General features: G+C 41.5%; 1 long non-coding RNA gene across 1 annotated transcript; it reads right to left on the bottom strand.

The window, feature by feature from the left end:
* Nucleotides 1–25147: 25147 nt before the first annotated feature.
* On the bottom strand, nt 25148–60139 carry LOC122465046. Its single transcript, XR_006289587.1, has 4 exons — nt 60071–60139; nt 36334–36382; nt 32067–32218; nt 25148–25995 (listed from the first exon to the last, which is right to left on the bottom strand). It is a non-coding gene; the product is annotated as an uncharacterized LOC122465046 (long non-coding RNA).
* Between the last annotated feature and the right edge of the window lie 11950 nt (nt 60140–72089).

The following is a 72089-nucleotide window of genomic DNA, read 5'->3' as shown; positions in this document are numbered from 1 at the left end:
AATGCAAAGAATTCATTTAGTTTCTCTGCAATGGCCTTATCGTCCTTGAGTGCTCCTTTAGCATCTCGATCATCCAGTGGTCCCACTGGTTTTTAGCAGGCTTCCTGCTTCTGATGTACTTAAACATTTTTTTCTATTATTTTTTGAGTCGTTTGCTAGCTATTCTTAAAATTCTTTTTTGGCCTTCCTAATTATATTTTTACACTTCATTTGCCAGAGTTTATGCTCCTTTCCATTTTTTTCAAGAGGATTTAACACTCACTTTTTAAAGGATGCATTTTTGCCTCTCACTGCTTCTTTTACTTTGTTGTTTAACCAAAGTGGCACTTGTTTGGGTTCTATTACTATGTTTTTTAATTTGGGGCATACATTTAAGTTGAGCCTCTATTATGGTGTCTTTAAAAAGTTTCCATGCAGCTTTCAGGGATTTCAGTTTTCGCACTGAACCTTTTAATTTCTGTTTAACTAACTTCCTCATTTTTGTGTAGTCCTCCTTTCTGAAATTAAATGCTATAGTGATAGGCTGCTGTGGTGTTTTCCCCGCCACAGGTGTTTTCCCCGCCACATGTTACGTTTAATTATACTATGGTCACTATTACCAAGCGGTCCAGCTATATTCACCTCTTAGACCAGATCCTGTGCTCCACTTTGGACTAAATCAAGAATTGTCTCTCCTCTTGTGGGTTCCAGGACTAGCTGCTCCAAGAAGCAGTCATTTAAGGTGTCAAAAATTTTTCTCTTTGCATCCCATCCTGAGGTGACATGTACCCAATGAATATGGGGAGAGCTGAAATCCCCCATTATTATTGAGTTTTTTATGTTAATAGCCTCTCTAATCTCCCTGAGCATTTCACAGTCACTATCACCGTCCTGGTCAGGTGGTCGGTAATATATACCTACTGCTATATTCTTATTATTAGAACATGGAATTATTATCCATACTATACATTGGCCTATTTTTCTGTGGCTCACAGAACTTTCCATTGCAACCTCTTTCCATAGTGGATTTAAACTGCTGCATTCCCCACATCTTCCCTACCAGTCGCAGCCTATGTGGTTACTCATGTCTTTGAATGTCTGCCTGCTATCTCATTGTTATTGTCACCCTAATTCCCCTGGGGGCAACCTTAGAATTAAACCAGCTTTGCCCCCATCTTATAGTCATTTCCTCTAGACCACATTTCCCTGGTTTGCTTATGAGAATTTTATGGGGGACTGTGTCGAAGCCTTACTAAAATCAAGACATAACACACCTACTGCTTCCCCTTACCGAGCAAGGCATTTAAGCACATGCTTAACTTTAAGTATGTGAGCAATGGGGCGTCTTATATGGCTGAAGTTAAATGCATGCTTAAGTGCTTTGCTGGACTGGGGCTTTAGCTCCAAGAATTTCACTTAGAGCTTGGATTAAACTCTTAGGTCCCACTGGACTCACTACGATTGTGAGAGAGTCAACTATACCGAGTAAATGGATATATTTTAAGGAATTACAGTTATTTGAAAAGTGAAACCATGGAATAATTTTGTAAAGAGAAGTAATTTCTAATAAATAATTTATAGGGATCTTATCCAAATCGCATGTTCCCAGCACAAAGGGTAAGACACTCTCGTCATGTTTTGTTATACCGTAAATATAGGCCAGGGGTCGCTAACCTTTGGCAAGCGGCCCATCAGGGTAATTCGCTGGCGGGCTGCGAGACATGTTTTCACATTGACCGTCCACAGACGCGGCCCCAGCAGTTCCCAGTGGCTGCGGTTTGCCATTCCCAGCCAATGGGAGCTGCAGGGGTCCGTGCCTGCGGACGGCCAACTTAAACAAAATGTTTCATGGCCCGCCAGCGGATTACCCTGATAGGCTGTGTGCTGAAGGTTGTCGACCCCGCTATAGGCCATTTCCGTTAAGTACTTCATTTGTTGCATTCTCTCTTCTCACCCTCCCTTCCAGCCATTTCTTCCCTCTCCTCTCCCTACATAACACCTAATTTGGATAAAATTATTTGTAAACTTGTTCACAGCTCTAAAAGGAATATCTAATAAAAATATTTTTTAAATCCTTAACATAAACAGGAAGTGAAGCTTTTAATTAGACATAGGAGAAAACCAGATTATAACAAGTGGCCATGGGGCGAAAGAGCATGAGACCATTATGGCAGCTATTTTCGTGATATCTGTGTGAACTAAAGCCAGCTACTTCTTGCTCCTGCTGAAGAATCAGGTTAATCAAAATGATGACAGCCAAGTGGAAAAACAGCAGGATTCATTTAGACCTCTTTGCCTCAACCCCACATGGAATTAAGAAGTTAAAGAAAAAAACCAGCAAGTCTAGAGGGATCAGGCCTTCATGTGACAGGTCCTGTCTAGAAAATGTTTCTATTAATTTATTGTGACTGTCAATCAACTAATTCCTATTCTGAAACAATGGCTTGCTCAGGAACACTGCTACTCCTTCTCCCTCCCTTCTCACCCTTCTCCCTCCCATAGAAAATTATAGAAACGTCTCTTGATTAATAAAGATTTCATAATACAATACAACTGACATTACGCCATAAAACAGGTTATTCAAAGGCTGAAGGGAAGTTTTGAACTGAATTACCTTTAAAGAATTTGAGGGATTTGCATATAATTCTGTTCTAAAGTGGTTGGATTTGGTTTAGGATATTTTGCTTTATTCCAAGTTTCTACTCATAGGATTCAGTTCTTTTATACAGCCCACACATTCATAACTGTTTGTTGAGCCTGAAGACAGTGGAAGTTTTGTAACTGACTTTGTGACACTGGCTGTCTAGGTGCCAGCTTATGTCAAGGCTCTGGGCCCTAGTGAACACTGACAAATGCATAGCTGGAAACCAGTCCAGTTCACCTGTGTGTTAGTATAGCTGAAATAGATATTAGCATTATAAGAATGTGCATAGACTTTATGGAATGCTTGTAGGATGCTGCGTGTATTAATCCTACTTCTAATATCAGTATCCCATGTTATAAGGTAAACTATAAAAGTGTTTGCTAAGAGTGTAAATTCCCCACAGTCAAGGGAGAAGTATTACCAAGTGTAAAATGCTAGTTTGCCACAAGAGGTGTTATCTCCTCCCCAACAAAAGAAGGTTTACTGCCATCAGAAAAACCACTGTGGATGAAAGACATTGTTGATTGCTACCTCCACATCCCTGAACAAGCCCACAAGTTCATGCTTGTTACTGCGTGGGTGAAAGGTAATTATAGAACATGCAGTCACATAGGGGGTTTTGCCCTGCTTCTTGACAGTCTGCCCTGAGGTTGGCACTCATGGTTGTGAGCCATTCTGGACAGTGTGACAGACTTAATGGGAGCAGAAGTAGGTCCACTGTCACAGATTGCTTTCTTCAGTAATGTTAAGAGTTTATGTATATGACGCAGACTGAAGATGTAAGGTTAAATCCCTGTGGTACACCCCTGAGGTACAATCTCACTGGATTGTCTTGGAATGAGAAATTTCCCTGTGAAATCATTTGATTTGTGCTATCTGTTTGCCCATCTACAGAAACACCATGCACATATAGGATTTCCATATGATGTAGTGCAGAACCATTTGATATCCCACTTATCGCATACCTACCTTTGATTGCTTTGCAGTGTGTATGGAGCTTTGTGGTGGCTAGGTGTAGCTTAGCTACATTTAAGGACTAGAATATTCCACATGGAAAAGATCCAATGGCTTTCCAGTTGGCTGGACTTACAACTGGAGTTGGAAATTGAACCCAAGAATGAATGGGCTGGGTACAGATTACAAATAAGGACCCCTCATTCCTGATTGCTATCTGATAGTTTTACTAACTCTGTTGTTTCTGTGGTGAAGAAGGTAAAAGAAAAAGCATTGATCTGTCCAATCTTGATACAATGCATATGACCCTGGATAGCTAAATCCAGATTATCTGGATCCATTCAGTTACTCCCTGAAGGGACAGAGGTGAATCTGCCATCTCTGTGGTAAAGCCACACCCCCCTCTGCCATTTCTGTGTAGTGGAGGGATCTGTGGCTCAGGAGGGAGCAAGCAGGAGCAGAGAGAGTAGATGTGATGAACTGGGCTTTCTGAACAATTTATGAATTGATTGATATTGTAAAACTGTATTATGAAAATCTGCTGTGGCATGAGTGCCTAGATATATGTGGATCCACCCTTAGTGACAGACCTGGCAGCAAATATGCACCAGGCAGATACAATAGAAGGTGATTAAGACTCAACAACCCTATTCAAGTGCAAACATCTGGGAACAATAAGTGAGCTGCATCTTCAGAAAACCAGTTTAGCTGGCTCCTGTGAAGGGAAGAACGACAGTAAGAGCAGTGGAAACTTACCAGGAATAGAACCAAAGAGACCAGGTGACCAAGGAAATTAAATAAAGAAACACAAGAACAGAGGGGGCCAGACAGGAAGAGGAACTGTGGGGCAGGAAAGAGCAAAATCACAGAAGATGGGCAGGGCTGGATTAACCTTTTGTGGGCCCAGTGCCAAACATATTTGTGGGCCCTATGGGGGCAATGTAGCAGGGGGGTCAGTTCCCGGAGCGAGGGGCAGCCCTGCTCCTCCCAGCCCAGTATGAGGGCACTATTTACAAACCGGTAGTTGCCGGACGCACAATGGCCCACCCAGCCCTGTGCTGCCAGCATGCCCCTTCCCCTCGAGGATGGCCCCATGCCGCACCACATATCCCCCCGCCCAACAGTGAAACAACCTCCGATTCCCTACGGCCATAGCCCCACCCCCGGACCCGCTATGCCCAGCACGCCCCCTCCCCGACCCTACCACAAATGCACAGCGCCCTGTACACCACCCCTGCCCAGCACCCTCCTGCACACAGCCCCACCACAACTGCCCAGCACTCCACACAGAACCCCCATGCTCTAGTGCCCCAGCACACAGAGATCTTCCCTGCCCCTCACAGCCCAGCACTCACACCCAGGCCCCCCAGAGACCCACTCCCCCATGTCCTGTCTCCCGGCCATATTCACCAGTCCTATGGGAGGTGACTGTGTCTGCTGGGCTGAGCTGCCAATGCAGCCAGGGCTAGTCTCGGGGCAGGGAATCGCTCTGGCCACTCAGGAATGGCACAATCAGCCAACCCAGGGCCTGCCTCGGCTGGGCTCCTTCATGACCCACTTGCCTGGAGGGGCCCAGCCAGGTCCGTCTCCCCCCACTGCCTCCCCCGCAACTGGCCAGGCTTCTGCATGAGTCCCAGGCAGTTCAGCTCCAGGGAGACAAGGTGGTGGGAAGCAGAGACTGCCCAGAGCCAGAGATGCACTGGGGTCTGCCCAGGAGGCAGAGAGAAGCAGCGGGTGGGGCCAGCGGGAGGTGGAGAGGAGCCCTTGGCTGACCAGCAGGCAGGCCGAGAGGAGCAAGTGGTAGGCAGGCCATGCCAGTGGGCTGTCAGGGCCTCAGGGCACAGTGCAATCAGAGCAGGATGGGCCCCCTTCTGAGCATGGGCCCAGCTCCATGGTGACACTGGTCTCCAGGAAAGAGAAATCAACCATCATGTAGCATCCTCATGGGGAAGGAAGGGGTACCCTGCCTGCTTTCCTTAGCCAAGATGGCCTTAAAGACTCTGGACAACCTAAGGGACCTAGAGTCCAGCCCAGAGAATGTCCTGGAGGGACACAGGAACAGGTGTTAGCATATATTATGTTGTATGATCTGTCCTGTACTTTATACGATTAAATATAAAAGCATAAAGGTAGTAAACTGTGCAAAATGTGTACATGTGCTGATTGCTTTACAACTCTGCATGCCCTGCGGGTATTAAACTGTAATTAAGAAGTCTCACACCTTTGGTGAGGAGTCCTGGGAGAAGTATTGTTTCAGTAACTGGGGTATCTCAGGGGTCAGCAATAATCCTGCATGTGGGCTGAGGAGCCCCATTTCCAAGTAGGGGTAGCAGATAGAGCCAGCGCCCAGGAAACGTGCCAGAGAAGGACCCAGTGTTACAATCCACTGGCGCTTCGGCGGTTTAACCCAGCCCAGCGGATCCAGAGCACCGAGGCTTGTTGTGCTGCAGAGACCATGGCTGAGCCACATTTTCTTACAGCAGTTAATCGTGGGGAAGACACCCGATCGCTTACACTGACTACAATGTAACTGCGCCATTTTGGCTGATGTGTTAAAATAAGTATCCGACATCTTTGTTTGCTGTATAATGATGTATGATAAAGTAAGTTTATATGACTGCTCTGTGTCCAGATTCATATCTTATTTTCACAAGGATCCTGATGAGGCATGGTAAGCAAAACTACAAATGAAATCAAAGGGACTGTATTCTCTCTAACTAGGGCAATGCTCCTCCTGTTAAAGCTCACATATCTTGTGGGGACATGCTTCCCTCCGCTATCCTGGCGCCAACTGTAACATTTGTTCTAACAACAGAAGGGATACACTTAACTTCTATTTACACAAGGGTTAAAGCAGAGTGAGTCTATTAGTGTTGCTCTTTTAACGATGAACTGCATGATGAATTAAAGGACAGGAGAAAAAGGGGAAATAGAACAGATTAAAAAAATGGATTAGAGGTTTGCAAAAGTCATGTTACTTTGTTCCTGAGCAATGGACCCTTTGAAAATGAAAGCAGCCATTAACCATCTGGTTTACTACATGATTAACTAAAAACGTTTCTCTAAAAGAGCCAGGGCTGGCTTGCGCTCATAACTACAGTTTATTGGTCCATTGGCACTAGCATGCCTAAACACCAGGGAAAGTCAATACTGGATCATAGTATTGCAGAGCTAACACCTGGAATATATTCTCTAGAGTGAAAACAGCAGGGAACTGACCAGAAATAACCTCTCTCATATTATTGCTTCAATTAGACCAAAACAACTTTCCTTTGAAAACTTAATAATAAACATTGCAGGTCATTCACTTGTTTTGAGCCCCTTTGGGAAAGCTGAGCAGATGGATCCCCTTAGCCAGCCCTTCGCTGTCATAGAGACAGGAGGCACAAATCAGGACAGATATTGATTTTAATTGGAACCAACAGCACCTACATGTTGTCTTAATATCCACATCTTCCTATAAACAAAATACATTAAAAAAAATAGTCTGGTTTGTCCTGTCAGGTTGATTAGACAGAATGAGGTAATTCTTTGCATGGAGAACAATTATTTCTCTTTTCAGGTTCACTGCTTAAATGGATATACACTGACAATCCCTAGGCAAATGTAGGTACATACCAGCACCACAGGTTAAAACATTGATCATACAAACTGAAGCAGTTATATTCTCATGAGCAGTCAGGGTGTAGGCATAGCTAAGGTTTCTTTAATGACTTTCACTGAAGCATAAGAAGTATTCCTTGGAAATGGAAAGAACTAGCAGTGAAAATCTACTTAAAATCAAATTATCTGGGACTTCTTTGTCCACCCCTGGGTGAAATCAGTTCTTCTCAAAACCTTGTAAGGTCATGGAGTCTTCCTTTCCCTGACTAATCTCAGATGTAATGCTATTTCCATTGAACAGATACAAAAAATCCTTTATTCATGTCAATCTCTTTCCCATACAGCATGTTAATTCCCAGAAGGGAAGTGAGATGAACAAGTGCCACAGTTCTTCACTTAATTGCTGTGAAAAGTAGAGTGCTAGTAACGAGCTGTTCATCAGAGGATTACATCTTTTGGCAGACAAGCCCCTCCAAGTTTGCAAGCATTAGTCTGTTAGTGGTACTGTCATCCATCCGCCTCTTAAGCTTGCAGTGCTGGGCGCATTGGAAAAATCTTTGGCACTGAGCCAAATGAGGTGGGGCTTCAAACAACTTTGTCACCAGGACTCCATAATGAACAGCAACAAAAATAACTGTAGCTGGATGGATTCATTTACAGGGAGAGCTAAATTATACATATTCATTAATGTAAGCTAAGTGATAACAAAGGGAAGATCTGATTGTTGCCTACAGGTGTCAGTACAGTGCTCTATTATGTATAGGTTTTTGTACTGCACTCATTAGCATTGTATCTGAGTGTCTTCAGTAGTGAATTAAGCCATGTGACTACACATCAGTCACATGTTATTTGCTCTCTCATCCTCTCAGTAGAGGGGAAAGTGTGTGCAGTGCAGTGTCTTGTTTTGGTAGCGCACGTCTGTGTATTTTTATGTATTTCAATTAGGGCTGTCAAGCTATTTAAAAAGTTCATTGCAATTAATCACACGATCAATTGTGCTGTTAAACAATAATAGAATACCATTTATTTAAATATTTTTGGATATTTTGTACATTTTCAAATATATTGATTTTAATTACAACACAATACAAAGTGTACAGTGCTCACTTTATATTTATTTTTTATTACAAATATTTGCACTGTAAAAAACAAAATAGTATTTTTCAATTCACCTCATACAAGTACTGTAGTGCAATCTCTTTATCAGGAAAGTTGAACTTACAAATGTAGAATTGTGTACTAAAAAACCTGCATTCAAAAGTGAAACGTAAAACTTTAGAGCCTACCAGTCCACTCAGTCCTCCTTCTTGTTCAGCCACTCACTCAGACAAACAAGTTTTTTTACATTTGCAGGAGATAATGTTGCCAGCTTCTTGTTTACAATGTCACCTGAAAGTGAGAACAGGTGTTTTCATGGCATTGTTGTAGCTGGCATCACAAGATATTTACATACCAGATGTGCTAAAGATTCTTATGTCCCTTCATGCTTCAGCCACCCGGAGGACATGCATCCATGCTGATGACTGATTCTGCTCGATAATGATCCAAAGCAGTGTAGACCGACACATGTTCATTTTCATCATCTGAGTCAGGTGCCACCAACAGAATGTTGATTTTCTTTTTTGGTGGTTTGGGTTCTGTAGTTTCTGCAGCTGAGTGGTGCTTTTTAAAGACTTCTGAAAGCATGCTCCACACCTCAGATTTTGGAAGGCACTTCAGATTCTGAAACCTTGGGTTGAGTGCCGTAGCTATCTTTAGAAATCTGATATTGGAACCCTCTTTGTGTTTTGTCAGATCTGCAGTGAAAGTGCTCTTAAATCAAACAACATATGCTGCATCGTCATCCGAGACTACCATAACACAAAATATATGGCAGAATGTGGGTAAAACCATGGAGCAGGAGACATACAATTCTCCTCCAAGGAGTTCAGTCACAAATTTAATTAACACATTTTTTTTTAAAACAAGCACCATCAGCATGGAAGTATGTCCTCTGGAATCATGGTCAAAGCATGAAGAAGCATACAAATGTTTAGAATATCTGGCACATAAATACCTTGCAATGCTGGCTACAAAAGTGCCATGCAAACACGTGTTCTCATTTTCAGGTGACATTGTAAATAAGAAGCGGGCAGCATTATCTCCCATAAATGTAAACAAACTTGTTTGTCTGAGTGATTGGCTGAACAAGAAGGAGAACTGAGTGGACGTGAAGTTTTACATTGTTTTGTTATTAAGTGCAGTTATGTAACAAACAAACAAAATCTACATTTGTAAATTGCACTTTCACGATAAAGAGATTACTCTACAGTACTTGTATGAGGTGAATTGAAAAATACTATTTCTATTGTCTGTCATTTTTTACAATGCAAATATTTGTAATCAAAAGCAATATAAAGTGAGCACTGTACACTTTGTATTCTGTGTTGTAATTGAAATCAATATATTTGAAAAAGTACTAAAATATTCAAAAATATTTAATAAACTTCAATGGTATTCTATTGTTTAACAATGCGATTAAATCTGCGATTAATCGCGATTACTTTTTTTGAGTTAATCGCATGAGTTAACTGCAATTAATCGACAGCCCTAATTTAAATATAACCTCTTTCTATGTGGTTATACTAGAGAAAGCAAAGTCCAAGAAATGTGCCTTGCACTTGGAGCAGAAAGTGTTGTGGATCTGTGATAGTCCTTAGTTCCTGGGGGAGTTCATTGCATGACTTCATTCCACCCCTGGAGACAGTTCTGTCTCCTCTAGAGACAAGCGATACTCTTATTGTTGAGAGTTCAACTGTACCAGAGGAGTAAAGTTATTCAACCACAGTCTTCATCCTGGAGCTTTAGATCATCTTTTAGATATGCTGGGCCCAGGCCAGGCAGCACTTTGACAATAAGGACTGAGATCTGGAACCATGTGAGCACTAAGAGATAGATCATGACTGGCCATTATATAGGTGTACAGGGTGCTGGAGAGAAATACAAGGAGCTTTCCCATTGTACTTCACACAATGGCCTGTCACAATACAATTCTTGCTCTCAAGGGAATACAGGGACTGCTCCCTCCTTGTGCTCCACAGGGGCATATATCACCTGCAATGGAGTCCAGGAGGAGTGGGGTGGAGACAAGGCCACCCACCCATCTGCACAGCCCATAGAGCCGGGCTGGTGCAGTGTGAAACCATGTACTACTCTCACTGAAATGGATGTGTGTCCCCCGAGTGCTGGGGAGCTCCAGAAGGAATTCTTATTACCTAAAAGTGTTTTTATGGTGAGATTTATTGGGCAGTGTAATAGTGCCTCAAAGGAAATGGCATAAGCTTGTCACTTGAGTCATTTAAAACTAGATTGGAGAAAACACCAGCAAACATACTGCAGATAATCCTGCTGGAGCAGGGGGGCTAGACTAGTTGAACTAATGTGTATTTTCCATCACTAACGTCTGTGATGCTTTGACTGATGAGTCTCCAAAGATAATTGGCCTTATGGCTAAGATAAAATGTAGCATCTGTCTAATCTCTAGCCGAGGGGCAGCTAGCTCCTGCTCTTGCAAAGGAGGGAGGAGAAGCTGATGGTCTAACGGCTCCTCTTCCGTCTCTAAATTTTACAAAAACTTTAGATCACTTTCCTATTTCACTGCTCCCTCCCCACTGGACCTCCACTCCATTGATTTTCAGCCTGGCAAGCTTTGTTTCTTCAAAAGCATGCTTATTCACTAAGCAGGTTTTCCCAAGCGCTCACTACTCCCCTTAAAAGATCCCCTGGAGATAAACTACAAGACTAACACTAATTACCATAATAATTTATTACAGCAGCACTTTGATCTTTTCTCACCTACACAGCCAGTCCTGTTCTGCTCTGTCTCTAGAAGTGTTGGATGTGTTTACATAACTAATTAACACAACAGATTGAGTTTTAGAGGACATATGACAATATTTCAACCAAAAGTTTTGATCTCTTGCTAAAATTAGGAAATGGCCAGAATAATTAATCACATTCCAAGATGTCCAAATGAGGCTGGTTATTGACAGATGCCCTTAATGACTACAGCAATGGCACTGAAAACCACAAAACCACAATTCTAGTAAGCTGTAGTGTTTCCATCAATTGCTGTAGAGTACACTATAGTTTACTTTGTTTAACAGGGATAAATAACAGATGTTATTTTATTTTCATTTGGAGTTGCTATAAGCATGAATTTTCCATCAAATGTTTTCAGATGCTTTAATTTTCTTATCTTTAAGAACATTCATCTTCAACACCATTGTGTTTGTTTTCCATACCTGAATAACCTAGCTTTGAACGTTTTCAGCTGTCCTACAGCCTTCTCAGGTCAGTGCACAATTTCCTTCTGTAGGAATATGAACTAGGAAACAACATCTCCTCCTCCTCCCCCCCCCCCCCGCCCCTTGTAGAAGATTATTTAGAAATCTAAGGGCCTTGTCTAAAGTTCTTTGAATTCAATAGGAGTCTTTGCACTGATTTCAAAGGGCTTTGGATCTGGTCCCCAGTATGAGAGATGGAACGGGAAACCAGACAGAAAACCCAGAAAACTCTGCATGCCTGAATTTGCTCAAATTGGTGAGTCTGTGCAAAGCTATTTCACTTTGTCACTGGAACTACGTTAACAGATGGGCATCTTAGAACCTCAGAGTTAGGAACACACTGAAATGTTTGTAACTGAACAAAACGTTCTGGTTGTTCTTTCAAAAGTTTACAACTGAACATTGACTTACTACAGCTTTGAAACTTTACTGTGTGGAAGAAAAATGCTGCTTTCCATTTTTTTTTTTTTTTTTTTTTAGTAGTTTATGTTTAACACAGTACTGGACTGTATTTGTTTTTTTGTCTCTGTAGCTGCCTGATTGCATACTTCTGGTTCTAGGTGTGTGGTTGACTGGTCAGTTTGTGACTCTGGTGTTCGTAACTCTGAAGTTCTACTGTATAATTAAAGGACAGTGGCAACTATTATTTTGTTTAGGTTTTAAACATCCACAGATATTTCCTATTCATTATTCTTACCTTCAGGATCAGCATAGTTCAGCACTACTTAGACTGAGGCTCGCAAGCCACAAGTGGCTGTTTAATGCGTCTTCTGCAGCTCTTTGCAGCACTTAATATTAAAACCCTGATTTAATTATTAACCAAAGTTATTAATCAGGATGAGTTTACTATGTTATTAACCAATTAAGTTATCAACTTGCACTAAGTTATTAACTTATTTACTGTAAGAATTTTTATATATTACAACAGTAAATGAAACAATGAATTAACACTATTGTGGCTCTTTTAGGTAATGTTGATCACTAATTTGGCTCCTGAACCACGGAGGTCTGAGTAACACTGGTATTCTTGATGCTCTATGCCTGCAACACAGACTAGGGTGACACAGAGCTATAATCACTAAATTCAAGCCATTATATTATACAAATATTCAGAGGGTCCAAATGCAATAGGTGTAAAATATTGCTCAAGGAAAAAAAGTTCCCGAGACAGCGGTATTCTGCACAAAGCCAAAATGGCTTTGTAAATGGTCTGCAGTTTAGGATTGCATGCCTGTCTCTTCCAGCATTTTTTCCACACTGTTTAGTATAAGGGAATGGTCTACATTGCTGTGGTTGATACTAAGGTACACCTCTCCTCAGGGCTTAAAACATTCTATATGGATTTGGCATGGTTCACGTGTCCAACTGAGACATGAACAGGATCAATTTACAGCAGGAGTCAAAGCTCAGAAATGCTATTGAGGGGAGGATGGGGATGTGAGAACATAGGTCTCCCAGAAGTGTTTGATAGTGGGTTTTTTCCCCGAATGTTGGTATGATGTTCATACATACGGGCGGAAATAGAAAAATTCTAAATGGATTTCAAAGGTCTGTGGTTTGCTAAATCCCTTGTTTTGCTGCCCTGCCTTTTAACCAAGGTAATAATATGTGCATTTCTTTCACAGTACATAAATAAATGAGGTCTGTAAATTGTTTTACCGTTTCCTTTCCACAACCCGGGTATTAGACTTAGTGCTGCATGCTCCTTCAGAAGCCTCTTGCATATTGAGTTGCATAAGAGCAGAGCGATATATTATCAGACCTGACTCATGATGACCATGATGTTCATCCAACTGGCCCAGGCTCCAGATCATGTCTGTGCTCAGTAACGTTATAGCAACTGTGTGCATTGTGGAGCACCAAATGTGATTTTTATCTGAGGTTTGTCCGCTTTAAAACAGAAATTGCAAACTGATTTGTTCAAAAATAGATCTCACTGGACCCGGACTCTGCAGTATGTAAATATGCACACTTATGAGAGAACTTACATGACTAGCTGGCCACTGGAAAAAAACTTTTCCCTGCTGTACCAATCTGGATGCATGACACACTAATCAGGAAAGCTTTATTTTACTATGTTACTGACATGAACCTGAATTTCCCTAACAAAGCGATAAGACTCTACACATTATTATCTGACCATACGGGGCGATATTTTTTAACGCACTACAGTTCCGTGACTGGGTTAATAAGTTTGGCACTGCCTGTGTAGATAAGATTATACCACATTTTAACAAAATAACTGAATGATATTACAGCCCTGAGACAAAGATCAGAAAGTGTAAGGGAGTGAAGCTTCATTACACCTCTTATACCAATTCTGAATTTGATCCCCTGACCAACTGCAACATAATTTGATTGACTCATTCCAGATTTAGACTGAGGTATCTTTAACAGCGAGAAGAATTTAACTTCAATAATGTCTGAGTTACGTGGTTGCTGGGGGAAGCCTGGGCAAAATTTCCCCCTCATTTACGCCATGCAACCTCACTGACCTTAACTGTGTTGCATCAGTGTAACAAGAAAAATTTTTTTGTCCAGTATGTCAACTGTGCCATGTGTCTAACCCTGCTAACAATTGAAATTAGAAGAAAACTGTGAGCAAAAGCAATGCCACAGATACTGGTCCCCTGGGTCATTTTTAATGATCCACAAAAACCAAACTGTTAGCTCAGTGTAAATTCTGACCTGATTGATCACCTTTCTATCTCCAAAAGCATCAGTGAAGCTACTCTCTAGTGTGCATTCCACGGTGAACCCTGGGAAAATGACGACACACAAAAAACCCAGCCACTCTGTGGAAGTATCTTTCTCTTGGCTTGATTTCATCTGTGAAAATGAGGTTATCATCAGAGAAGAGACCAGGGGAGGGGAAGAACCTCATTACTTAACGTACTTTATTTGGCTTCTTCTGAGCATTCTCAGATTAGTTTACCAACAGGGCAAAATCCTGATGTCCTTACTCAGGCAAAACTTGAATTGACATCAGTGGGAGTTCAGTCTGAATAACAACTACAGGTTTTGGTCTTCCACCCGATCAGCACTGGAGAGCTGTAATACCTGTAAAAGCTGTACCAGCGTTATACTCATTCATAAACCATCAGCTAAATTACCGGCTAAATTCTGATTCCAAAACACTTTTAATGTGGGTAGTGATTTATGAAACTGAAATGCAAAGCCAGTGCAACTTCCCACTCTCTCCAAGGTCAGCTGCCTGGTCAAAGGTGTAATCAGCCCCCTGCAGATCATGTGCTCAAAGTCCAGCTGAAAAGACCCTGCACAGACAGTGACTCTAACCCTGACACACAAGTGTTGGGCTAAGAAAGTGTCCTCATCTACTTCTGGCAAAATTCACAGATGTACATGAGGCAAAAAAGGTTTTTAAAAAGTTTCACAAGATGTGTGAAACCCCAGATTTTATGGGATCACTTAGCATGTGATTTTTGCACAGTTCTAGACATATAGGGCCCAATTGCAGAGCCCTTACCAATTGTAGCAAGTATTTACAAAAACATATGTTCATTGGCATCAATGGGACCATGTGAGAGGGTTCACATGTGTAAGGGTTCCACAATCAAACCCAAAGAGTTCATAGCAAAGTGGTATACTATAGCATCCAATTTAACTTAGGAGAGTAGCTAAAGACCCTTTTAAAATATTCTCTTTTAAAGTTTTCTTGTATTTCACTGGCTAGAACAAGAACACAGGCCTTGCCATACCAATTCTAGGCAGTATTCTGTCTTTGACAGTGGCTGGTATTTCAGAAGAAAGTAGAAAATGCTACATAATGCATCTAGCCCATCGATTCTCAACTGTGCATCAGGACTGCAAAGTGGGTTGTGACCCCATTGTAATGGGGTTGCCAGGGCTGGTGTTTGGCCCTGGATCCCATCAAGTCTAAGCCTGAGCCCCATCGCCCAGGGCCAAAGCCCAAGGGCTTCAGCCCTGTGTGGTAAGGCTCAGGCTTTTCTTTGGCCCCTCCACCTGGGTGGTGGGGCTCGGGTGGGCTCAGGCTTTGGTCCCCCCAGGGGGATCATGTAGTAATTTTTGTTGTCAGTTGGGGGTCACGGTGCAATGAGGTTAGAGAACCCCATATCTAGCCAATTGTACAGAGTTGAGGAAGAGCTAGTCTCTCTTAGCTCCCATAGTTTATGCCCTGAAGCCTGAGATTTGATTAATCTTATTCATGTATAAGATGACTCAAATGCCATGAGTAGTCAAAGTTATCTAAGGTGTGGCAGAGGAGTCAAAATGAAATATACTGGAAGATAACAGAACTACAGATAAAATGTGGGATCTGTTCTCCATGTAGAGACTTGTTTCCAACTATGTGAGATTCAAGAAGGACATCTTCCCCCAATTAGAACCAAACCTGTATGCTTTTTTTTAAAAAATGTTTTAAGAAATTGAGATGTTTAAACTCTAGTCCTCTCTCCAGAAGAAAAAAACAACCCTTATATGAAAGGAAGAGATTATGTGTGTAAGGGTAATTCATTAAAAACACATTCTTCATCCTTCCTTCTTCTGGAAATGTGAAAGGTTAGCCTTTTCTGAGTTGCCACCTGTGACGTGTGGGATGGCTACCCCCCTCTTCTTCCCCAGGACCTGCCAATACTCATTCTTTCCATAATGAAGGAGTTGATTGATGGATGTCACCCTCCATGCCACTGACATCCTTATCTCATTCTGCTTTTCGGTAAGAGGCATGACCTCCTCCTACCAGCTGGTTTGTGGTGATCCATCCATCACTCTGTTCCATAATTCTCTCTGCACACTCACCTCCAGCATACATGCCCATTGGCAGCAACCATTATGTCTGTCTGTCAGTAGCTCTGTAATGAGAGCAATTTATTAGGTTACATAATCCCACTTCTTTGGGAAAGGGAAAGAACCCTCCACTGTATACTGCGGAAAACCTGCCTTGGTTTCTAATTCTCATGACTGTGGGAGGTCATGTTTTAACCAGGAAAATGTAGCTTGAGATAAAGCCTATTTGTAATAGCCTCAAGTTAGCAAAACCCCCTTCTCAGAAAGCCTTTTTATTGTTGTGTCACGTGTGTCACATACCAAGACCGGCCCAAATCAGAATGCCAGATGCAGACTCCCCTGAAACTTGGGTAAAGGTCAGATCCAAATCCAAATGGTGCTGCTTGGGGCCATCTCTAGTTATATGCATTGTGCTGAAGGTGATTTAAAGAGTCACTAATGGTTCCTGGAAAACCTGTCTTTTTCCAGTTTAGAAACAATTCGGATATCTAGATTTCATTTTTCATTACTGGGGAAATCATTTTATATTTTTAGCAAGTGTGTGGGCGGGGAGGGAAAACATTTTCATCTGCTCCTGGTGCTTATTGTCCATATGGAATCATAACCCTCTGATTGTGTGTGACAACTCAATTAGTTGCTGTGCGGATAGTTTTGATGTCACAGACAGAAGACCATGACATCAGGTAGCCAGAGCAGAGGATCTGCAAACCATAGAACAAGGGGTTGTCCGCAGTACACTGCATTATACTGCTACACTTATCAGATTGCACCCACTTTCAGATCCAGAGCTAAGACTATGGTCCATCTATCAAGAAGATACTATTTCTGTTAATCTGTTTTTGAAGTTTTATTGATTTGTAATCTACAGGATCCAGATTATTATAGTCTATAGAAATAATAGTAAAAATAACAGGATTAAAAAAAAAGAGAACTAGATAAATTCATGGAGGATAGGTCCATCAATGGCTATTAGCCAGGATGGAATGGGATGGTGTCCCTAGTCCTGTTTGCCAGAAGCGGGGAGTGGGCAACAGCAAATGGATTACTGTTATACTCATTCCCTCTGGGGCACCTGGCATTGGCCACTGTCAGAAGACAGGATACTGGGCTAGATGGACCTTTGGTCTGACCCAGTATGGCCATTCTTATGTTAAGTAATAGTACCTAGAGACCTCAGCTGGCCTCATTGTTTTAGGCATGGTATATTCTCATGAGTGTTTATCTATTCAGATTGCAAGTAGTCTGAGGCAAAGATGGACAGACAACGGGTGGAAAAAAGGAGGTAAAGATTATTTCCTGGAATGAAGGTATGTTTTTCTCATTTCCAATGAGAATATAATTACTATTCATTTGTAATACAGAAACACTTAGAACTCTCAATCAGGATCAGGGCCCTTTTGTGTTAAAGTACTGCACTTACTTGTAATCAATGACAAAACTAAATGCCTGCTACAAGATTAAAGTATTCAGTAGAATAGAGTAGTAACAGTCTCACAGAATTAGTTTCTCCCATTATTGACAATAATTCTTCAGACGCGGTAAAGTATTTGCAGCGATGAGTACAATTGACTGTTTTAAAAGAGGAAAACAAAAACATAATGGCCTTTATTTTTAAAGTATAGAAATAATGAATGCAGTTTTTGTTGCCCAATTAAAGAGGATTTTACAGTGATGGCTAGTAGTATATATGCCAAGGAAAAAAAGTTAGTGTATTTTTAATATCGCTGATACAAAGCAACTTTCATCCCACCCAAAAGGATCCAAAATTGCTTTACACATGATGGATACTCAATAGGCACCCAAACATCCACTTTTGGTGTCTTACTATATATCCAAGTATAGCATTTGATAGCAAGATTTACCTAATTTTGCAACTTCACAGATGCGTTCACCACTAAATATCTGGAGTCCATGCACACATAAATCAAAACCAAAATGTTGAACAATTTCATCTAATTTGAACTTATTCATACACCACTTTTTTGGACAAATACTGAGGTACAAAGAAGCCATGAGGGTCCAATAATAGAGAAACACAAAGCTGAATGTCACTACCACACTTATGACATCACAGCACAAATTAAGTCATGAGCTCTCCCGGTGGCATCACCTATGCATTGAACTTGAATTAAAATGCCTTGTACACAACTGATTGTACCATCAAGCCTACAGAGCATGCAGCCCCTGGAGAGAAAATAACCAGAGCACATAAACCCTGGAGAGCAATGATGCTTCATTAGAACCATTCCATTCAATGTCAGTTTTAATATGTAAACTGGACAGAACCTCTCTGGGAAAGGAGCAGATAAATTGGTGATTGATGAACAAAAGAGGAAGAGAATAAGCACAGAACATGTACATCAGTGGCATGATCCAGAGCATTTCACTACCAGGCAGAAAACAAAGGAAATACATATCCCCAGTGCAAACTAACTGCTCCCAGCTTCTAAACATTCAGTAACTTACTAGCCTGTGTATATATGTGCACCTCCTTGCTATATCTCCTGTGGTTTATATAATCATTTGCAAGGTATATTATGACAACTTATTTATTTTGGTCCATATCCTGGAGTCATATGTGGCTTCCCCCTCCGAGAATGTTATGAACAAAGATGGGTTATCTGCATAAAGAGATCATTTCTGTTATATCAGTTCAGAGTAGCAAACCATATCCCCCAAAATTCTAAGATTTTTGTTTTGTTTTCAATTAAAAGCCATAAAAATGCCCATATATATTTGTTCCGCTATGCAGCAAACTTCAAATAACTTGATGCATCAGGTGAGTGATAATAATGGCCTGTAAGCGGAAAATACTACTCTAATATTTAAATTCCCTTGCCCATTCCATGCTAAAAGACACAGGACTGATTAGCCAATAAACAATAGGACTTGAAAAAAAAAAAACACACAAAACACAGCAACATTTGTCAAACAACAGAAGGGTTTTTCATCCAGCGTTACCCCATGAGGATGGGGGGAAACGGGATAGGGGAGGTTACTAGCTTCCCAGATTAAATGAAAGGCACCATAGCTCAGCTCCCAAAATAGTGGAGAGGAAGGCAAAAAATAGTTAGACATGCTGATTGTATTGTTATAACTTAAATTGTACTCAGATGTGAACTCTGACGTGCCAAAACCAGTAAGGGCTGAGCATGTAAGATCAGAAAAGTGACATCTGGTATTGGATGCCCCACCAGACATGACTAATACCATTGGTATTGCAGACTTTGCCCCTTCTAATTTAATATTCAAATGTAAAGATTAGGCCCCACAGTGCTTTACAATATCATGTGAGACAGACTTACTGTATATCTGAATGGAATTTTTTGTTACTGTCCCTCCTCATAGGGATCTCTGTGCAGTGGGCTGCGTATGGACAAGCCACTGATTTCCATATGTTGAGGACCTTTCATTTCATTACTCGCACATGGTGGGATTACAAATGAAGACACGAGAATCCATCCATTACTTTTGGATATAGACATATTTTATATACACACACATATAGGCTCTTCAAAGTTAGTCCATTAGATATTTGTTTTATGCAAGAGCTCTTTTTTTATTTATTTTTTTAAATTACACAGATATATACTCTTGAGGTCCATTTTATTTTAATGAAAACTGCCATGGTATTCAGGTCTACCACTTTTAGATTTTCTGAAGAGTTAAATTTGAAGGCTTTTGTGCCTCTGACCTAGCTTTCACAAATGTCACAACAGCGTAAGTTCTAGAATTTTTGGAGCCCCTCCTGCCTTTTGCAGAGGTTAGACTAAAGCACCAGAGTTAATTGATCTCCTGTTGGATTCTTTCTTGGTATGTTGAGGGCTCATGGTGCTCCAGTTTTGAACTGTGAATAGTAAAGAACATACTACTTAGTTTTTCTACAGCTTTTTTCCATTTATAGATCTCAAAATATTTTTACAAGGAAAATTTAGGATATTTACCCCCATTTCACAGATGGGGAACGGAGACACAAAGAAGTAAAGTGATTTGCTCTAGGTCACACAGCAAACCAGTGGCAAAGCTAGGAATAAAACTCCTGTCTCCTGTATAGTGCCCTATCAATTGGACTATACCACCACATCAATGTCTACTTAGATTGTAACATCTTTGGGGAACCGACTGTGCTTTTGTTATGTATTGGGACAGCCCCTAGCTCAGTAGGACTCGGGCTTCTAGGTACCACCATAGCACAAATAATAAAATATTAACATGCCACGTGGCATTTCAGATTCTAACATACTCAAAGAGGCTCTGATTTTCAAGGGGCACTAGTAGCCCTGGAGGACAGCACTTAAAGCAGTGAAAGTCAGGCCACAAAGAAAGTGATGTGCAATGTACTGTAGTGAAAGAATCATTCAAGGATAGAACGCTGCAAAAGTGGCTAATGTTAGGGTTAACATGACATCTCTCATGAGTAGGACTTTGAAAATGAGTTTTTAAAGATCTAAGAGGGAAAGAAAGTCGACTTCAATTCTTGCACAGAAAAGCTTTAATGGTCAAAAAAATACACGCACATTAATTTAAACAGCTTCAATTGTTTTCATTTCTTAAATCACAGAAGCCCAAAATTTAGCCAACCTTACTCATGAAGAGCTCCCCTTAACTCAGTGAGACTCTTCACAAAGAGTAAGATGCTACTCAACAGGAATTATGATGGCGGACTCTTGTCCAGAATGAGTTAGTGTAAACTCTCTTTCTCTGCAGCATAATAGTGTGACTGTTCTTAGGGCAGGTTTATGACACACAACGAGTAGTTCACACTCATGGAGTAAGGTACTACTCCACATGAGTAAGAATGTAAGAATCTGAGTTATTTAATATATCAAATCAATTAAAACCAATTTCTGCAAAAAAACCTCACACTGCATGAACACAAAGTGTTGTCTAGGGATTGAGTAGAAACTCAATGGTGGAGTCAAGGTTAATTTGAATATTGTTAAAACTGAAAGGTGGAAAACGGAAGGATAAACCCCTAAAGATTCAGAGGTTCAATATCTGAATGCTGATTCAGTCCTCATCCAAACATCTCAGCATCTTTGATCTGCAAAACTAGACTGAAGTTTGACAAAATACAAGGTTTTCTTGTGGAATTTCCAGTAGATCATTTCTCTGGTTGGGCTTGAAAAACCTTAAGAGCAGCCTATCTTGTGGTATTTCCATGGTCTATTAGGCTCCAAGCACAGTAAATAATACTTAAGTATAGCAAATACATAAATATTGTATTTCATCACTTTCACTTCCAGGCCTGGCCAGGCAAGGGAACCGAAGAAGAGCATGAAAATAAAGAAACCAGTTAACTGGACATTTTCAAGTCTCAAAAAAGGTTCAGTTGAAGTTTGGTTCATGTTTCAGGCAAAATTGCCGGGGTGGTTCTTATTTTATCTGAATTGGTTCATTTGTCCTTTATTGGCAACAGAGAATACACAAAGACTGAGGAGGGGAAATGTATAGTCCCACACATATCTCCATACCATCTTGACTTTGCTAATCATTACCTCAGCCTTTTAAGCAATAATAGCCAAGAAATCCTAGGCACTATGTTTATGTAGCAAATGCAGTATTACTTTTGCTGAAAAGAGTTTGACACTTGCAAATCCAGGCTGTGAGCCAGATTTTGCCCTCAGCCTGATTTTGACCCTCTGAATCCTGTCTTGACCAATGATAGCACTGAAGATCAAATACCTTTGTACATAGTAGGCCACAATTAAGTTTTCTGCCACAATCTCCTGATGAAAGAACGGTTTATATTAATTTTTAAGCATTTCAGTAGAGAGAAATAAGTCAGGAAAAGACCTTGCCACTGAGGAAAAAAACCCTCAATGAGTGTCAAAATAATTTCAATATGGAGCAAAAACTTCTGTGCTCTAATCTTGTATACACATAACACAGAGATACCCTAGTCATCCTTAAACTGAAAGCATACTCTACTGTTTACATTTAACCAATGCAGTGGCTCAGGATTTTAACATTGCTTTCTGGCAGAGAATCACCATGCAGCTTGTCTTCAAGTGGCTGATTTGTGATGAGAATTCACTGTTAAACACGGTACAGAATGAACACTAATATACTAATGGAAAGTTTACCAGATAAAAAATGGGGAGTGAGGGAAACTCTACCCCCTGAAGATATTTAAAACTAAACTGAATAAAGCATTAGAAAACATGCTATGGAGAAATAATCCTGCACTGGCAAGGAAATGAACTAGGGGTTGCATTATGCTTTATATATGCAATTCACTTATGATATGTTCTGATCCAACTCTCATTGAAATCAGTGTCTTCTGTTGATTTCAGTTAGTTTTGGATCAAGCCCAGAAACCTGCAAAGGAATTATGACCACTGGATCATCATCATCATTCTGAGAGATCCCAGTGTGCTTAACCTTTAGGCAGAATTCCCACTGATGACAACAGGCTTTCTGGGAATAGCCCAAGGGCAGAATATAGCTCTTTGATTTCTGACGACTAGCATAAAGAAAAGCTTGGTTTGATAAAAGCCTATATATCACCATTTTCTGAACTGCATGTAAGTCACTTTCGTTTTGACAGTGGTAATTTACAATTGTCTGGTTTTCTACCAGCACTAATTTTTCATGTTCTCAAAACTGCCAAACAGATTTCCTGGGAAAATATGTGAATGATTTTTAATGTGATAAATAATTAGATCTGTATGAGAGCCTAGTAAACCCCACTCAGGGACTCTTTGAAAAAAGAAATTATATATATATATATATATATATATATATATTCAAAAATGCAGAGGAGAACTTGGTCTAAAGTCAACAAAAATATCAAACCAAAAATCCCCTGTAAGGACCCAGATCTAATTTTCTGGTCATACGTGTATATATCATTTGTGGGGTTTCTGACTGAAAGAATCCAAACCTATGAGGTACTGTACACCACTTACATGGCCCAGTGCACTCTCAACTCTCACTGATTCCATTATGATCTGTAGTGATGCACCCTGCAGGATATACCCTGAGTCGTGGAGGAAATACTTTAATATTAGAGTTCTTCTGGCTTTGGAGTCAAGATGAAAGGCTGAAACCAGGCTCCACAACTGCATCAGAACGACAAACTCCTCCACTGAAAGCCATCAGATTTGGCCACTAATCAAAGCTGTATTACACACTAGCCATAGGATGGTCAAGGGGGAAAGGATGACCATGTTTCATGTTGGAAGGTCCTCTCACAGCCACATTAGTTATAAAGTTGAAAGTGCATTGATTCAAAAACCCATCCTTAGTGTTTGAGCTTCTGGTTTTCCAAAGGCGTAAAAACTAGCTGGAGCTTCTGGGTGCTTCCTTCTTCAGTCTTCTTTAGTTTCAATTGACTGCTATACCAGTGAGGGTATACCTACAAAGCAATTAAACACCCACAGCTTGCCAAGGTCAGAGGACTCAGGCTCACGGGACTGGAAAACTGCTGAGTAGATCTTCAGGCTTGGGCTGGAACCCAAGCTCTGGGACCCATGAGGGAAGGGTCCCAAAACCCAGGTTCCAGCCGGAGCCTGAATGCCTACACAACAATTTTTAGCCCTGCAGCCTGAGCCAGCTGACCAGGGCCAGCCACAACTGTGCTGTGCATCTTTTATTCCAGTGTCAACATAGTCTGGGGGTAAGTCTACACTGCAATGTAAGCCCAGGATTAGTAGAACTCAAGTTAGCAGACCCTGGGCTGGTTCATCTAGGGTTTGTGTGTCGACGCTCATTTGGAACCCCAGGTTAGGAATTGCTGAACCCTGAGTCCCAATCTGGGGCTCCAGTGTCTACACTGCATTAAGCAGGCCTGAGTTCAACTACCCATATCCCAGACTTCCTAGTGCCCTCCTAAAATGTGTCTGCTCTGGCCCTTTGTATATGGTGCAGTGTGGGAAAACTTGTCTGTCCACCACATTTGGCTATTCAGAGGACAAAGAAAATTGGCTTGTGGGATACTTTCGGCAGCATCCCAGAGCACAAGCTCAGTGAGGCTGCGTCTACACTGCAAAGCAATAGGGCTTGAACCCTGGGTCCAGGCTTGACTCAGGCTCAGACACTCCACTCCTGTGGGGTCCTCAGATCCTGGGTCCAAGCCCTGGGTTAGCATGATTTGTGAGTAGAAGGAAGTGGGGGTAGGCTCAAGCCTGAGTTTGAACCCTGGGCTTACATTGCAATGTAGACATAGCTCTCCCCAGGTAAATAAGGGTATCATATTTTGGGAGGAGTGTGTGTGGATTGGGCAAGGAATCATCAGTGATTAATACAAAATGAGAATTGCTGCAATCATTATTAAGGTGTTAAAAAAAATCTGACAACAGTGTAATATCAGGGAACAAGTTTGAGCGCAGTTAGCCATCTTTGCCGTTTTCAAGTTATTCTTACATTAGGATCTGTTCAGCAAGACGTTGCTGGTTCTCTGTTGGGAGAAATTATTTTCACCTCTGAAAAGAAAATGCTGAGCCCGAACATTTAAGAGTGAATCTCAGACAAAAAAACCCATGAACAATGAATTTTTACCTTGTGTTATGTTTAATCTTTTAACTGGAATCAGTTTATATCTGTTTGTTTTCCCATCCGCTGAAAACGGATCTATAGCTAACGTAAATGAAAAACCATGTGATTTTAAATAGGTTAAGCCATGAAAATGGATCAGTGCTGCTAAGTTTTATAATGATTTCCATGGATTTCAATGCATCAGCATCAATTGAAGATTATCATTCTTCCTTAATACGTATGAGACTCCATGGTTAAGGCATGTGCACTCACACTCACACTCTGTCTCCCCCCGCCCTACCCTGGAAAGTTGAAACTGCACCAAATCATAAAGCTGATTTACTCTTTTGTGTAAAAAGTCAAATATTCACTAATCTATCCACTCAACTACTGAGAATCTCTCTCTCTGTGTGGCTGCTTATTTTATTCTATAAAACCTAACATAATACAAGACATATTTGTTTATATCTTCTGATGCTCGAATATGCACAACTGTGTATGGATATTGACAAGACTAAACATGTGGGAATGAGCTTATATGATTACACTGTATACAACAATCAACTGCCTAGTGTTGTATCTTATATGACAACAACAAAATATTCATTATCTTCAAAATACTCTATATACAGAAATACCACACACCCCCCACAACCCAACTTCAACAAAGGGTCCCCACTCTACTTAAGGTAAGTGTCTTTATAAAGTTACAGCTTGAATAAAATTTTCAAAACTGCATAAATGACTTCAGCATTTAAATCCCTTTAATTTTCAATGGGATTTAGGCTTCTAAGCCATCCAAAGTGCTTTTGAAAATTTTACCCATTGTCTATACTAGGATAACATTCATGTTAATGTGTTAGCTAACAAGTTGTAATGAACGCGTTCTAAAAGTCTAGAACTAGAAAAGGCAGTATAATCTTCAACACAAGCTCAGTTAGTTAAAGGCTTTGCCTTTTACATATGCTACAATGGTTGAGTAAGAGGGTCTTGTCTACCACAGACTGTTAGAGCATGTTAGCCTACACACCTTTTATCCCAGTCCAGATAAAGCCTTACTTGGAAATGTCATGCTACAGTCCCAGTCGCAGAGATCTCGATATTAACTTACGATGTCTTTCACAAGCTGGTTGGTATTCATAAGAACTTGAACTTCTGTCTTTTCCAGTGGGGGAAAAAAGTGATACTTTTCTTGTTCTGAGCTGTAGGAGAGCCAGATTGGCTGGTGACTGGTGTGGGCTGGTCCTTCGTATCACCATTTGATTATGTAATAAGAAACACATTGGACAATTTTAGTTATTATTTCTTCAGTTGCCAACATGGCTTTGCTGCAACTAATAAGATAAAGAATATTTCTTGTGTTCTTTATTATAAAAGTTTAAAATATATTTGTTTTGTAATGAGACAAGCACATACTGTTCATTAGCCAATCTGGCATATACCAAGTTGTCTTCCTGCTTCTGATTTTAATAGAAAGAATGAGACATGTTTATTAGTTTCAAAATAACTTGATTTGCATTAGAGGAGGGGGGCCTACCTCTGATTATGTAGTAATTATCCCTTAAGTATGTGTAGTGTTTATTTAGGCAGAAGTGGTTAACTTGTGAGGCATTGGCATGTCGTGATGCCAAATCAAGTTACTAATGAAAATGTGTTACTGAGAAAGAGGTGCAATTAAGGAAGGGAAAAAATAATCAAAAACACACATCCTACACTATACAAGCCAGGCCCAAAGGACAGATGTGCTACTGTGGAGACCATGAGAACTGGTACTATATTAGTGCCACTGTCAGTGAAAGGTAAGTCTAATCTCATGACCATTGCAGAGCCGATAAGCTTATTTTTAAAATTGTTTGTTTGGTTCCATTTATTGCATCCTCCTAGATCAGGGGTTCCCTAACTTGGTTTTTGGCTTGTCCAGGGTAAGCCCCTGGTGGGCTGCGAGACGCTTTGTTTATTCTTACATTAGGATCTGTTCAGCAAGACGTTGCTGGTTCTCTGTTGGCTGGGAACGGCCGTACCTGCAGATGCTCAGGTAAACTAAGCATCTCGCAGCCTGCCAGGGGCTTACCCTGAACAAGTTTGGGAACCCCTGTCCTAGATGGAAAGAGGACAACGCCACTTCTTTGGCAACCTCATATCAGGATCTACGACAGACACCTGTTAGTAACCCTAAATTGCCATCAATTTCCTGCTGTCATGAAAAACACATACATATTTTCTCTAGTTATGTACTGGAAGGGGAGGGGAAGCAGAATATTGGAAGAGAAGCCAGAGTTGCTGCACATTCTAACTATAGATTTATTTTTTTATTGTTCCGATATCTCCATAAAAGAGGCCCTGCATGACACTTTGGCTTGATGGTCTGAATTGCTTCCAGATTTGCTTTCTGGTCTTCATATACTTGCCATGATTAATCGTCCATCTGTTTTAATGGGCTTGTACAGAGCTTATTCAACACTGATTATTCTGTTCCATGATTCAGCAAACCTGCTGTATGGATAATTGGGGCTCTGGCTTGCCACACAATTTCCAATATCTTCATTTATATGACTGATGGGTGAAGCAGTTCATGACTTCCATGTTCTCTTGTAGTAGTCTCCAAGCAATTGTACATACTGGCTACTGTGTATGTTTACTTACTATTATTGCCCTGCACAAGACCGGGCTCCCACAGGATCTGCTGCCATAATAGCGGTAGCAGGTGGGAGTGGTAGTGCTGGGTGGGATGGGAGAGGGATTAAGAATAGTCCTGTGCAAGGCTCTACTATTACTTTTTACTGGACAGGGTGTCATCACTACCCAATTGTGTTCGGTCATAGCCCCAAATACTGCCACTGGTGAGGGAAATTTCCCTTTACTACAAGTGGCAGGGACCTGGGGTTTCTTCATATTAGTGTATCAAATACTGCCCCATCCTCAGTGGCTCCCAAGGGTTCTGACCTACTGAGGGCAGTTGCAGTCTGATAAGGGGCACATTGATATTTCCCTCCCCACCCCCAATTTCCATTGTTGTTAATTATGGATGAGGGACAAAGGCAGGGGGCCTCTCATAACCCCATGTTGTTACGGAGATGCCAAGAACACAGCCTGACATCTTGGGATCAGGTTTTCCATTTTGTCTTAAATGTTATAATCTACAAGTCCATCTTAATCATCTTGGAGGATAATCAGTTGAATCATCTCTCACAATAGGTTTTGCTCTGTGGTATCATGCACTACTACTTTTAATGATTAGCTATGTTTGTCACCCATCTGTTGTTTTGGCCTCTCCCCCTCAATGTTGTGGTGATCCTTTGGGGTTCAACCCAGACCAGTAAGGGTCACCACCTGCCCTGCAACTCAGCATGCCTTAAATGCTATGCTGCTGTCGTTCACAGCCCGACACCAACAGCCAGCAGACAAGCATGCAGGTCACACCTTGGCTTCAATCGCCCAGTTGCTTTTTGAAGGGTGACCCCAACACCTTCCCACTCCTGAACTTCCCCAAAGTCAGCTGCCCTGGGAGAATCTGCTGAGTTCCCGGAATGGTGAGTTACTGTGTTACCCCTCTCAGCCTCAGCAAGTGAGAATTTTGCTACTGCTAATCTGTGTGACAGCTCCCTGACACATCTGCTTGTCGCTCTTGCCAGCAAATGCTTCCAAACTCTGTCAGTCTAAACCTTGCCTTGCAGGTAACAAATGGTGAACGCCAACGCCCGAGCTCCCCTCAGACACCTCCCTGCCGTGTCCAGCCCACTCCTGGAACACTCACAGGGGAGTTAAATTTGTTGTTCCATTAAAGAGACAATACATTGCAGCTCATTAATTTAACTGGGGCTTGACAAACAAACATTCTTATTTCCAAAAATAACGAGGAGTCCTTGTGGCACTTTAGAGACTAACAAATGTATTTGGGCATGAGCTTTCACGGGCTAAAACCCAGTTCATCAGATGCATGGAGTAGGACATACAGTAGGAAGGTATAAATACACAGCATATGAAAAGATGGGAGTTGCCTTACCAAGTGGGGGGGAGGGGTCAGTGCTAACGAGCCAATTCAATTTAAGGTGGAAGTAGGCAATTCTCAACAGTTGACAAGAAAGAGTGGAAGTCATTTTTGTAGTGTTAATGAGGCCAATGTAAACAAGGTGGCCCATTTCAAACAGCTGACACAAAGGTGTGAGTATTTAGCAAGGGCAAATTAGTTTTTGTAAAAACAACGAGGAGTACTTGTGGCACCTTAGAGACTAACAAATTGATTTAGTTTCTGTAGTGACCCATCCAATCCAAGTCTCTATTCAGGCCTAATTTGATGGTGTCCAGTTTGTAAATTAGTTCCAGTTCTGCAGTTTCTTGTTGGAGTCTGTTTTTGAAGGTTTTTTTTGTTGAAGAACTGCCACTTTTAAGTCTGTTATTGAGTGACCAGGGAGATTGAAGTGTTCTCCAACTGGTTTTGAATGTTATAATTCCTGATGTCAGATTTGTGTCCATTTATTCTTTTGCATAGAGACTGTCCAGTTTGGCCAATGTACATGGCAGAGGGGCATTGCTGGCACATGATGGCATATATCACATTGGTAGAGGTGCAGGTGAAAGAGCGCCTGATGGTGTGGCTGATGTCGTTAGGTCCTATGATGATGTCCCTTGAATAGGTATGTGGACATAGTTGGCACTGGGATTTGTTGCAGGGTTTGGTTCCTGGGTTAGTGTTTTTGTTGTGTGGTGTGTAGTTGCTGGTGAGTATTTGCTTCAGGTTCGGGGGTGAAGGGGCTATCTGTAAGTGAGGACTGACTTGTCTCCCAAGATCTGTGAGACAAGTAAGGTAAGGGATCGTCCGTCAGGATCGGTTGTAGATCCTTGATGATGCGCAGGAGAGGTTTTAGTTGGGGGCTGTAGGTGATGGCTAGTCGTGTTCTGTTACTTTCTTTGTTGGGCCTGTCTTGTAGTTGGTGACTTCTGGGTACCCTTCTGGCTCTGTCAATCTGTTTCTTCACTTCACCAGGTGGGTATTATAGTTTTAAGAACCTGTAGGTAGAGGTTGATAGAGATCCTGTAGGTGTTTATCTCTGTCTGAGGGATTGGAGCAAATGCAGTTGTATCTTTAGACCTTGGCTGTAGACTGTGGATCGTGTGATGTGGTCTGGATGAAAGCTGGAGGCATGTAGCTAAGTATAGTTGTCAGTAGGTTTCTGGTATAGGGCGGTGTTTATGTGACCATTGTTTATTAGCACCGTAGCGTCTAGGAAGTGGATCTCTTGTGTGATCCATTGCAGCACTATGTTGGTTTATATTTAAAGTAAAATAAGTTTATTTAACAAGAGGACCTAGGATTAAGTGATACCAAGTATTAGGAGTAAAGGCAGAAAGGGTCACAAACAAAAAAAGTATAAATATTGTTCTAAGACTAAAAGTTAACTTCAGCAACTTACAATCTTTTCCTAAGCAGGTTTCTCACCTATGTTCAGTTCCCAGAGATTTCAGCCCCCTTGATTGGGGGACTCAGCATGGTATGATTTCAGGTGCTTTGGAAGCCATCACTTGGGGAGATACAAAGGGCCAAACTGGCTTTCTGTTTCTGTTTAGATCTCCCAGAGTTCATTGACCCTGGTAGCCTGGATTTCCTGGCACAAAATGCCTTGTCAGTATTGGGTGTGCCAGTCTTGACTGCAGTCTTCAAAGGATTAATAGCATAGACAGGATGGCAACAGAGTGCTAATTATTAAAGTTTCCATTCATAAAACATTCTCAGCGCCACAGGTACCAGCCATGGAGGCTCCACAACTCGGCCCATCGAACCCAAGGGTAATTTTGGTCTTTGCTTTGGTTTTGTGGCATTAGCCAATATGAAAGTGTAATCTACTTAGTGACATTTTAGTACTCAATAAATCTGAACAAAGCTAAAGGAACTCTAGATAACACTCACTGAAAAAGTTAATTGTTATTACAGCTGGGTTATGTGCGGAAGCCCATAGGGTGTGTTGTCACGGAAGAGCCAGGAAACCCTCAAACACTTTTTGGGAGTCCTAATAACTAAGTTCAGACAGGAGTGCTCTTTCTACATGTTTTTATAAAACAGAAGCAGTCTAATCTCCCAGCCAAGGTGACACTACAAGCCCCAGAAACCCCATGCCGTTTCTCAAGAGGATTTAGCCTATTATCAACATGATCTTCTCTAAAAGCTCAAAAGACAAACAAACACCCTATAAAACGATAAGTACTGGTAGCAATTAATGTTATTATTCATATTAAGGGCTCTGTTGTACAAGGCACTGCACACACAGTTATTAAGAATTGGTCACTGCCCTGAAGAGCTTATAGTCCAAATAGACAAGATAGAGAATGGGAGTAATACTCCCATTTTAAAGATGGAGCTGAGGCATAGAAAGATGAAGAAGTGTCTTGCCCAAGGTCATACATGAAGAATGGGGCAGAGCTGAGACACCTGTATAAACAATCCCACTCTAAGTAGTTTCTTACAGAGGGCTTGTCTACACATGGAAGTTTGGAGGTTTTAAACCAGATTGACTTGACGTGGGTTATTTAACGCACAGTAGGCAAGCCTCACTAACAGCACTCACGTGGGAAGGCTGTACCCTCTTTCAGTTTGCATCATTCAGGGGCTTGCCATGTACTACACATATTGAATTCTTAGAGATTATCCCATGGACCTGTGCTTCACTGCTGAGCTTGGGGACACTACTCTGCAGACCTGGGATGTCCAGCAGGGGCAAAAGAATTTCAGGATAGCGAAGGGCAACCTTTGTAGAGATCTGTGCTGAGCAATCCCCGAGCTGCAGCAAGAGCATACATATACAGAGCTGTTAAAAAACAAGGTCACCATTGCTATCTGGAAGCTGGCCACCCCTGAATGCTACCGGTCTGTAGCCAATCAATTTGGTGGAGGGAAATCGACTGTTGAGACCAGTGTCATACAAGTGTGTGATGCTATGGAAAAGGTCCTGTTGCAGCTGGTTATAAAGCTTGGCAATGCCTAGGAGATTGATGGGCAGGACTGATATGTGGAAGGGAAAGGAAAATAAGTAGATGGTCATGTGCCCTCCATGGCATGGGCTTCAAAACAGTCCCTGGTCAGGGCTTTAGTATGACACAGAGGCCAATTGGCCAGCCAGAGGGGTATCTGCCATTTTAAAAAACATGTATGGGGGAGGGTACAGGTGAATGGACAGCATGGGCTAAGGGAAGCTTTGGCTGGCAATTCAGAAAGGCTCCTAGCTCCTAGCACCAAAAATGGCGGTAGCTGTGAGGCACCAGGAACAGAAGCTAGCATGGCAGTGTAGCATGATAAAAATTATAATTATTTAACAGACACATACATGCTGAGGTTCACTCAATAGGATCTGCCTCAATACCAGCCTGAGTTTCTGGCTGGGATCACCCTTTCCACAAAGTTGTCTTCAGGGTTGTGAGTCCCAAAGAGATCCTGGCTTTCCAGGCACAGCTCTTCACTGGCCTCTTCGTGTTCACCCTCCGACGCTTTGTGCTTGTCCTCAGGGGGGCAGCTGACCAGGCAGCAGGGTCCACAGCCTTGCTGGGTTTGGTAGTCCTGTAATTGATTAAAATCCTGTCTACGGCCTCAAAAAGTGGCCAGGTCACATTTCCATTACCAGACCTTTTCTTGGCATCCTTGTTTTTAATATACATTCTCCTGAGCTCTTTAGTGTCCTGCACTGGTGGGCAAACCAGCTGTGGCCCCTCTGATTAGCAATGTCCACACAAGTCTTAACTCTGGGGTCTGGCCACACAAGAGCTTCCTGCACCAGTGCTTCTCCCCAGATGGCAATGAGATCCTGGGTCTCAGCACAGCTCCTGGCAGCTGCTTGAGGCATGTTAGAATATCAGGGTTGGAAGGGACCTCAGGAGATCATCTAGTCCAACCCCCTGCTCAAAGCAGGACCAATCCCCAATTTTTGACCCAGGTTCCTAAATGGTCCCCTCAAGGATTGAACTCACAACCCTGGGTTTAGAAGGCCAATGCTCAAACCACTGGTAAGGCTTCTGTAGCAATATCACAGCAGTTCTGATATATTGGGGTCCAGGAGCAAATGGGCAAATTCTGGCCCCACACCAGTTTTTAAATAGGGAAGGGGACATCCAGTCGATTTGACACCAGAGCAAGGGAGGGCACACAAAGTAAACAGATCTGTAACAAATGCCCACAAAGCAGTGGGATAGTAGTTGGGCTACCAAAGTAGCATGCAGCAGCACTGCATGCATGGGAACAATAGACCACACTAACTCAATTCAAAGTGAACCAAGTTTGATGTGAAAGAGGATTCCAGAGCTCATGATAAATGGTGAGCTAGCGCACTATAATGAATTGTGTTGTTGTGTAAGCAAGTGTTCTCAAACTGGATTAACTCAATCCAATTTAAACCTCCGGTGTAGACAAGCCCGTAGTTTAGTCAATCAATTTGGATGAGGTCAAATGGTTAGAAGATAGTCCCTAGCTAGGCTAGAATACATTTATTCCGAGTTAGGCCTTGTCTATACTATAAAATTAAGTCGACCTAAGTTAGGTTCACATCCACACTATGCCCCCTCTGACGGTGGTGTGTGTCCTCACCAGGAGCACTTTCCCTGACTTAACTGTGTGGGGCATTGTGGGACACTGATAGCTGGATCCTCCCCACCGCTAGCAGCCCCCACCAGTGGGGTTAACAGCCAATAGAGATGTAAGTAATGCAGTGTCTACACAGACACTCTGTCACCTAACTACATCGACCTATGCCTCTCACAGAGGTGGAGTTGTTAGGTTGGTGCAGTGGGCAACTTACATCAGCGGCAGCAATGTTGTAGTGTAGACACTTACAGAGTTAGGTTGATGTAAGCTGCCTGACAGTTTAGTTAGAGCCTAAGGCTTGATTTACACTATAGAGTGCAGTGTAGTGTGGTATAGATCAAGCCTTCAGCTCTAACTAAACCGATCTAGAAACCAGAATAGCTGGAACCATTACATTGTGGTGTAACTCAATTAAAGAGTGCTAAAGAGACTTTCATGTTAGGGTCAAGCATAGAAACCCATTTTAGGTTGAAACTTAGGCCAAGTCTACACTAGAAACTTTTACCAGTACAAGAATGTTGATTAGGGATGTTATATTCTGTAACTTTTTATACCAGCAGAAGCCTTAGGCCTGGTCTACACTCCTGGGTAAGTCAGCCTAAGTTACGCAACTCCAGCTACGTGAATACATAGCTTAGGTCAACTTACTGCAGTGTCTACACCATGATGCGTCGATGGGAGAAACTCTCCTGTCCACTTACCTTACGCTTCTTGTTCCGGTGGAGTACTGGAGTCGATGGGAGAGCAGCCTGTGGTCAAGTTAACAGGTACTCACTAGACCCACTAAATTGACACCCCCCCCCCCCCCGGTGCATCGATCCCTGGTACGTGTAGACGTACCCTTAGAGTAGGCACAGTGAAATCAGCAAGGAGCAGCTTTTGCTGGTATAACCTATACTGGCAGAAGAACTTTTTTGCAGATACAAGCTGCATCTCTGCTAACAGGGTTTCCTGGTAGCTATATCTGCAAATCTTTTCTAGTGTAGACTAGGCCTGTGCTTTAGTTGCATTCATTCTGCCACCTTTCTTTCCAGGATCATGCATGCATTCATGACTGATTTTAAAATTTGAGAGAGACAAGGCAGTTGAGATACTAACTTTTATTGAACCAGCTTCTGTTGGTGAGAGAAACAAGCATATGAGCCACACGGAGCTCTCACCAACAGAAGTTGGTCCAATAAAAGATATTACCTCACCCACCTTGTGTCTCTAATATCCTGGGATTGACATGGCTACAAACTACACTGATTTAAAAATGAGCGTTTAACAAAAGTTATATGCTGGGAAGTTTAGGAGTTTGGTAATGGAAGAAAGTCTGCCATCTCTAGGTCATTGGCTCAGTCAGTGTTAACACCAAGAGTGAATATGGACTGATCGCTGTTTAAACAGCTGATATGACATGGGTTTGATCTAGTTAGTTTCCATTGGACATGTTTCCACATTACAAAGCACACATTACTGCAACTAATAGGCACCCTTGATGACAGTCTCAGCAGAGAGGCCAAAGACTGAAAGGACACAGAAACTGAACTATCCTCATCCATAGACAGGTGCTCCTTGTGTTGCTCTCCACATTAATGCAAGGAGAGTGTCTTAAAAGGAGTTATTTATAACTTATCACTCAACCCAACACCTACTTCTACTTGCAGAAGACAACTGTCTGCTTTACAGAGCCCTGCATTGGTATGTGAAAGGTGAGGGGACCCTTTGAATGCTTCAGATACACCCAAAACCCCTACATAAACAGCAGCAGTTGCTACACACAGCCCTTCCAAGTTAGATTTGCAGTACACAGAAAGTTAGTGTATCTGTTGTTCTGAAGGTATACAGATGACTACAGTCACTAGGACTATCTATTTAGCACCTTCCACAAGCACTAAACGAATTGAAGAAAGCTTTAAAGTCTAACATAGTATCTCATATCAGTTAGCATCTTAATTTAAGATCACCATTAATGGTGAATCAGAAGGACAATTCCAGTCTTTGATATTATGCAACAGCTACTACTAGAATAATGGAGCAGAAAAAGGTTGCATATTCCTAACATATTAGGGGCCTGACCCAGAGCCCACTGGCATCAGTGGGAGTCTATTGACTTCAGTGGGTTTGATGAATTGGTTCCCAAACATGGGTGATATTGGCCCCTGACACACTGCAATGCTCCCATGGAACATTCTAGCATTTCACTAAGATAATTATGGCATGGAAATACACACATGCATGCACACACACCCCACTGTTAAGGTAAAACAACATGTACAGGCTTTAATGGGCATTGTTATGTATAAGGCATGACCAACATTCAGTGAGGAAACACCAATTGCATGCTAAATTTTAGCAGCCATTATTTCATCTTCTCCACCCCCAGGCAAAGTACATACAGCCTGTTGTGCTAACCATTTTCCTTGCCAGACCATCCTGCAGACTATCATCGTTTGAAATACAACTTCATTCTCTCAGACATTCCCTGTGACGTGCAAGTGATTCATTTTAAATGGGTTCCACTGAAACAACCACCGGATTGACTGGAATGTAAATAAATGGGCTTTGGGGAGGGAGGAGGAGAAGGAAAGAAAAGTGAGGAATCGTACTCCAGTTGCACTGCGTAATTTAGAACAGTTCCAATGTGATTTTCATTAGAGCACAATACCTCAGTTTCTGTTCACAGAAATACCCGAGGACTGGTGGGTTGGTAGCAGGCTCAAAAGCTCTGTTTAAAAGGAAACTTCTCTGTCCCAGGCTGTTTCAAGATGTCATGCCTGAGAGAGTTAAATGCACATGGCTCATTCCAGATCTGGCGTTCTGGATTTCGGCCACTTTCCTCTCTACTCTTGTCACTAATCAACAAGGATACTGCGCCAGGATGGTTTGATTGGAGCGAAACCAGAACTTACTGGATAACTTCAAATCTACTCCTCTTTCCCCCCCACTCTTGAACAATAGCTTGAGGCTTGCTGTAGGGCTTCCTAAATATTAGTTGCTTGTGTGAATATAGTTAATACTATCGGATTCCAGAGTACCTTGCGCAAAGAGTTGAGATCAGGGTACAGGCCAGTTGTAAAATAACCCCTGTGAAGAAAAAAAGGGAAGCAATTCACGTTTCCTGCCTCACAGCATGAGTTATTGTTTTATAGTAAAAACTAGAGACCCCACCCAAGATTCAGGTCCCATTGCTTTCAGCACAACATAAACATGTAGTAAGAGGCAATAGCTTCCCTGAAGAGCTTAGAGACAGGACAGATGGTGGGAAGAAGGCAATGCTACTCATTTTATAGATGAGCTTAGATGAGTGACTTGGCCATGGTCACACAGATATCTGTGGCAGAGACAGAAATTGAAGCTACATCTGCCAACTCCCAGTCCCATGCATCAAAACATACCAAAAAAGGTCAACCAAATTAGCACAGTGACAATGCACTGAAGAAAAGTAACAGTCCAGACCATAATATATTGTCAGAGAGTTTAGAAAATGTTATTTATGAAATTGATGTTAGGCAAGAGTTTGGAAAACATTAAGTTTATTTCTCAGAGACTCGACTAAACAGAAAGCAAACTGGTTCCTCTGGTGAATTTCCGTATTTATAAATTTATTACTATCCCAAAAATGAGAGCAGGGAGTTAACTCTTAAACAGGAAAACCACCACCAATAAGATTACAATTACTAATATGATCTAGGTATCATTTTTGCAGGTGTATTGTTGAATACAGGAAAATATACAATTCTGTGTTGCAAGTACCGAAATAGTTTTAAGGATAGCTGAAAATATCAAAAGGCAACCTATTGCCAGTGAATACACAGAGCCTTTTGAGGTTTAGCCCAAGTTAACAGTGAAAGTGACTGAAAAGTAACTCTGATGGATGTTTGGCACATGTGAAATGAGTCTAGTGGTCCAAGTCCTGTTTGTGACTAGAGGCCCGAGACAAACGAGGCACTTAGAGCGAGCATAGTGACGTTTGGACTTATTGGGAATTCCAGTAAGGTAAATCTTGGTTTTAATCTAAACCAATTTGGGGAGTCATTATGGGATTTAAAACAGCCTTTAGAAGAGTCATTTAACTAGGTATTTACTAATTGTTAGAGCTGCAACTGCCGCAAATTAGAGTCAAATTCTTAAAACCACAAAAAGTCAGTGAAGTGTGACTTTGCAGCTGGATTCCTCACATCTCAGTGTAAATCAGAAATAGCTCTGTTGAGTTCAGTGAGGTTACACTGAAGTGAAACTGGAGAGTGGAGATTCAGGCCCTGCTACTGGCAGACATTTAACAGCCAGCAACATTAGAAAGCCACAGTAAGGAAGTCGAAAAATACAGCCTTCAAATAATCAGTTGTTGAAACAGACACATGCGTTGGTGCTGAAATTCATTCTTCGGCACAGATCTAAGTGTTGCAGTATTGTGCTTTAAAAAAGCAATGTAACTGGAAGAAACCGAAGAAGTGACACATGCCGCTTGCCTCACTGAATGTTATTTTAATACTAATGTGGAAATTTTGCTTTGTGCACAAACACTTTTCTTTAGTGTGGATAAAAAACTTGAAGATTCTGTATCTATTTCACTGGTGATGACAAGTATGTTAATTGCTTGCAGATAACATCTGTTCAAAGTGAAATCAAGATGCAGACTCTAGCTGTATTGCTGATGCTATATTCTAAGTTTTGTCTACTAGATCTGCTGCCGTTTGCTCAAGTTTTAATGCAGCTGAAGTGCCTCTGAGAATCTTCCAGTGTCTGAAACCAAATCTGCCAGAAGTCCTGGGTCATCGAAATGTCTCTCTTTGAGCACAGGACTCACCTTTGAAGCTCAGAGACTTTCCCTGACCATGACGCCGAAGTGTGCTCTGGCTGAAACAAGTTCAGGGTGATCTGCCAACAGCCCTGCATGAGAGAGCCTCTGATTTCTCTCTGTTTACAGTACAGGGTGAAGGGCCTCTCCAGCTAGAAGAGCATGAGCCTGATAAATATAATGTCAAATCTAAGGAGCCTTTATCCTCTCTACAGACCACAGTTACAATTTTACAGCATTTGTGTGCAGACCTTGCCCTCAAGTTACTTACCAGATGTGCCTATTGACTCTGCCAATCATGATGCTGAAGACACTGCTTCAGACTATTATCACTTCCTTCCTTCCCATCAGGCTATATATTTGCATTCATATCCTTTAAATACTTGAAGCTAATTAACTCTCCAACGTCAGGAATATTTCCTGGCAATCCACTATGTAAGTAGCATATTCCAGGAGGGAGAAGGAACCAAGGAGTTCAGGAGGAATTAGTCTTTTCCACAAGGTATTCTTCAGAATCCAGGACAATGTAACCTGCTAAAGCAGTAGCCCCCAAACTGTAGGGTGCATGGAGGAATGTTCGGGGGGGGGGGGCAGGGGGGAGTGCAGAGGGCACAGGCCAGCCCTCACAGGGGGCAGGGAGGGAGTGCCATCCAGCCCCAGTGTCCCCAGCCCTGCTCCCGGCCCCTGCCCTCAACCACGGGCCCCACCTCCCAACTTGTGGTTCCTGGCCCCAACCATGGTCCCAGCCTCCTAGCCCCAAGCATGGGCCCCACCTTCCAGCCCATGGCTCCTGGCCCCCACTGCAGGCCCCGGCCCTAGCTCACATGGGGGCGTAGACCAGGTAAGGCAGGGGTGGGGGGGAGAGACAAAAAAGTTTGAGGACCACTGCGCTAAAAAGGGAATGTGCCATGTAGCAAGGGCCCAAGGAAGTGATCACATAATTGACTTCTGCTGCAATACTACATAAGCTTCTCTGCTTCACATAAATCCCCATCGATGACCATTGTTCTGCTATTTCCCCACCATTTTTCTTTTATTGGAGCCCTTTTCCCTAGAAGAGGAAATTAAGTAGGTTTCCCCACATGTGTTCTGTAGCCCTTAAAAAGAGCAGAGCAGGGTGCAGTGAAGCCTCTCAGAGCTGGGAGCAGAAAGGGTTAAAGCACACGAATGTGGGGGCTTGCAGGAGGAAGCAGCTATTCTTTAGCTCCCCTAAGCCAGGCAGGAGCAGAGCTTAGCTGATCAGCATGGCTGTCACTTTCCATTTCGGTGCAGTTTCTAAGCCACGTCGGAGCTGCGCTTTCAGCAGGAAGACACTTGCCGTATGGAGCTCCTAAACACAGGAGCCTCCACTTCTGCATTGCTTAGCAGCTGAATCTGCTGTTTTAGCTACGGGAATCTATCGCTGCAATATTTAAAGGGCCTGATCCAAAGCCTGTGGACGTAAATAGGAGTTTTGCCACTGACTTTAGTGGGGTTTGGGTCAAACCCCAACCTAACTCTTATTCCCACCTAAAATCGTGCTTCACACAATTCATTGCTTCAGGCTGCTGCTCAGCCTAACTCCTCCCACCTAACCAGAGCCAAAAAAGGGCTTCCCTTCGTGGAGCTTGGAACCTTTGTGAACAGCATTCCACAGACAGAGCGGAAAGAAGTGATATGCATTAGTGATAGTACATTAGTGTGGTATTCAGAGGTTTTTTTGGTAAAATTAAAGGCTACTGAATGATTTTGTAGCCAATTAGCAATCCCAGATTTGCCACAGAACTCGGGGGGGGCGGGAGGGAGTAAGAACAACAATTTGCTACATTTCATTCTTTCTACATTTACAATTAGCAACTTTGTACGCAGGGCCTTGTTAACAAGCAGAGATAGGTGCATACCGGATTTTTCAGTTCACTAGCAGTAAATAAATAAGTCTGAATAGTCATTGCACCAATGAGCAAGAGTGAGAATGATTCTATAGCCTGGTGCTTTGGGCACTCACCTGGGAGGTGGGAGACCAAGTTCAAGTCCTCACTCTAATGACTAAATTACTTTATACACAGTGGAACAACTTCAGCAAGAATAATTGAGAGTGGCTTGTCCCAGAGGTTAGGGCACGCTCCTAAGGGGTGGGAGACTCAAAGATCAAATCCCTGCTCCACATCTGTCAGAGGAGGGAAATGAACCTGGGTCTTCCATGTCCTGCGGGGGGGGGGGGGGGGGGGGGGAGGAACCCTGGTATTTTTTCCCTCCCCTTATGAATGGCCTGAAAAGAGTGGGGCTTTTTGCAAAAACTATTGGGCAAATTTACATTAAATATGCAAATTGTTTCCGGTCAACCAAAAAAAAAAAAAAGTGTATTTATTTGTGAGTTAACTATTTGTCCAAAAATTTCACCCAGCTCTAGTAACGAACAATGTCACAGCATTTCCTTACCTGTAGAACTGCTCCACTTTATCAGATTCTGCTGGTATCGTTCTAAGCTCTCCAGTGAGCAAATGAAAGGAAGCAGCCTTATACAAATTGGGACTCAGATACATTTGCAGGAAAGAAAAACCCAGCAAGGTCACTAAGTCCATCAGTGAAAGTTCAGGAATTTTAGATGTACAACAGTAATGACACATTTTTACTCGTGGGGGAATTCTGCACCACTGCACATGTGCAGAATTTATGTCCCTACAGATTTCTTTGCTTCCCTGCAGAAAAATGACTGTCTGACAGGGAAGCCACAAGAGCGGTCATACGACCCTCCCCAGCAGTATATTTCAGGTGCTTGCGGGCAGCCGGCAGAGAGGTAAATCACTGTGGGGCAGAGGGCAGGACTGGGGAAGACCTGGCTGGTAGCTCATACCCTGCACCAAGCTCAGCTGCTGTTCCTGGCTGGGTGCCCCTGTGCATCCGGATCCACACACACACACCCCTACCTGGATCCCCCACTGAGCTGCCCGCACCCAGATTGCCCCACACAGAACCCTCTCAACCCACACCAAGCCCCTCCACATTTGGATCCTGCCTTGCTGAGCCTGCCTGTCCATATCTGTTGCACCTGGCATGGAGGGGCAGGGCCCTGGGACGTTTCTGGGGAATGCTAGGTCCTTATGCTGTGTCAGGGTTGGGTGCAGCATCACCGCTGAGCCCATGTCCCGGGGGGGAGCTGCACAATGATCTCCCACCTCTGTGCAGCCAGTGGCCTGTGCTCCCCAATGCTATGCTGGAGCTTCCACATTTGACAAATAAAATGTGCAGAATTTAATTTTTTGGTGCAGAATGCCCTCCAGAGTAATACATGTGGTATAATAGAGATCATGGGGAATTCAAGAATTTGAAACTGACTTTTTATTGTGGGAGCCAATTGCTTTTTGCTATAGCAGTATATGTGATTCTGCATGTCTGTGGTTAATTTTGGTACAAGTAGTTTATTTACAATGATTCTGCAATAACAATTTCACAGCAGGTGGATATTTACTCATGAGAATGCAGCAAAGGGCTTCATTTTTATTCAGTAAACCTGAATTCTCAAAAACGAGTACCTGAAGTTAGGCTCTTAAATCCATCTTTAAGCATCTACTTGATTTTCAAAAGTGCTGAGCACACAACAGCCCCTTGTAAGGACAATGGGAGCTGCTGGGTATTCCACATCTACAGAAATTTGCCCACTTAGGTGTCTAATTATGGACTTAGGAACCTAAATTTAAGCATGCATTTTCAAGGATATTGGCCTAAGCATGTATTGACTCATTTGTCCAAAGTTTCCATGTTTATCTTGCCTCAAATATTTTTCAGACACCTCAAGGATAGAAATTCAGCTAGAAACAATCAGATGTTGAAAATCTTTTTGGTAGTGAATGGCAATTCTTTAGACTAAGGTAGACATACACACCTATTGCTAAATATTTGGATTCTCTGTCCTCTATGCCCCTTTAACTTTTAAAAATACAAAGAAACCTGTAACCTGATTGATTTCCCTATATTTAACTCTGTTTATTGTACATTTCATTGAATCCTTGGTCTTGGAACAGTTTGAATTTCTTATAATTAATATTCAGCTTGTGTATATTTTTTCAGTACCTAGCCAACTGGTCTACCAACTTCTCCTTTATATTGAATCCATACTTTATTCTGGTGCAAAAGATTTACATGACAGTTATTTTATATCACTATGGACAATATCAGTGGCAATAATAAAAGAAAACAGTATAGTTCAGGCTTGTCAAAAGAGCGGGAAAAATACTATCCCTATTTTTCCCCCAGTCCAAAAATTGAGGGTTTTTTTGGTCTGCTTCAATTATGTCACAATCTTGACTGTGTGAGGTTTGCAGAACTGCCTTCTCATGGTTCTATCTGTTTCACATTTTAGTTTCTTCGTCCAATTTATACTGGATACTGCATTGAGCTTTACCTAGTCATCAGGGTCTGGCTGCACCGAGCTTATGGCAAGACTACTTTCCTCTTGTGGTTGTATTGGAGCTAGCAACGCCTTTATTTAACGCTACAGTATACTTTAAAATTCAATTCATTGTTCTGTTTTAGAATTAATGCTCCTACTGACAAATATGAGCTTTAAGTCCCACCTAACTGGAGATTCCTGATAAAGATTCTCAATGTAGGCTACAAATAAGTTAATTTGTCCAAGGATTCAGTATGGACAGTTATCCTGTGCTGCTGCTTTCCCCTGTTTTTTTGCTACTACTAAGCTAACTCTTTGCCAATATTTTCTGTTCACACCATGTAGAAAACAAAACTAAACAGAGTCAGAGAAAAGTTTCCCTTAAACAGCCAGGAAAAGTTAATGCCAAGATGAGAGGGAGAGAGGAGGAACAGAAAGAACATTCTTTTGGGTAGAACTTTGCAGGGCTAGGTTTATGAACTGGGCCTTGTACCATCCATTCACAAGGTTAGAAGCAAAAACAACCCCTGCAGGTGTGCCCTGAGAGTCAACTTCTGCCTATTCTTCTGGTGTAGAGCCAGAAATCTAGAATGGCTAACAGGATGTACTAACATATTGAAGTAATGCACCAATTTCAATATTTTCATCATCTGTTTCTACAGGGCCCCACCTTCATGGTGGAGTGTAAAGTAGAACTGGGTAAAATTTTTCAGAAGAATAGTTTATTTGCCAAAAATGCAGTTTCGGGTCAACTAAATTGTTAATTACATTTATATCCAGTTTGCTAATTAGTTTTGACTGAACCAAAAAAGTTCAAGTTCTGGTAATGTTTCAATTCAACCCCCAAAATTGTTTCAATTTTCTGGCATTTTGTCAAAATGCCAAGGAAAGGCAGACTAGATTTAGAAAACAACTGGAGGAGCAGGAGGAGGACTTGCCATGATACAAGAGGCTTGTAATAACAGTGGAGTGCAAGCTCTCTCAGGGCATGGCTACACTGGAAACTTCAAAGCGCTGTTGCAGGAGCACTCCCGTGGCAGCGCTGTGGAGTGTGGTCGCACAAATTTATTTGAGCATAAGCTTTCGTGAGCTACAGCTCACTTCATTGGATGCATGCAGTAGAAAATACAGTGGGGAGATTTCATGTTCTCTGTGTACATAAAACAATGGGAACTAACCCAGGAACCTATCCTTGCAACAAAGCCCATTGCCAACTGTGTCCACATATCTATGTAGGGGACACCATCATAGGGCCTAATTACATCAGCCACACTATCAGAGGCTCGTTCACCTGCACATCCAGCAATGTGATGTGCCATCATGTGCCAGCAATGCCCCTCTGCCAAACCGGACTGTCTCTACGTAAAAGAATAAATGGACACAAATCAGAAGTCAAGCATTATAACCTTCAAAAACCAGTCAGAGAACACTTCAATCTCTCTGGTCACTCGATTATAGACCTAAAAGTGGCAATTCTTCAACAAAAAAAACTTCAAAAACAGATTCCAATGAGAGACTGCTGAATTGGAATTAATTTGCACTGGACACCATTAAATTAGGCTTGAATAAAGACTGGGAGTGGATGTGTCATTACAAAGTAAAACTATTTCCCCATGTTTATTCCCCCTTCCCCCCCCGCCCCATCGTTCCTACACGTTCTTGTCAACTGCCGGACATGGCCCATCTTGATTATCACTACCAAAAGGTTCCCGCCCCACCCCGCTCTCCTGCTGGTAATAGCTCACCTTACCTGATCACTCTCATTACAGTGTGTATGGTAACACCCATCGTTTCATGTTCTCTGTGTATATAAATATCCTCACTGTATTTTCGACTGCATGCATCTGATGAAGTGAGCTGTAGCTCACGAAAGCTTATGCTCAAATAAATTTGTTAGTCTCTAAGTTGCCACAAGTCCTCCTTTTCTTTTTGCGGATACAGACTAACACGGCTGCTACTCTGAAACCTGTCATTAAAGCACTCTGACTTGCTGTGCTCAGGGGGGTGATTTTTCACACCCCTGACCCAGCAAGTTAGAGTGCTATAAACAGTAAGTGTAGCCAAGCCCTAAAACAAACAAAACAGTTCAGCTGTTCATGCACATCCCAGTTTGCGGCAAAAAAAGCTGGAGGACATTTCCCAAAAAAAAAAGAGTGCAAACTGGTACCAGCTACCTCAGTCCTTCACCCATCCCCTGTACCAATAGCAGCAGCTTTAAACACGCACACGAGAAGGACACACAAGATATACCAGATAGGGAGAAAAAGGAAGAGTGGTGTGGGGTAAAGGGAGGGGCATGCTAGGGACATTAAAGAAGAGGAGACACCGTGAGGGAAAAAGTTAAGGTGTCTCAAGTAGATGCTGGGGGGAGAAAGGAAATGGACATACTAACTGCCTCCCAAATACACTAGAGGGGTTAGTAGGGCACTAGGCTTTCCTCCACAATAGACAACAAGGAGGGGACTCAGGTCTCTTTACTAGATAGGTGGTTGTACAGGGAGAGGTCCAGGCCCTGGTGGGTGCATGCACACATACATACACTTAAGCATTAAATCAGTCTGGAGGACCAGTTACTTAGTGAAACACTTTGTGATGAATATTTGGCACACACCCGCTTAGCGCTTTACATTTTCAGTTAAGAACACTGAAATTTACCCTTTCCCCTCATTCACAGAATTTCACTGAAAAAGCAGTTTTGTGCTAAAGCGTCTCACGTGAGCAAAACTTTCAAAGTCGGGCTCGTTTTCTTTGTAACACTATCTAGAAGTCATGTCACAAATGGATTAAGGCATTTTCAGAGCTGTTTCAGACCAGTGTACTCACATATTGAGATCAAAAAGAGTCCTACTTACTTTCAGTCCAAATAGTGCACCTTTTAATTTAGCAATATTTCATTAGGAACATACATTGGAACAATTTAATCCACAGTCACATCAATGCTGCTAAATCAGGGATGAATTTGACCTAGCAATAGTTTGCTAAGGGTATGTCTACACAACCCAGAGCTAGCCCAGGTCAGCTGACTCAGGTTTGCAGGGCTAGGGCTGAGGGGCCATAAAATTGCTGGGTTTGAGCTGGAGACCAAGCTCTGGGACCCTGTGAGGAGGGAGGCTCCCAAAGCGCAGACTCCAGCCGAAGCCCAAACCTCTACACAGCAATCTTTAGCTGCAGAGCCTTGTAAACCCAAGTCAGCCGACCCTGGTCGGCCACAGTGGGGCCCCATGCATCTTTTATTCCAGTGGAGACATATCCTAACTGTCCAGAATGGCAATGAAAAATTCATCCTCTAACCAATATTATGAATGGCCATTGCCCAGTCAGAAGACATGCCCTGGTTAAATATGTGGTGTTGCTGCTGCTATTCTCTTCAGGTTCATCATGGCAATTCAGCTCTTCCCAGAAGAAAGTTTTCTAGAAAAGACAAATGCCATCAGAGGAAAATTGTTCTCAGATCTCCTCCTTCCTTGGTTTTGTAAATCAGAGTATTTTGCGATCATGTGTCATGATGAATTTTTTTTTCATTCTAAAGAGTGTCCTGAGTAGTTGGAGACCACTGTAGTTCTCTGCAGCTTTAATGTTTGTGAGGCAAACGTGGCTGGTCTTCCCCCCTGCCAAGCATCACAGAAATTATCACAACTCCTAAATTATGTTGGGTTGCACGACAAGATTACTTCAAAGGAAAAATCAATCATAATGTACCAAATATATTGCTGTAAACAAGTATATATTATTTGTAAGCACAATTTGAATGAATTCTTCCCGACAGCTAGCTGGGACGAGGGAAAAAGACTATCCTGCAGAGAGAGTGGGACTACTCAAAATAATCAACTTTGGCTGGTGTTAGGTTACAAGTCACTTTGGGGCTGAGTCCAGGGATGGTTGGGTACTGTAGCTGATGTTGTTGGCATTATTGTGTGGGTGCAGGGAGGCAGGGCTGCACTTAATCTACCCCAAATGAGGGAATCACCCTCAGCTCAAAGGACCTCATTAAGCCAGGCACTCAAATGCCCCAGCCCTGTGAAAGAAAGAGGGGTAGGGACAGGTGTCCCAGCTAGGAGATGTGAACCCTCTCCCAAGGGTCCTCCCTAGGACTAGTTTAACCTGTTCCCCCACCTCCGTTCAAAGAAAAGAGCTAAATAGGCTTCATTTGGAGCCTGTTATTTTAAATGCTCAATCAGAGCTGAAATCACTTGTGGTAGGACTGTTTCTGCCCTGCCTGCTGAGAGCTGAAATCACTTGAGATGGGGCAGTGCAAAGAGCTGAAAATTACTTAGAGACTGATGTACAAAAGGTCACAGCAGAGAGGCAGGTGGTAGCAGAAGGGGACTGCCAGTCGGCTGGCGAATGAGTGGCTTGTAAGGAAGAGAGGCACAGCAAGCAGCCAGCAGGCCACTAGATATTGAACCTGCCCTGTTTGCTGCTGGCTCAACGTGGCAGAAGGGTTACATATGCGTTCTTGAAGGTACCATTTTTACCATCCAACCCTCCTTTTGGTTGCTCCTAAACAGATGCTTGCAAACCTTCCATTAACATTGTATAGCGGAAGAAATGAATGAAGCAGAGTCACATTTTGTGGGCTTGCTGCATTAACAATCTGTATATTGGGGCCCAATCTGGGGTCATACTGTGTCTACTTTATGCCAGTGCAGATTGAGGCACAAAGTGCTCCTAAACTTTAGGGGTCTGACCCATGGAAGCATTTATGTATATAGGAATACTGGTGTGGCATAAGAGACTCTGTGAAAGCATCTATTTCCTCCACCCTCTTAAAGTGCCCTAGGGTAAGGAGTATGACCTTGGGAAGGAGATATGGCCCTGTACTTGAGCAACTTACCACAGCTGTTGGCAACTGGCACAACATTATAGCAGGCCTTGTTCTGTCCAATCTGGAGGCAAGGAACAGCCCAAACACAAGAGCCACAGAACAAAAAGGTGTGGAAAAGGGTACATTTGCAATCCCTCCTCAACTGCCCTCAGCACTCCTGAGCCAGAGCTGAAAATCTGGTCCAATATATGCAATCATAACATAATGTCCCAAGTATTTCACAGATGTCTTGAAGGATCACATTTAGTTTTCTGGACATGCAAGCTATAATCTTTTATCAAACTTTTCCAAGTGCCTTAAAAACTCTTGGTCATTTGTTCCAGCAACTCGGATGCCATCCAGGTAGCATTGTTTCTCTGGCAGACCATGTAGAATTTCTTCCATTGACCTTTGAGATTATTATATAGATATAAATAAATAGAAGCAGATGCAATGACAAGAGGTAAGCAATTATAGCAGTACAGACCTTTGTGTGTGTTTATTTTCAGAAGCTGCTTGCTTTGATTCATCTTGCATGAGCATCTGCAATGTACACTCTATTTTATCAACCAGGAAGACAAACTAGTCTTGATCCCTTAGTACACAACACATAGAAAATGATTAATAGCTACTTTAAAGCCTCCATCTTCTTAAACTAGTCTTAACTGATGAAGTCCACTTATTTATAGGAGAGGACTGTACACTTCTAGTTCTTCATTCAGTTGTTTGGCCTCATGACAATCTTCTTGAGTCAGACTAGACATGTTTAGAGTTGTCTACCATGGAGTACTAGTAGTTGCAGCTATTTTACACTACAACCAACATTTTCAAACCCAGGTTCCTAAAGTTGGACTTGTAAATCCCTATTTAGATACCTACTGATTACTCCCTGCTTCCAGTAAAGTTTAGATTTAGGGATACAAGTTTGACAGTCTTGGCCTAATCAGTCCAGCCAAATATGAGACACTACCTCTGGCTGAACTGTAAACAGAAGCCAGATTTCCCAAATCCCAAACCTTGCTTTAGCCACAAGACCATTCTCCCTTCATATGGAATGATACTAGTGAAATCCTGGCCTCACTGATGTCAGTGACAAAACTCCCAGGGACTTTAAAGCACCTAGGATGAAATCCTGTCTCCATTACTTTGGCTTGTTTATTCAGTCTAGGTGGAGGGGAAGGTATTAAGAGCAAGCCATTCGTGCAATTCAGTAGCGTTACTATTTTTGTGTTTCAGCCAGCACAACAGTAGGTAGGGGTTTTCTGGAACATACTGCAGCAATAGCGGTTAGAACAGAAATAGTAAGGCATACTTCTAAAGTCAGCTTTGATTACTGCTATACATCTGGCTGGTGCGACAAGTGGTAAGAGTTGGACCTGTCACAGTGTTCATTAGCTTTCTCTTATGATTTCCCTATTTCATCAGGGCTAGGAATTCTATGTTAGTAGCCTATTAACAGATATAAGCCACTCCAAAATATATGAGTGTTACAATATGGAATGACGACATGGTTTTGTTAGCACAGGAGTATAGGAAATTGGATTGATAAGAACCATTAAACTTTCCATTCAAACTGCATTTCAGAAGGGTTAGTTCACCTTTCCATAGCTATATACAGAAGCACTGAGAAATCAACCCATTCCATCTTTAGTTACATGATGCTTGTAGCTTCCATTAGTCCCCAAAAACCTTTTCAGTGGAGAGCTTTTAATATTCACTAAATATGCTTTTTACTGTATACAGTGACTACATAGTAGTAGAGATGGTCTAGTAATACAGTAAGCGAGCTGTGATTAGTGAAGAAATGAGGCAATTTCCTGTGCTATTATTTGTAGGGTTTTTACTCCTTTGTAAGTATTAGGATGACTGTAAATTTTATGTTTGAAAGTTTTCAGAGTAGCAGCCGTGTTAGTCTGTATCTGCAAAAAGAAAAAAAAAAAGGGAGTACTTGTGGCACCTTAGAGACTAACAAATTTGAGCATAAGCTTTCATGAGCTACAGCTCACTTCATCGGATGCATGCAGTGGAAAATACAGTGGGGAGATTTATATACACAGAGAACATGAAACAATGGATCTTACCATAAACACCCATTGTTTCATGTTCTCTGTGTATATAAATCTCCCCACTGTATTTTCCACTGCATGCATCCGATGAAGTGAGCTGTAGCTCATGAAAGCTTACGTTTGAAAGTGTTGATGAACCACAAATTTTAGCATGCAGGATTCATTTACTCCCTCTTTAACAAAAAACAAAAAAGTATCCATTATCTACTGCGGAGCATAAGTAATGCCATGCAACTTAGATGACCAATTGCCTACAACAAATAATGCATGGCAAATAATGATGTACAAATTTCTTTGTGTGGGGTCACTCACATGTACTTTTCAGTGAATACAAATAATGAACACATTCTTAGAAATAAGCATCAGTTCAAGAACATTTTGTAAACAGATAAAAAGGCTAAATTCTTTAGATACTTTGATTCACAACAACTAATTTAACCAGATCTACTTCAAAGACAGTGCTTTAGAACAGCTATCACCACATGATGGAATCCATCGCCAAATCCTCATTCAAGATACGGACTATAATTCAAACAGTTTCTTGAAAAACAAATATACCATACACTTAGAATGTTATTGTGTGCGGTTGATGGAATATGGGTTTGTGATACAAGTTTCTAAATATACCACTGCGGTTTTGAAATGTCTGCACCTTGTGTCTAGTGCCCAGATAATGTAAGAGTTCAGAAACACCAAGACCTATTGTAACCTGCCCCTTTTGACAGTGTCTACACTGTAAAACTGAGGAGGAAGTAGGGAAGGTTCTACACAGAGACTTTAATTTGAAGCAGAAAGCAAGAGAAAGTAGCATTACGGTTTTCCTTTATCTCTTAATATAATTACTTGAACGGTGTTAGAAGAAAACTGATTTTTTTTTTGTAAAAAAACCATTGTCACATGACAGACTTATTCCAACAAGACAGAGGCCTAAGCCACTCCAAAAAAAAAAAATAAAAACCACAAACAAAAACCCACAAACACAAATTCTGCCTCAGAAACATTCTCTCTCACCCACAGGTGAGGTTCTTCCCCACCCCTCAGCCAGTGTCCAAAAAAGGCAAGATTCACTCATGGACTTTGACCTTTTCTACACCAAAATTATCACTCAGTCCAATTATTGCACAATCCCACAGGACTAGAAACAAGTAAATGCATTAGAATCACCATGCTTATAGCCCTAGAAGATCCTGAGACATTAAAGTTGTTTATATAAACAACACACACACACACGTAAGGTCATTTTTAGAGGGTTGTGTGGCTCCCACCAAGCCTTGTATAGTTGTGTTCAACTCAGCTAAGGCATTTGGTTTTAAAGATGGAGGGAAACAAAAAGATAGTCCAGTATAATTTCTGAAAACTCCAACAGTCCTAAAATAGATTCTGTAGCTTGGCACATACAGAATAGATGGCAGTGTGATGTGGTAAGATATAGAGTTCTTATTACTACTTTTGGCAATGTGTGAAAGAAAAAAAAAAAAGTGGTCTTTAAATGCCATGGGATACACTAAAAGAATGTAAACTCTCTAGCCTCACTTTCATGACACTTCACTTCCAATATAAATTATTTTCAACAATAGAAATGAGGAGTTGGGGGAGAGATCAAATTTGTGTGGAACGTAGGTAATTTTGGATGTTCAGTGAAGGTCTGAAAATCAAGGACTTTTCAGAGATCTCCTTTTCAGCAGAAATGCTGCTATACCCAACTGATACAACTATATAATTTACTCAGTTACATAACATATCGAACGGTGTGCATCTATACACACACAGCTCTTACATAGTACTTTTCCCTCAATAGAATTCAAAGATCTTTACAAAAAGAGGTAAAGATCAATCCCATTTTACAGATGGAAAAAGGGAGGCACAGAGAGGTTAAAGTGACTTGCCTTGCCAAGGTCACCCAACAGATCATTGGCAGAGCTAGGACTAGAAGGCAGGTCTACTGTGTCCCAGTCCAGTGCTCTGTTACACCACACTAACTTCCATTTAAAATTTTCTCCTTTACTGTAGAGGATTTCCTGTCTTGCAGGGATGAGCGACATTCAAACACAGAGAGACAAGGGTAGGTGAGGTAATATCTTTTCAAGCTACACAGAGGTCTTCTTCTGGGAAAGGAACTCCCAGAATCACAGCAAAATGTGAGGTGGAACAGATTGTTCAGCATAAGTAGTTAGCACATAGTGTAAGGGACCATTTCAGGTCAAGTGGCCTGTTAATACAGAGTTCATGTTAAAAGAAACACTTCCTGCAAAAGAGGTGACATTTTAAGGCTCCAAGATGGTAGTATGTGCAGATGGACATATACTTCCAAAACAACAAGCTGTTTTTGAAGGACAAATCTAAGTGGAATGAGTATGAAGACACCTCTTAGATTACCTATCCAGCCATCCATAAGCAACATTAATGAGGCTTCTTTTAGTGTACCTGTTCGCGAGTCTCTACAACAATGGCTCTTGCATGACTGACGAAAAAATAAATCCCATCAGAACTCTGGAAAGACCACATCACAAATTTTGAGAATGGATTTTGAGGTACACTTTCTAACAATGTTTGAGGTAGTTCCTTTTAAAACACTTTGGATTAGACAGTTGAGACACTCACATAAGAGAAACACTGACAATGTAATATTTCTTTCAGCCATTTAGACAATAGATTGTCACATATGTGAACAAACAGGTGTTATTTATACAACAGCTACTGCATACTCTACCTAGATGAAAGAAATTGTGATAAAAATACCAATAATTCTTGGGGTCTGTGATTGTCCCACACTTTTTTTAAAAAGGCTACTTTATGTTATTTGACAGTTTTACATTTATTGGTTGTAGTAGTTGATTGGACTGAGCTATTTTCCTCTGACTTTCACATTTGTCAAAGTGTAGTATAACAAGCTCCTGTCTCAAACAGCAAGAGAGACAATTTATCCCAGTACAGACTGCAGCACTAGGTCCTGGACCACTGAGCTAGTCTCCTGATAGATTATTCATTATGGAATCTTGTGCTAGCATTAATCTTTACAGCCTTTTCAGTTTACATTCCTTGTTCAAGAAGATGCCAAGAATCAGCAAGAAAGCATTTATTAAATTAGACAGAGAAACATTAAGAAAAAAAAAAAGGAGAAAGCTGGATGGATGAGTATTTATCTTCAGAGGGCTCCTGTAAAAAGGTTTGTTCAAGTTACTGGCCATCATTCTGTTTGGTGCTGACTTTTGGTTTCTACAACATTTCTGTTGGCTAAGAGCCTCATATTAAATTGTGTGTGCACATGCATGTTTGTATGGAGGTAGGGGAAGTATTTTGCCACAAATTAGACCATGGATGTGTTGCATGACAGATCTATTTGCCAATGGTAGAAAAGAGTGCACAACAAAAATCAAGTCCATGCAGAAGACTGACAAATATTATAGCTGAAGAGGTTTTAAAAAGTGATTAAAAGATGCAAAGTGCACAAAGCAAAGTTTGAGCTTGATTGGAATGAAATATTTGCTGTACTCTAAACTCAGAGTGAAAGGCTGCTTTCTGTGGGCTCTATCTAGCACAAAGAGCAATTTTTTGGGTTTAGCAGTAGTTGCTCTGTGGGCTTCCATGGCTTAACTTTCACTAAGCCTAAATCTCAATCAAGAGCCAAAAGTTTCTCCACACCTCCCTAGAGGTTCAGACTCCAGGTTCTGGCAACAGTTCTTTACTAGGATTTAAAAGTGTCATGATCAAAAAAGTACACATATTTTATATTTACTCAAATGTACTCCCAAGTTGAACTCCATTTGAATATAGTATATCACCTGGGAATAAGTTTTTTGTATGAGATTACATACATAGTGTTAAGAGGCAGTTGAGGGAGGAAGTATACATCAGTAATGTAGGTTAAAATTATTACAGGGATGTTTCAATTATTCCACAAACAAATACACTGGACCCTCGCTAGAGCATGGGATTTGGGATCCATGTGCGGTACCAAGTTAACGTGGGGACTGTGTTATACCGGGGACCACATTAAAATGAATTGTGATTAAAGTAATTAAATTTGGGATCCATGGCCACAACCACATTATATGTGAATTTGCGCTATATAGACGGGCATTCCAGTAAGGGTCCAGTGTATTATATAAACCTGAGGAATTCAGAATGAAAGTAAAATTTTAAGAAATCCAAACAGGTTTACGAATGGAAATGCAGTATAGTTGTAGCCATGTTGGTCCCAGAATACTAGAGAGACAGGGTGGATGAAGTAATATCTTTATTGAACCAACTTCTATTAGTGAGTGAACTTTCAATCCACACCGAGCTCTTCTTCAGGTCTGGGAAAGGTACTCAGGATGTCACAGCTAAATATAAGCTGGAACATTTAACTGTGACACTCAGTATCTTTCCCAGACCTGAGGAAGAGCTCTGTGTAGCTCAAAGGCTTGTCTCTCTCACCAACGGAAATTGGTCCAATAAAGATATTGCCTCACCCACCTTGTCTCTCTGGAAATGCAGTAAGGCACCTATTCATAAACAACCTTAATTCTACCCTGTAGCTTTGTGATGCAATATACAGTTATGACTAATGCATTTTAGTTTGTGATGCCAGATTTGAAAGAACAGATTTTCAAAAGACATTTGTTGTATTCATATTTTTCATCTCAGGTAAGAAAAATTACGTACTTCAGTTTCCCAATCTGTATAATGAGAACCTACTTCACAGGGTACCTTTGAAGATAAAGATTCCAGCTGGGAGCAGCTGCAGAAGCAGCCAAAGCAGAGACTGCTACACTGCAAATTGGGTGCCTAGATGCTTTTGAAGAGTGCCACTAGGGGCCTTTCTGCATCTTTAGGCACCTAAAGACCTTTTAAAACATGACCCTAACAGGCTAGGAGCACTAGCTTGAGAAAGATGTAGTGTGGGGAAGTACAAGCTTCTCCCAGCCAATAGGCTTCAAGCCTCTCTCTGCTCAATGGAAATTGATACTCTTGCGGATTTGTACCAAATTTTCTGCTACTTCGATATTCAGAGGTGAGATACTGGGACTAAAACATATTTACATTTAATATTAGACCCCCAAAGTAATACTGCCTTGGTCTCCATCAGTCAGCAATTCATATGTTAACCACTTCCATCCACCAGATGGAAAGAGAAAATAGGAAGAATTGGAGGATCATATGTAAACAGTTATTTGTTATGTCCAGAGGACAGGCTTGACTCTATGAGTGGTCCCCACTGAAGTATCACATTACTGCACTTTGGTATCCAACATAGTACAGTATTTCTCCATATTTATAATGGAAAATAAGTGGTGATGTTCAAATGGTGAACACAGTATTTATTATCTGCTCAGAAGATGAGACATAAGCTACATGCTACAGCAGTTAAGTAGTCCAGGGGGATTTTATGAGCAGCATGATCCATCTTTACTTGCTCAAAAAGCTCTCCTAGATTTCAGGTTACAGATCTGCCCTTTACTGATGCAGCCAAAGCCAACATGCATAGCAACCACTACTCATTTGTAGTTTTTCTTACCTACTCTGGCTTCTCATAGGGGCTATTATTGCAAATAGCCCAAAATCTGATAGTACGGTTTCCCCGGCCAATTGCTAATGAAGTGTGTTAACTCACAGTTGCTTTAGGCCCTGTTACTACTGTAGTAATATTCAGAAGGAGGTTAATAGTTGCACCTAAGTTCTTCAGCTAGTTTTCACAGGTAGCATGCCACCCAGTGTGCTTCTCTGCATCACTCTCTTTCCTAAGGCTGTGAGTATGGAGGGTTGATGCTGATAAACTATAAGCAAATGTTAGGGGTCACAGGCACACTTACCATTGTGCCAGGTTATTTCATTTCAATTTGTCAATTTTCATCTCAATCAAAGTTGAGGGAAGGGCTAAGAGGGAGTCAAGAAAAAAAAAATTCTAACCTGGCCAGGTCTAAATGTTGGTAAAGATATCTAGGAGTGATCCAAGGGAAGAAGGTGAGATGACAGGATGGAAGGGTAAAGCTGAAAGGAAGAATGTGTCTTGCATGGGGAAGGGGACAGTTGGGAGGAAAACCCCATTAGGCAGTTAGCTGTATCAGGGGGCTCCAAAGCTTTTGAGCAAGGACACATATTGGTCCATTCATGCCCCAGATGGGGGGGGAGGGGGGAGAAGAGAAGAATACCGGTCTCAATTTAGCCATAAGCCAATCCTAGTAACACCAAGAGGAAAAATTGTGGACAGGTGTGTCAATGTTACAACATAAATGGATGTGCAGAAGGCATGGCAAAAGTTAGTGGATTCCAGAAAGTGAGGAGAGTGTTTGGATAGGAGGCCGCACACAGGAGTCATGTGTGAGAGGAGAGACACAGGATGGGGTACACAGTACAGCTATGGTTGGAGGAGGGGCCATACTTCTAGCTAAAGAAAGAAGGAAACATTGCAAGAGGGTTTCCAGCCTCATAATAATCATGTTGGGGGAAGGGGTAGGGGACATAGCTTATTGCATTCTAACAGAGCCCCTAATCACAGTTTGAGTCTCTCCCAATTGCCACATCTTCATCCTTAATAGGTATGAGAAAACCAACTACAGGACCTTAAATATACTTTCACACTATCACTCTCTCCCAGCCATATTCCCAATACAGCAACAGAGGTAGCAGAAAGCAGAGCTAGTGAGACAGGGAAAATTGAACAAAGATTGCCTCATTGTAACCCAAATATCATATGCAGTGGTACAATTAACAGCTAGGTAGGTGGAGTTTATTACACAACTAATCTCTCCAGTTCTGCAAGAAATGAGAACACACCACATTTTGACATAGATGACAGTATTTAGCCAAAACCCTTGGCAGAATTTAGACTCTAGTTTAGCTGTGAGATTCGTTTCTTTACAAAACTTTGGAAGTTGGCATGAAACCAACGGTAGCATCAACAGTGATTTATGCTTGAGTATATATTGCAACAGCTGTGCTATTTCCATTAAGTTTCTCTGTTCTTACATAGGTGGGTCAGTAGTAGCTACAGTCCCCATTACTCTGCTCAGCTGAACAGTATGGGAGAGATCAGAAACCTGTTCTCAAGGAGGGTAACAGCAGTTGGCCCTAACAAAAAAAACTGCACCAGAACAGAAGTTTTGTCAGAGTTGGAAACTTTACTGGACATCAAGAGAGAGAAAAAAATCAGAACAGGTTGCCCCAGGAACCACTACAGTTGCACACAGCTAACAAGGTATGAGCCCACGACTGATTCAGGTAATAATTTCATGTTACCAACACCTTGGCAGTTAGTCAATGGTTCTATGAGAAGTGGGCAATTTCAAGGTATTAATGACTAAAATTACAGAGGTGGTTAGTACCTGCTCATCTCTACTTTTTGCAGAATGATTTCCATATTTGGAAAACTAAAATGTTCCAGTTCAGCTGTTACTCAAATAAGTGTTGCAGCCATTTAAAAAAAAAATATTTTGTTCCACCAATAGAATCAAGATCAGCAAAATCTGCCACCAATCTCAAGAATCTTCTTTGCTCCTCTTTTGAGTCTCTAACAAGAGTTGTTAAAAAAAAAGTCATTACTGCTCATAGCATAAAAATATTTTCCCATTAAAACAGTGACCTGCTTTTAATAAATCCCAGGGTTATTGTTGGCTCTGAGTTTCCTATGTGTAACCAAGTGAATATTTGTGTGAATGCACAAGTCATGAAAAACTTAATACGTTCTGAAAAAAAAAAAAACTGTTCAAATCCTTCACCAACTCATTTATTTAGTCCATGCAGATGTGAGAAGAGCTGAAGTTGTATTTTAAGCGATTATATCTGGTCATTGAAATACTAGCAACAAAAGAAAGGTTAATAAAAGGTTTTACTGGTAGTATTTCACTTTGGTTGCTGTGGGCAAGAGATAATTGCCTTCTGTCCTACTGTAGAGTTTTGATGTAGCTGAAAATGCAGCCTGTTTTATAACTCGTAACAGCACACAGGTAAACATTTGATTCTAAAAACTCTTATTTGCAGTTTGGTCAGACAGCTTTTCAGCACCCAGTTCAAATTATAAGTTGCAGGGAAACTGCCTTATGTGAAACCCTGAGCACACTGCACTCAAAGGAAATTTTGCCATTGGCTTTAACAATGGGGCCAGGATTTCCACACCTTGTGTTTTTAATCCACAAAGGTGGCAGAAAGTTAACTGGCATCTTTCAATCCCATCAGTCATAGTCTCTGCCCTTGGATTAAATTCCAACAAAATGTATTTTCTACTTTTCCAGTTAAAAGGGTCGTTTGTAAATTCCATAGTTTCACAACAATATTTCAGTTTATTGAATGGGTACCATTAAAAATGGACACTACTGAACTTTTTTCAACCTTCCTTATGTTTACAATGGGAAATACCTTAAATATGGCATCACTATGGCTCTAGCTCAGCAAACTATTTCTATTCATGAAAGCATGAAATCTGTGCTTAAGTGCTTTCCTGAACTGAGGCCTGCAAGAGGTGATGGACACCTGGTTACTTTAATGGATGTTGCACATGCTCAGCACCTCTTAGAGCCAGGACCATACTGTGCTAAATTTAGACTATAGTGTCTGGTGGAGAGACTAGACTTGTAAATGGTCCCCCACTGTTGGCTGGAGATGCAAGCACAGACCAGAGTCAAAACAGGTTTTGGTCAAAGAAAGCACGGGACAAAGGAAAGGCTTCAGAAACAGGCTTACGATTTGCACTAACTTGCCAACAGTGCAAAAAGCAGACAATTCTGCTAATGGGTACTGCTTCTGTTGAGGGATCAAGATTTTCTGAGCACAAGAATGTAAATATTGATTAAGGCAAGGTAGAGTCAACTTTGCCTATACCTAAAGTCTGGATAGTCACCCAACCAAGAAGGGAATGGTGGTTTTATTTGTCAGTTGCCATACTAGTAGTAATAAAACAGATTAGATCAGAATGGCACCTTAAAATTTAATTTCCCACAGAGCACAGAACCTTACTCAGCATTTTTTGCATCAAGCCTACAATGTCCATTTGAGCTATACAAAGCGGTGTCTCTTTCTGCTAGATTAAAAAGAGCCCGAAATATTTTCTCCATATAGGTACTTGCAGACTGGTCAAGTCACATCTTAATCTTCATGATCTAAATAGTTTCAGCTTAAGATTCTCACTATAAGTCTTGTTTTCCAGACCTTGAATCAGTTTTTTAATCTCATTTCTAAACCAATTCCAAGTTGTCAATATCCTTTTGGATATACGAAAACCAGAACTGGACAGAGTATTATACTAATGACCTTACACTAATGCCAGATACAGAGGTAATACATTATCTCCTTCCTATTTGATATTCCCCTGCTTATGCAGCCACAGATCAGGTTCCCTTTCTTAACTACAGCATCTCACTGGGAACTTATTTTCAAGTTTGTTATCTACCATGGCCCTAAAGTCCTTTCAATGTCACTACATTCCAATTTTATAAGCATGACTTGCATTCTTTGATGTACAACCTTGCATTTAGTACTAAAAACACATGCTGAAGACATAGGTGAATCCACCTCACCAATGGTCTAGTTCAGTCTGTATACTGACCTGTCCCCATCATTTACCAGTCTGACCATTTTGGGTCTGCTAATTTTACCAGCTATCATTTTGAATTTTCTTCCAGATCACTGACCAAGATATTGAATGGCTTTGGGCCAAGAACAGATCCCTGAAGGATCCTACTAGAATACCTCCAATAGCTAATAATGATTCTCCACCTATCAGTTAACCAGTTTTTACTCCATTTAACAGGTAGCACATTGATTTTATATATCGCTATTTGGGGGAGGGAGGATTAAACAGAAGATCTAAGAAGATTATTTTCCCCTCTTAAGGGATGTAAAACCCAGGTGCAGAGAAATTAAGTGATTTACCCAAGGCTGCATGAGTCAGTGGCAGAGTCAAGACTAGAACTCAAGTCTCTTCATTTCCAACCCTGTATCCTAGCCACAACTTAAAATTAGCTTTAACAAATATTCAAAAACTCACTCATAAATTCACTTCTCAGAAATATTTGCACCAGCCAAACCAGAGCATACAAATCTTCTTGGAAAATGAAGATTAGTGAATGCAGTTAAGTCAAAATTTACTTTTGAATTCCATAAATACTAGGAAAAAATTTCTACTGCTCAGCCAATTATCAACACCATTATGAGACCTGCTGTATACACACTGATTTGATGTACTGACTTGGGTAGCACTAGCATACATCCTATCATGCCAAAGAGTCAATTTCAGTATTTGAAATTACCAGCAGAGGAAGTACTTCAGTATAAAAAGTTGACTGTGTATATCAACCAAGGCTTTAAAATATCCATAGGAATGCCCATTTATATAAGCCACTTGTCACAGTGCCTATGACAGCGCATGCCTCCCCTGTAGCACCCCCCTGCTGAGTTAGTGAGGTGCTGCATGTACTCCCTGCCTCTGTTTCTCTTCTCAGAAAGCCAATAACTCCACTTCAGAGACCGTTGATACTTCGCTCAATAATCCTCTCCTTGGGGCTGGTTTATTATAAAACCACATACAAAAGGGTCCATAACAAAAAGTCCCATAGAAACAGGATTTGCTTCTGGCTTTGAATAGTCCTCTGAAGCCCACCCTCCAAGCTCTGTTCCCAGTACCCTCAGTCTCTGTCTTTCTCCTCTGGCAGGAGCCCCAGCCCTCCTCCTAGAACTGGGGAATTCAAGCAATTATTATCCCTCTACTTAACAAGAATCCTCAGCTCTCCTCCTGGAACTAGGTTACAATTCAGCTTACTGTAGGTCCTCCTCCAGCTTCTTCCTCATCTGGTCCCACTTAGTCTTCAGGCTTAGAGGGCTTTACAGCCTCTGTCTGCAGGTGTCTGTCCTGGTATTAGGCAGGAAGCAGCATTTATGCTGGTCCCCTTCTCCAGCTCATCCCCAATTGATTGGGTGAGAGGGGAGCCTTGCCTATCCACTCCTGCAAGACTCCTGGCTGAGCCCTTAAAGAAACAGTAACAGGAGCTCCACCCAAACAGTTCTTATTCCTGGGATCGCTTCCATTCTCCCAGTATTCAACTCCTTAGAGAGCCATGCCAGGTGGTGAGGTGGATGGACCATTAGGCAGTACTGTCCTTGAGGTGTGTGCAAACTACCTTGTTACACCTCTACAGGTACCACCTGTGTTTAATTTTATCTTCATCCTCTTTCACTCCAGTTTTCCTCAAAAGCATATACGCAGAATCACGCTCATCTTGTAATTAGTCTCACTCAGGCACCTGTATAAAAAGCCTACCATTTCCTTGCAAACACAGACTTAATGGGCCAAATTCCAATCTGGTGTTAACTCCCAATTAAATCAGTGGGCTTACATCAGAACTGAATTTAGTCCAGAACACTAACAAGAACATTTTCAAACTTGAATGCTTAGAATTAGGTGAATAAATCTGTATTTAGTCACCTGAATATTAATTTCAGGAGACTACTTAGGTTTCCAAATCAGCACTTAAGAGCCTAAAATATCCATTTTTGGCATCTAAGCCTGGATCTAGATGCCTAGCTTTAAGCTCAGGTGAAAACTGGACTTTAAGATTACAGAATTCAAACAGGATAATGCAGCAGCAAAGTACTTCTCCATTGCCAGCTTGTTGCATTGTCTGTGTGATATTTACCATCATCCAACATCCATGTAGATAGAGGAGTGGCCAGTTCAAAGGGATTGATAATGGAATACAGATTTCTTGATCACAGATCTAAAAAATTCAGTTTTAGAAATAGTCATTCATTACTATAATTATAAACTCCTTCAGAGCATTTATCTGTATCGTTATTTCTACTGCAATAGAACTCATTCTACACAAGCCAAATATTTAAAATATAGATGCTTAAAGTTAGCTTAAAGTCAGAGATGTATTCAGGTACCTATATGTAAAATGTGTCCTGATTCTCAGTGGTGCTAAGCACCCACAGCTCCCAGCAAAGTTAATAATAGCTGAAAAGGTTTAGCACCTCAGAATCAGGACATTTATTATGAAGGGTCATGGCTAAGGCTAAGATTTAGTCATGGGTATTTTTGGTAAAAGTCATGGACAGGTCATGGGCAATAAATAAAAATTCACAGCCCGTGACCTGCCCATGACTTCTATCAAAAATACCCATGACTAAAACTCTACTTCTGCAGTCTCGCTGCTCAGGGGGACCCCTGCTGGGGGAGAGGGGGTGGGGCTGCTCCAGTGCAGGGGGTTGACTGCCCCCCCAGCCGCTGTTCGCAGGGACTGCTCTCCGGATGGCCTCGGGCCACCCGAGACCACCACTGCTCGAGCGGTCCCCAGAGCGGGGTGCCCCAGGATCGCTGCTACTCAGGCAGACCCCGGAGCCAGCTGCCTGGGGCCGCCGGAGCAATGGCCATTGTGGCTGGCCCTGGGGCTGACCCCGGGACTGGTTGCTTGGGCAGTCTGTGGGACCATCCGCACTGCCCGCTGCTCGGGCGCTCTCCAGAGCCAGCTGGCCCATGGTCGAGCAGCTGGCCCTGAAGTCAGGTACACCAGCTGCTGTGGAAGTCACGGAGGTCGTGGAAAGTCACGGAATCCGTGATGTCTGTAACCTCCGTGAAAGAATCGCAGCCTTAGTCATAGCTCCATAATTAAGGTTGAGTTGAGCATTGAAATTGAGGGATTCAACACCTTTTTTATATATGCAAGTTTTGACATATTCTCTCCAAAGTCACAGCACTAACTGGGTATAGCATGAATTTTGAGAATTTGCAAGTAATCTGTCAATTGGCTCATGAGTTAAAAATAATTTTAAAATGGTTCATTTAAGAAATGTAGCCCTGTGTCAAATTTGCTTTCTCCTAAGTGATATCATAAACAAAACAAACCCTTCAATTCCCTACTTAAAACTCACTGAAGTCTTATGCATAGGCGACATTTGAAGACATGTTTGCATTGATGGTCACTTTTGCTGTAATTCTTCATAACTGAAAATTTCTCCTTCAGCAAAGGATGAAGAATTTTCTACCTCAGTGGATGATGAGCCTTTAAAATGGCTACTTTATTAGTTTTCAATGGGACTAGGCTAAAAGTTGTGGACTCTCCTTCACTGAAGGTTTTCAAAAAGAGGCTCAAGAGTCTTCTGTCTTGGATGGTTTAGACCCAGCAAAACCTGCATCTTGGCCGGGGGTTAGACTAGATGACCCTTGTGGTCCCTTCTAGTCCTATGGTTCTATGAGTCTGTGGCCATAGACTCCATACTCATGATCCTCACACTATTCCTCTTGGCCTCTTGACAGCCTAGAGAATCACCATCTTCCCTGGGGATCGCCTGTAGCCTCAGCCCCACAGAGAACTAAAGGATAGCTACTGTTCTGGAAAAGGAAAGGGTCATAACACACCCTTACCAGAGTGCCCCCATGCAGCATTGTGCAGTGCAACAACCACTCAGCCTCAGTTTCTCAGCTGCTCTTCCACTGCTCTGCCCAGCCTCCAGTGCCTTCTAGGTGGCAGAGATTTAGCCCTCCAGCTAGGTTCCCCACAGTTCTGACCCTTCCAGGGCACTCAAAGTCCAAAACAAATATGATGCAACAAACAACTCTCTTTCCCCCAGGAGATCTGCAAGGTACCAGTCTTGCCCCAGCCAGCCTTCTCTCCCACAGTAAGAACTCCATATCTACTCTCTGTCTACCCCCTCTCCAACTGAGAGGGGCAGGCTCTCCTTTTCAAGCCCCTCCCAAGAAGTCTATCTCCTGCTCCGGGTGTCTCAGTTTGGGTTTAATTAGCCCATTAACCACTTCTGACCTTGTGTGGAAGCTTGTCTGCCCCATCACAGACAATTCTCTGTGAGTTTTCATATGCTAGCCTCTTCTGATAAACTTTCAGTTACGAAAATCAAGAAGTTAAACAAAATATTTAGGATTAAAGTTCAAGAGTGATCTGTGCACCCAATCAACACAGCAAGAATCTGAGATGTGTGCATGGGGGAAGCATGGAAGGGTGCAGAAGAGAGAAGAAATATGGGCTATGTGCACACACATGAACGTGAAGGACAGACAGGAGTGGTAAACTGGAATGTACATTTCAACTGTTTTTGTGCTGTTCTGGCAAGGCATAGCAGCCATAAACCCATATTAAGTGGCCAGTGCACCCTGGCTGCTGTGCACTCCATAAAGCAGCTAGAGTGTACTAGTGAATCTGGCCCTAAAAGTTAAAATGAAAAAGATTTAAGCTTAATAACAAATATTTTCAAATCATTAGAAAAACCACACGGTAACATTCTCTTAGGGTTTCGTGTTCAGTGATCATATATAAAACTGTAATAAAAAATCCCTGACAAAAAGTTCTGTGGAAGTGGAGCTAAGACTAAGAATTCTTTCTGTAATTTAGGGTAAAATGTATTGCAGGGATATAATTATCCCAAGAACAAACCTTTTAACCCAAGGAATTCATAGTAAAAGGTTAAAATTAAAATCCAGCCATGTTAAAGTATGGAGCTGCACACTTAACGAATACAAACATTAACTTATCCGTACAGTGGCATCATGAGGGGGAAATATAATGTTTTATGTGTTTTTAGAAGTCAGTTTAATCTAATCTGGGACTACAAACAATAAAATGCTTTAAATATAGTTATGACACAGGAAGAAAAGGAGTACTTGTGGCACCTTAGAGACTAACCAATTTATTTGAGCATAAGCTTTGGTGAGCTACAGCTCACTTCATCGGATGCATTCCGATGAAGTGAGCTGTAGCTCACAAAAGCTTATGCTCAAATAAATTGGTTAGTCTCTAAGGTGCCACAAGTCCTCCTCTTCTTTTTGCGAACACAGACTAACACGGCTGCTACTCTGAAACCTGTCATTATGACACAGGGTCACTTCTGAGCAGAATTAGAGTTATTTGGTTGCTCTAACTGCATTTTCATACATTAACATGTTTGTATTCCCCCCCCCCCCCCAAAATCTAATGACTAGACTTTCTAGGTTTATGCTGCTTGTTTTAGGGTTAATTACAACACCCCTATGATGTATTTTTGCTAAGTCACTACTGGTACATTCTCAAACTTTATTTCCAGATGAAAACTGGGAATATATACGTGTACTTACTCATTTCATATACAGGCATCTAAATATGCATTTAGGAGCTTCACTTTCAGCATCAAAGTTAAACCAGTCTCTGCCACTAGAAATGTAAGGTCCCTATCCTGGAAAGAGAATGACATAAGCAATCCCTTGTGCCCACATGCAGCCCTACTGAAGTCAGCGGGATTCCACACAAGCACTGGGTTCCATCCATCTAGTTCTCTTTGCTGGTTTGGGGCCTTAACAGACAGCATGATGTTTGAGGTGACACAAGCTACGCAACTTTTAAAAAATAAATAAAAATCACACCTTACCTGTTTACTAGTCTTAGTTTAATTATTGGAGACTGGTCCATATGCATTTTATATTTTTCTTGTCAAATGCTTTAATGTGTTTGAAAACATTGCCTTTTTCTCATTTTTTAATCATAGCCCTGACCTATTTTCTCTCTATTTTTCAGTACCGTATATATTTTACTATAACAAGCTCCCTGCCAAAAATGAAAATAAAACTTTCTTGGTTGATTAATTTCTGTACTGTTATAATAAATCTCTCACTCACAGTATCACATCTCAATGACCAGAATGAGCACCAACCAATTTTTAAAACGTGCAACGATGCAAAGATATCCACTGGTATAACTTCATGTCTCTGCAAGATACTTTACACATACACAAATTTATCTCCCAGCAGTCCCTGGAATAGTGTATGGATGAGCCACTATTTATTTCCAAATAATCTATCATGAACTTAGGCCATGCAGCTAAAGAGTGGCGGAGATCGATGCAATTTTTGCAATTGTAGAGTGGGAGTAGTAGTCCCCGCAGGACATCCATCCATATTAAAGAAGAGCAATTACATTCTGCTCCATTTTATGCACATCAGATGGATATCTTCAGCTTTGTGCAAGTTGCCAACACATCAGTCAGTTAGCCAAAGTCTGAGTGATTCTTCCTTAACCTTGTTGGCCTATTTTAATATTATACATTTACTCTGTTCACATTTGGTTGTGCTGAATTCACTTTTTGGAAGTGCAAAATATTGTAAGCTTAACTGCACTGTCTCATGTAACTCCCTGACCAGTCTTCAAACAGCCTGCAAATGACAGATTACTAAAAATATGACCATAAACATCCAATACAGCTTTAGAGCACCCGTGTGCTATCATTTTTCCATTTCTATCCAGAACAATAAAAGTAACAAAAAGGATGGGCATTAAATATCTGAGCTGTTCATTTTGGTGTATAGTAAAGAAAAAAAACCATCATCCATTTGGATAATCCATCAAGACAACTTTTCAACCACACGCATATAGTTACAAGTCATCTTTAATTCAGAAGAACTGAAGTTTGGATTTGGTTTCAATTAAGGATGCTCACTTGGTTCATTTTAATATCTGAACCACGGCAAATTCTAGAGCTAAGGTTGCAAGACTCATTTACAACCCTCCTATTTTCATTTCTTTATTAAAAAAAAAAACTGCTCAGAAGTATTTGACTTTTTTGCACACAGATCTCAGAAAACAGCAGATTTAAGTTTTCTAACTTTACATATAACTATTTCATGGAGGGACAGTCACTGTCAGCTTGAAAAACATTTTGAATGATAAATGTATATCCAATTGAAAATGTGTTTTGCACATGGGCAGTCAAACTCCCAGTGACCTCAGTGAAACTTCTTAGATGAAGAAAGTTAAGCACATGCTTAAGTGTTTGCAGGATTGGGACCTTCACTTTTAAAGATGTCAATTTCCTACAGCCTTATGGAATTATGCAATATTTTTTTCACAACTATATTGTTGTAGCTAATAATTTTAGCTATCCTTAGTGTGAGAGAAGTTGTGCAAACTAATTATGAAACTCCTTAGGGTGGCAACGAAGGCTTTTCGTCCCATCATTTAAAATAAAAGGAAATTAATGCAAAAAATCTTATGTTGTTGCAATATTAAGTCTAGACATTTAGCTATCATCAGGAAAAAAATTAACTTTTCATTGCAGCATTAACTCACCCACATTGCATATTTACATAATTTATGGCATGCCACCATTGTGTTCAGCCTTGTATCAACCAGATTTTTTGAGCCTGATCCAAAACCCACTGATTTCTTTGGAGTCAGGCCCAAAGAGTTGGAAGAGAAGTAGGAGACCTAAAGAACATCTGCAGTATATTTCTGATAACTCTAACATTCACACAGTGGGCTAGTCTCTGCCCTTGTATGATAAATGTCAGCATTGAGCAAGTATTTCCATAATGTGGACCCACTTCTTAATAGAAAGAATGTCATGAACTAACTGTCTTCCCACCTTCGATTGCATAGACCATCTCCCAGTGAATAACTCAATGACAATTGTACAAAATCCCTTTGGCAACTATAATAACTGTTCAGTAGTAAGGATGGCCCTTCTTCATTGCCAAGCACTTCCATAGGCTTTCAGACTCTTTCTTTAATGAAGAGCTTGGATGCCTGTAGGGATATCCAGGGACCACATGATTTGTAAAGTCACTGGGATTTGCCTAAGAGCAAATGAGAATAGAATTTAACCAAGTACACCCACTAAGCGTGCATTAACACTGAAAGGAAAACCTTGACTTTACGACTTTTGAATTAACTTTTCTTTCACACTGAGCATGAGATTCCACACTAGTATGAAAACTGAAGCTCTGCAGATACTTTCAGAAAAGGCCAAAATTTATATACTGATTCCCTTTTACTGTAGGGAATCAGACCAAAGGTATAGCTAGCCGCGTGAAATTTATTCACATGTGGTAAGTCTGAACCAGATTATTTATTCTCTCAACCTGCATTTTGCCCATGATCTCTCAAAAGGTAACAAAGATGTGTTCGCAAGACACTGCCTGGGAGTGCCTCTGATGCAATGTGGAATTTGCTCCCGAAGCACTTGGCATGCGATTAGCACAGTGCTCCTCACTCTGACAAGTTTTAAAGCTTAAGAGAAAATAAAGTTCATTTCAAATGTAAATGTAGGACTGAAAACATAACATAAAACAGACCTAGTAATTCAAAAGTGGGTACTACTGTAAATAGCAAACCTAGCACTATAGGCACAATACAAGCCACCTTTCTCCACAAAGGCACTCTGACAGCTGGAGATTGCCAGAGCATAGGAACATGCTCACCACAGCGGCTACGGCAGTTTGTGCAGCCCTAGCTTTCTCCCTGCCTCCTTCCAGAGGGGGCTATCCCTTGGCCACATCCTTCCCCACTTCTTTTGGGAGATGGCAGTGTCTTGCGCCCTACTCCATCCTAAGTCACAGCACCCCCTCCTTCTTCTTTCTTCAAGTGGCCAAGATACTCCTTCAGTCAACAGGGTCATCCATAGGTCAAGAAGTAGCCTGACCTGCCTCCAAGCAGGTGCATTAGAAGAAAAACAGCCCTCCCTTTGCAAAAGGCAGCAAGTACCCCGGCAAAGAGAACACCTCATAGCATTTAGCATGCAATTGCTACATATTCCCCAGCCTTTGGTGGAGTCCTTGCTTCCAAATAAACGAGCAGGAATGGGTTCACCACCACTCCTGTAAATAGACCCTGCACCCTACTAGTGACCCTAAAATCTAAGAAAAGGAAGTCTCTCTTCACAGGCACTGACTTTTGTTTTTGCCGGAGGGAGCTTTTGAAGAGGTGTGTGTTGGGGAGGAGGGAAAAGGAGGGGTACTCTGCCAGTTTTGGCAGGAGGCTATTTTCAGCATATTTATACACTTCTTTCTTATTTTAGTTATTGAATGTGTCTATCATTGGTATCTTTACTATTCTAATAATGATTAAATTATGAACTGCAAAATGACATCATGAATTACCATATATTAAAATCATTGCAATCACCTACAAGCTGTCTTCATAACGTCCCAGTTTAAAGACATTACATCTCACTGTAGCTTCCACTATGACAGACAGGATTTGCAGTTTTTACCTGAATTTCATCTACCATTTTGTTGCCAAGTCACCCAGTTTTGTGAGATCCCATTGTAACTCTTCTCAGTCTGCTTTGGACTTAACTATCTTGAGTCATTTTGTATCATCTGCAAATTTTGCCACTTCACTGTTTACCCCTTTTTGCAGATCATTTATGAATATGTTGAACAGCACTGGTCCCAGTACAAGCCATTTTTTAGTTGCGATTAATTTTTTTGAGTTAATTGCGTGAGTTACTGCAATAAATCGACAGCTCTAGTCTTAACTAAAGAGGTAAATTGTGACACAATACTAACAAGGGTGAAGGAACTGCAACCAAAATAGAGACAGAACAGAATAAAGAAAGTTTAGATAAGTTAGATATATGCAAGTCCATAGGCTCTGATGAAATGTACCCTAGGCACTTATGTAGCCAGCTGAAACAATCTTTGAGAACTTGCGGAGGATGAATGAGGTCTCAGAAGACTGAAGAAGGGCAAACAGAATACCTATATTTCCTTTTTAACATAAAGGGGATCCAGGGAATTATAGATCAGTCAGCTTAACTTTGACACCTGGAAAGTTTCAAATTCAGTGTTTAATCATTTGTTCCAATAAGCAACTAGAGCAGTGGTGGGCAACCTGTGGCCCATCAGGATAATCTGATTGCAGGCTGTGAGACATTTTGCTGACATTGACTGTCTGCAGACATGGCCCCCCGCAGCTCCCCATGGCTGCAGTTCGCCGTTCCCGGACAATGGAAGCTGTGGGAAGCAGTGGGCCGCACGTTGCTCACCAACTAAAGGATAATAGGGTCATAAGTAATAGTCAGCGTGGATTGGTCAAGAACAAATCATGCTAAACCAAATTTTATTTCCCTCTTTAACATTTACGGACCTAGTGGATAGAAGGGGAAGAAGTAGACATGATATATCTTGATTTTAGTAAGGCTTTTGACATAGTCCCCACATGATATTCTCATAAGCAAGCTAGGGAAATGTGGTCTATGTGAAGTTACTATAAGGAGGTTAACAAAACTGATTGAAAGACCGTACTCAAAGAGCAGTTATCGATGGTTTTCTGGCAGGGGAGAGAGGCCGGGACAAGTGGGATACAGATGATCCCTGTGAATGGGGGAAGCCGGGTCATGGAGGAATAGGAGGGACAGCGAGGCAGCTACTGAGTCTCCTCCACCCCTCCTCAGTAGCTGGCACCTTGTGCATCCCCTTTCCCTCTGCCCAGGTGTTGGTGGTCTGTCCCATCCCCCACCTCACCATGCAGCTAATGCACATGCGCCTGCTCCTACCCAGTGTATAGGAGGCAGGACCAGGTGGGGCTGGCGAGTCATACCTGCTACCTGGCAGCCAGCCTATCTCGTGTGCCAAAGGAGCCTCACTCCAGGCCCCCCGCTGCCAGATCCCACTCTCATTGCCGCTGTTGGAAGTATGTACTGTGCCTTTACGAGCAGAGCACATGCTAGGAAGAACTGGTTGGAAGCAGTCTAGCTTCACCAGAGACACAGCTAGGTGCACGTAGCTCTCCTTTGCCTTATGGAACTCTGTTTTAGTTCTAATAAAGCCTCACTTCTAGGAGTCAAGAACTGTGCAGTCTTGTTATGAATACACAAGACAACACAGCTACCTCCCTCTCCCCTCCCCCACCCCCCACACGTGCACGTGAACAGAGGCAGGACATAGCCAGGTCTCATTTGGCTCTCATCTCCATAAGATTTTGTAGGGGCAGAAAATATTGGGTAGGTGGAAACAGATCCACCCTTTCCCCAATATTTCCATCATGGGGGTGCTAGCCCCTCTCTGCCCAGTTCTGCCACTCCTGGTTCACTATCAAACTCACTTATCTAGTGGGGTCCCCCAGAGGTCTATTCTGCATCCAGTACTATTCAATAGTTTCATTAGTGACTTTCATAATGGAGTGAAGAGTATGCATATAAAATTTGCAGATGACACCTAGCCAGGAGGGGTTGCAAGCACTTTGGAGGACAGGATTAGAATTCAAAATGACCTGGACAAATTGGAGAATTGGTCAGAAATCAACAAGATCAAATTCAATAAAGAAAATTGCAAAGTATTTCATTTAGTAAGGAAAAAAAAATCACGTACACAACTTCAAAATGGGGAATAAACTGGCCTAGGTGGTAGTACTGTAGAAAGGCATTTTGGCGGTTATAGTGGATCACAAACTGAATATGAGTCAATGTGATATTGTTTCTACAAAAGCTAGTATTCTGGGGTGTATTAACAGGAGTGTCATATGCCAGACACAGGAGGTAATTATCTGGCTCTGCTCAGATGGAGTACTGTGTCCAGTTCTGGGCACCATACTTTGGGAAAGATGTGGACAAACTGGAGAAACTCCAAAATATAGCACCAAAGTGACTTATGAAGATTTAAAAAATGGGGCAGGTGTAGTCTTGAGAAAAGAAGAGTGTGGGGCAGGGTCTGCGAAGGGGGAGGGGACCTGATCATCTTCAAACACATTAAGGACTGTTATAAAGATGACAGCAATCAATTGTTCTCCATGTCTACTGAAAGTAGGACAAGTAGTAATGGACTTAAGCAGCAGCAAAGGAGATTTAGGTTAGATATTAAGAAAAACTATAAAGATAGTGAAGCACTGGAATAGATTTCCAAGTGAGGTTGTGGAATGCCCATCATTGCAGGTTTTAAAGAAAAGGTTGAACAAATACTCGGTCGGGGTGAACTAGATTTACTTGGTCCTGCCTCAGAGTCCAGCCTCTTGCAGTATGGCCTTTCAGTATGGCCCTACATTTCTGTGACACTAGAGCTGTGTGAAATTTTTCAAATGAATTTGACTTATTTATTTTACAAAAACAATGTTCCTTTTTTTATTTGAAACAACTTTGTTTTGAGATTTACATCACTTATTTAAATGTTAAAAAACCCTCAATAAATGGAAAGTTTCATTCTGGGTTGGATGAAACATTTCATTTGACCCAAAGCTATTTTTTTGGTTTGACAAATAATTTGGAAAAAAAAATTGTTTTGGGTCAACCCAAAAATGAAAATTTATTTAACTTTACAGCTCAGCCAGTGAACCAACACATGAGATATTAAAACTGCGCAAACAAATGTTACTGATAAATTATTCCGTTACAAATACAGAATAAATTCTAGTACTAAGATCATTCCTTTCTGTGATTCACCTAAAATAAAAAAAAAGTAATCAGGAGTTATAGGAATCTGATAAAATTCACAATACAAGATCTCTATATGTTTGTCCACATCAGCATCTTAAAATGGAATATTCTATCATTCCACTCCTCAGACAATTAATATGGTAACTAAATTTGCTGACAGGCATTTTGTGTGAGATTTATATCTCCTTTTAGTCCAAGTGAAATATTTGTCTTTCTTCAGTGTTTTCCAAGTATATACAGTGTGTTTAAGAGCTCTACTGTCCTATTCAATAACTACATCCAAAATTAAGTTTAAAATTCACCTTCTAACCCAGCTCTCATGAAGCCTCAAACTGAAACTGGCAGAGGAGGACGGGAGATTATAAGGGTGGCATTATAAGAGACCTCGCTGGCACCATTATACTTAAGGTTCTGTCAGTTTCTACATTGTACACTCTGTTTGAGGTGTTTGTAACTTGGCTGTCAAAAGTGTTTTCTGGGTGTAACTTGGCATACCAAGTCTTAACTTGACAGCAAATATATTTTTAAAACAAATCTGCAAAAAAATGTAAGTCTGTCTAATATTCAAACGTGGTTTATTATGCCTGGTCAAACTTGGTTTATTTTTTGAACTCCAATACATTAAAAGATATGTTTAAAAGTAATTTTAGAGC

This window comes from Chelonia mydas, chromosome 3 (assembly GCF_015237465.2).
Source record: "Chelonia mydas isolate rCheMyd1 chromosome 3, rCheMyd1.pri.v2, whole genome shotgun sequence".
Classification (NCBI taxonomy): Eukaryota; Metazoa; Chordata; order Testudines; family Cheloniidae; genus Chelonia; species Chelonia mydas.
This window is presented reverse-complemented; position numbering and strand designations above follow the sequence as displayed.